General features: G+C 41.1%; 2 protein-coding genes across 4 annotated transcripts in view; one reads left to right on the forward strand and one right to left on the reverse strand.

Annotated features, from left to right (window-relative positions):
• Window positions 1-19,064: 19,064 nt before the first annotated feature.
• PGPEP1 (pyroglutamyl-peptidase I) lies at window positions 19,065-51,123 on the reverse strand. The gene is made up of 5 exons (XM_031948209.1): window positions 50,998-51,123; window positions 46,912-46,964; window positions 25,378-25,494; window positions 23,395-23,627; window positions 19,065-22,313 (listed from the first exon to the last, which is right to left on the reverse strand). Exons 1-5 carry the CDS (start codon window positions 51,029-51,031, stop codon window positions 22,121-22,123), a joined length of 630 nt encoding a protein of 209 aa, XP_031804069.1. The 5' UTR covers window positions 51,032-51,123; the 3' UTR covers window positions 19,065-22,120.
• Window positions 51,124-67,874: 16,751 nt separating this feature from the next.
• Window positions 67,875-72,089, forward strand: part of LSM4 (LSM4 homolog, U6 small nuclear RNA and mRNA degradation associated) — an 18,673-nt gene continuing 14,458 nt past the window's right edge. Inside the window, exons 1-2 of one of the 3 annotated variants that reach the window (XM_031948210.1) lie at window positions 67,875-68,032; window positions 70,304-70,345. In XM_031948210.1, coding sequence (XP_031804070.1) covers window positions 70,343-70,345 — 3 coding nt within the window. In that variant the 5' untranslated portion in view covers window positions 67,875-68,032; window positions 70,304-70,342. Of the gene's footprint in view, window positions 68,033-68,365; window positions 68,592-70,303; window positions 70,346-72,089 lie in introns of those variants that run through there. The other 2 variants (XM_012542158.3, XM_031948211.1) reach the window with 2 other exon arrangements.

Here is a 72,089-nt window from a genome sequence, read left to right on the forward strand (position 1 = left end):
AGGGGGATAACGTCCTCAGCTGCTGCACCTACCCAGCAGGCCGGAGTTTGAGGACCCCTGCTAGTGATAGCCGGGTCTATGACCAAAGATCCAGCTCAAATCCTGCTTCTGAAGCTTATTTTCTGTCACCTCAGACAAACTATTTAACTCTTTGCCCTTCGGGTTCAGGAGGTTCAAAAAGGCCAAGGTCTCCCACTGTGCCCAAGGCCATCCTCAGTCATCCTGATCTATATCTGGCCCCTGGAGGAGAGAGGGCAGTAGGTGACCTTGCACTGCATCCAACTCACTTGCATGTCATGGCATCATCTCCCTGATGTCATGTTTACCTTGGAGAACAAAAAACAAACTTCAACCTTAGGAGGTTAGGAGGTTTCTTCTGACCCTCTGCTTCTGAAGCCAGACATCCATGGTTCCATATGGCAGGCGTTCATCATTTGGGATCCAGGATCTTTTTTGGGGGTAGGGGCCAATCGGGGTTAAGTGACTTGCCTAGGATGACAGAACTAGTAAGTGTCTGAAACCAGGTTTGAACTCAGGTCCTCCTGAGCCAGTGCTCTCTCCAATACATTACCTAGCTGCCCCCAGACTTATATTCTTACCCCCCCCCCACACACACACACACTCCCTCCTTCCCGGATTCAGGTCCATACTCACACACATAAACACACAAGCACTTTTACACAATCTCCTCAGAGAAAGGCTCATACTGAGACTCGTGCTCTTACACACTCTTACTCTTATCTGCACACTCAGGCTCACACTCATATACTCCTATGCCTCTTTAGCTCCAGGTTTTGGAAGGAGAGACCCCTGACCAAAGAGACTGGGCCATGGTGACCTTGGAGGCAAGATTTTGTGCAGATGTGGCTGCTGGCCCAGCAGGGAAGCCCCGAGAAGCCAGGAGACCAAGGGCCAAAGCTCCTGGAGCTTTTGGACGTGGAACTTGGGGAGACTAATGTGTGTAGGAGCTGAGCTGGGGTGAGCCTGATAGTGCTCCCCTCCCCAGAGGTGTAGAGGGTGTGTGGTGGGGGGCTTAGCACTCAAGTGCTGGGGACAATGTGAATTTGTTCTTGCTGGGCCTTGAAGCAAATATTCCTTTGATTGATTTTAAGCAAATTTGACTTTTAGAAATGGCTAAAATTGTTGTTCAGTCACATCTTGATGACTCCATTTGGGGTTTTCTTGGCAGAGATACCGAAGTATCCCACTTCTTTCTCTAGCTCGTTTGACAGATGAGGAAACTGAGGCAAAGATAAAGCATAGCTAAAAAGTATATGAGGTCAGATTTGAATTCAAGAAGGTGAATCTATTCACTCTATTCACTATGCCACGTAGCTGCCCTAAATCAGGGGAATGTAATTAGGGGGCTTGAGACAGTGACAGAGACTAGACACATCCCTGATTCTCCTGAGGATCCTGGAGAATACTGGAGGAGGAATAAAATGCAACATATTTGGCCCTCAGATAGTAGGGGCCAGAGAATCGTTAATAGATGGACAATCTAATTTCTCAGATAGAAAAATGGTCACACAACAAGTCTGTGGCAAAATCTGGCAGAAGAGGAAACCAGTGTAGGCCCCACGACAATTGGAGACTACTTAAGATAAATGTTCCGTGTCTCCTGCTTTAAGAATGTATGCTAATTGGAGATCCTGGGTGTTCATTCACTCATTCATTCATTTCTTTGCTTTACTCATTTCCTCTTCAATTCATTCATTTATTTATTCCCACTTAATCATTCATTCATTTATTTATTAATTCACTCATTCATTAACTTATTTGTCATTCACTGTCATTTCTGTGCTAAATTATTGATTCATTCCCTCATTCATTTTTTGGGGGGAAACTTTGCTGTCAACAGTCAGGATACAGAGCAGACCCTCTGTGAGCTTTTGCCCTCTGGGGAATCCAGAAAAACTAACCCACCTGTTGTGGTCTCTGTGGGTAATGTGGCCTGCTAGGGGCCCTCCTCAAGAGCTGGAGAAGAGATTGTCAGGGGACTTCAAGTTCTGTATTCAATGACCAAATGCAGAGAGCTGCAGGAGGTGGTCTGTGGAGAAGCTCTGAGTCTGGAGAGCTGGTGAGTTCTGAGTCCCTGCCCAGGACACAACAATAACCAGAACCAAGTTGTGCTTCTACCATAGTGCAACCCTTTGTGATAATTATGTTATTACTATTCCCATTTTACAGATGGAAAAATTGACTTGTCTAAGGCCACATAACTAATAAGGAGCATATGAACCCCAATGTCCTGACTCCATGTTTCTACTATGCTCTATTTGAAGGAGAGAGAGAGAGAGAGACAGACAGACAGACAGAGACAAACAGACAGACAGAGGCAGACAGACAGACAGACAGAGACAGAGAGAGAGATAGAGAGACAGAGACAGAGATAGAGAGAGACAAAACCATAGAGAGACAGACAGACAGACACACACAGATAGAGAAAGACAGAGACAGAAGACAGGGAAACAGAGATATAGAGACACAGATAGATAAATGCACACACAGAGACAGAAAGACAAAGAGACAGAGAGAGAAGTCCTAGTCCTTTCAGCTGTGATCTTAAATAAGTCAGTTCTACTCCCTGGGCCTCAGTTTTTCTTACCTGCAAAAGGAGTTGAATCAGGTGAGCTTTGAAGTTCTAACATTCTAAATCCTTTGACAGAAGCTCTGGACTTGGATTCAGCAGAGCTGGGTTTTGTGGCAGGATTTAGAGATGGAAGACCACAAAGTATTTGTTAAGGACCTCCTCTGTGCCAGGCACTGTGCTTGTCACTGAGGATACAAAATAATAAGAAAGCAATCCCTTCTCTTAAGGAGCTGACGTTCCATCAGGAAAGATAACATGGCCCTCTGTACATGTAGAGACTCAGTGCAAGGTAGTGAAGGAGGGAAGATGGGCAGTGGGTGAGCATAAACAGCTTTTGGAAGAAGATGGAGCTTGAGTTAAATCTTAAAAGAAAATCAGGTATTCTGCAAGATGGAAGAGAAAAGGGAGTGTGTTCCAGGTATACAGCACAGCCAATGCAAAGGTATGGAGATGGGAAATGAAGTGCTGTGTATGAAGAATAGCAAGAAAAATAGTTTGATTGCATCAAAGACTTCAGGAAGGGAAGAAATTTCTAATGAACTTGAAAGGAGAGATTGAGCCAAGCAGTGAAAGACTTTATAAGTTAAATAGAGTTTATGGAATGAGAATAACATCATGAAAGCCCAGAGAAGAGAGTATGAAGGAGCAGGAGGTGGGGAGGAGATGAATAATATCAGACATTGCAGGGAGTTAAGAATGTTGAGGATTAAGAAAGAATATCAATTATTTTTTTTTAAAGATCCTTAGGCCTAACCCCAACTCTATCAATGAGAAAATCAATGCACTTCCTCCAAAAAGACCCACGTTCATGCAAAGTCAAAAAAAAAAAAAAAAAAAAAAAAAAAAAGAAGGGCTAGGATTTGAATCCAGGTACTCTGGCTCTAAGCTCAGTGCATTTCCCACTCTGCTTCCTCTGCTAGTACTAGTAGTCTATCTCTTTCCTTGGGTCTCAGTTTCCCCACCTCCAACAAGAATACATGACACCTTGCTACTTATCTCATAGGACTAGTAGGAGTATTTGGGCAACTGTAAAACTCTTACATAGAAATGGGAACTGTTTTATTTCTCTCCAGGAATGGGGAACCCCCCCATTCCCCTCCTCTTCATAGCCCCATGTGGATCCTAAGCATCCCATGCGAGGAGGGGATCTAGGAGTCACTGCTTGGCCCCAGAAAATATCACCTGACACATGCCCAGGTGTCTGATTCATGTTCCTTCCTTCCAGGCTGATGCTGGGTTGCTTCTCCCCTTTTCCTCCTCTGCCCTTCATGGTCTTCCATCTAAATCCTGCTATAAACCCCAGCCCTGCCGGCTCCAAAGCCAGGGATGCTGTTGTAGGATTTCCAGAGCAGGAGGCAGGGATGCTTGGAAGGACCCATTCTGCCCTGATTGCTTTTGTCCACTCAGGTGAAAATCCACATTAGTCTCCAACGAGAAATATTCTATAAATTTTATCTCCACTGAGGCAATATTGGTAAAGCACCTGGCAGAGTACAGATAGTGCTTAACATAGACCTGTTTCTTCTTTCTCCCCCTCCTTTCTGGTCCCATGCTGTGCCCCCCCCCCAAAAAAAACTTGACAGGGAAACAAACTAAGACAGAAAAAGAACTAGGCAAAGACTTCTCCTGGCAACCCAGAAAATGGAGGAGGGGATGGGCTGGGGCAGATTGCCTAATCTGAAGCCCCAAGTCCTTAGGACTCCTGGCTTCTCTCCAGTCACCCAGAGATCTGGCACAGGGCAGTCCTTGGGGGCTTGGTAAACTTGAATCATACCTGGCTCTGGATAAAGATTAACATCATCTATCCTGGAAGGTCCCAACCTGGGCTGCCGCCAGATTAGCCAGAAGGTGGTTAATGAATTGGGAACTGCTGCTATTTTTGGCTCCCATGTGTTTTACAGTTGAAAAGAGTTCTTCCAGTCAGGATCCCATGACAATCCTGTGAGACAGGAAGTAGAGGTCTTATCATCCTTCACTTTACTGATGGGGAAACTGAGGCCCAAGGTCAGATGGCTGGTCAGGAGCAGAGCCAGAAACTGGGCCTGGCTCAGAAGACTGCTGCCTCTTAAGTGGGAGGCAGAAGATTTGGCTGGAAATTACAAGGGGAACCCCCAGGGGATGGTACCACACACTCTGGCTGTCGGTCTATAGGGCTCTGGTGGGCTCTGTCATCTCAGTGCCTGAAAAATGCCTTTCTTCCTGGAGAAAGGAGGAGGCTGAGTGTGAGATCAGATTAGGGAAGGGGAAAAGCATTCATTAGGCACCTGAGCTTTACAAATATCTCATTTGATCCCACCACCACTTGGGAGGGAGGTGCTGTGATTACCTCCTTTTCACATAGGAGGAAACTGAGGCAGGCAGAGATTAAGTGACTTGGCCAGGGCCACATGGCTAGGAAGTGTCTGAGGCTGAATTTGAATTCAGATCTTCCTGATTCCAGGCCCAGAGCGGTGTCCACTTTGCCACCTAAGAGCCCAGTTAGGAAAATGATCTGGGTAAACCTGGTGAAGGGAAAGAGACTGAAACGGCTTCCTTTCTCCTTCCTCCCCTCCCCTTCTCTTCCCTTCCCTCCCATTTAATTGGCCAATAATATTTCCCAGGGCAAGCCCTACAGGGTCACGATTTGGGCCATAATTAGCTCAGAGTGAATATAAACAACAATTGTTTCTATTTTGGGCAGAAATCTTAAAGGTCTTCTCCTTCCGGATATACATATATATATAAATATATATATATATATATACATATACACACATATGTATATATAGACATATATACGTGTGTGTGTGTATAGTAAAAGAGACCATTCTCTGTCTATTTCTTACCTAGCTGTAACCACTGAATGGGCGGCTGCCTCAGTTAAACCAAGAAAGACCTTAGCTTAAAAAAACCAAGGTCTCCCACTACATCTCCAGTCCTCCTGATTTATATCTGGGTCTGGAGAAGAAAGTGGGGCAGGTGACCTTGCTCAGCTCTCTCTCACTTAAATTCAGCTACTTGCATGTCAGGGCATCTCCTCCCTGATAACATGGGCCTCTGAGAGCAAAGGACAAACAACAAGTGCCAAGTCAAGTCAACAAGCTTTTATGAAGCACCTGCCAGACAGTGGGCTAAGTGCTAGGAATACAGAGAATGAGAAAAAAGGCAGCATTCCTTTTAACACAGAACATGCGAAGTTTCCAGGGAAGATGTCAGGGCTCATGCTGAGATCATAGACAACACGATCACAGGATTAGTGCTAGAAGGACCTTAGAGATCTCATTCAATCCCCCCATTTTGCAGATGAGGAAATTGAAGCTCAGAAAGCACAAACCATGAGCTACAAGTGATCAAAGTTAGTGGAAGGAAATCTAAGGGACAGGGAACCTGATTATATTTGCAGTCTGTTTAAAATAAGTTTTTACATCTACTGGTCATCCTGCCATCTAGGGGAGGGGGTGGGGGGTAAGAGGTGAAAAATTGGAACAAGAGGTTTGGCAATTATTAACACTGTAAAGTTATCCATGCATATAACCTGTAAATAAAAGGCTATTAAATAAAAATAAATAAATAAAATAAGTTTTTATTTGGGGTCTTTTGTTTTTTTTCATCATTATTCTTTCTCCCCTAGTATTTCTTTCCCTTCTCCTCCCAATAAACCATCCCATAAAACAAATAATATTTCTACTCCAATTTGCTAAAAAGAAGATGAAATTTAACATGTATTAATCTACCTGCCAGCTAGGGGAGGGGATGGGAGGGAAGGAGGGGAAAATTTGGAACAAAAAGTTTTGGGTTTTGCAAGGGTCAGTGTTGAAAAATTACCCATGCATATGTTTTGTAAATAAAAAGCTATAATAAAAAGAAAATAAACACAGAAGAGAACTTTCAAATTAACAATTAAAAAAAGGAGATGTAGCAAGATGTAAGTTGTGTTAAAAAGATATAGCACAGAGAATCTTTGAGGCCTTCAAATTCAATGGGAGTCAATAAGGTGATATGGTGGTCAAATAAGCAGAGGCCATCATGGGCTGAAGTCTCGTTTACAGAAGGCCAGTGACCAGACCAAGGAAGGTGGTGCTCTCAGATCACACCCAGACAACTGTGTTCAGTTCCATGGAGCACATTCTGGAAGGGACCAGATAAAGAGGAGCATGTCTGGAGGGGGACTTTGGGGAGCAGACTCACAATCTGGACCATGAGGAAAGTGTGAAGGAAGTAGAAATGCTTAGCAGAAGAAGAGTGTTCAAGGGCCGTTGTGTGAAACAGGAAAGAGACTTATTTGTTCTATGCCATTTAAGAAACAGAACTAGGACTGGTGGGCAAATGTTACAAGAAGGAAGATCTATGCTTTGGGGAAAGGTTGGGTACAAAGTCTCTGAGATGTCTTAGAACTTAAACGGATGGAAAGTGCCATCTGGATCCAGAGAGAAAATTCTGGAGACTGACTACAGATCAAAACATGGTATTTTCACTTTTTTTGTTGTTTGTTTGCTTTTTTTTCTTTCTCATTTTTTCTCTTTTGATTTGATTTTTCTTGCGCGGCATGATGAATATAGAAATATGTTTAGAAGAATTCACACATTTAACCTATAATAGGATTGCTTGCTGTTTTGGGAAGGGAGAGTGAGGAGGGAGAGAGAAAAATCTGAAACACAAGGTTTCAAAAAAATGAATGTTGAAAGCCATCTTTGCATGTATTTGGAAAAATAAAATAGTACTTTAAAATGTGTATAAAAAGGAACTTAAGTGTTGGGAACAACTGAGAGATGGAGGGGTTCAGCTATGGATGTGTTCAGGAGAAAAGTTCTCCATGGGGCAGGAGAGAAAACTAGCCTTAAATCCATGAAATCATCAATTATTTATTATTAATAACTAATAAAGTATAATATTTAAATGGTATTTACATTATTTGTAAACATAATATGTACTATAATAATAAAATGAAAGCGGGATGCGTGAAAGGGAAGGCGGTCTGACCGGTGGAGAGAGCAGGGACACATGTCGGACAAAGGAGGGAGGACGGGGCTCAGAAGATGCTCTAGAGTCCCCTGGAGCATCCGTGTCTGGTTATCCCAGGAGCTTCCGCCCCTAACCTGGCCACCGATGGGGTGTGGCGGCGCGTCCGACGCTCTCGGCCAGCCCCTCACTCTCGGTAGTCACACTGACCCTCCCTCCCGCGGCTCTGCCCATTTTAGAGACTCAATGAATGGACCGTGGAAATAGGCTGGATCTCTCTCGGGTTTCCTGCGCCCTCTGGTGGCTCCACTGACAACTCCAAGGTCTCCGAGCTCCTTACAGAGAGAAGATAGGAATAAGATGGGAGGGAATCCTTTCCTGGGGGCGAACGGGACCAAGCTCAGGGTCCTACTGGGCGACTCAGGGGAGAGAGGGAGGGAACATTTATCTCGTGCCAGGCGCTGCTCTAAGAGCTTTACAAATATTATCTCATTAAATGTTCACCATAAGCCTGGGAAGTGGGTGCTATTATTAATCCCCATTTTACATTTAAGGAAACTGAGGCAAAAACAAGGTAAGTGACTTCTCCAAGCTCACATAGCTGGGAAGTGTAATAATAGCCAAGATTTACATAGCACTGTTTGTTGTTTGTTTTGCAGTCCACATATTTGGGTTTTAGAATTCCGAATCTTATGCTTTTTTATATTTTTAAATTTTAAAAAATATTTTTCTTTTAAAAAAATTCAATTTTATTTTCAGTTCCAAATTCTCTCGCTCCCTCCAGCCCCCTCCCCCTCCCTCCACCAGCTGTACAAATGTCACCTGAGTGATGTGACCGAGATGCTCCAGATACAATGTCACAAAGGTGTGGAATGGGACTGGGTCACTTGTCCAGGTGACTCGAGACTCTCCAGATCTGTGCTAGAATAATAGTTTCTGACACTGAACCCCTGAGAATGAGAACTTTGGTGATGGAAACTCTCTTTTCTGGGTCTTGGGTGGCTGTAGTGTGTCTCCATGGGGGCTGCTCCCTGGAGGCTGGTCTCCAAACCCTGGTCTTCCCAAGCTCCTGTCCCGGGCTGCCTCCGTCAGGGTCTCAGGAGAGATGGTGGCCACGGGGGTGGCCTAGGCTGCCTCCTGCCCCTCAGGGGACCTTGCTGCCTTTCCTGCCATCTTTGAGGCAGTTAATTGACAGTTGGAGAAGATGGCGGGCTCCTCCCCCAAGGGAGCTGCCTCCCCAGGCTGGACCAGAGCAGTGATCTGCACACAGTGAGCCCTCAATTAAGATCTCCATGTCAGAAATTTGGACACTTTTATTTAAAATATGAAAAAAAAAAAAAAAAGAATCATGAACTAACGGTCTAGTTCAGACATTTGGGGCTAGGAAAGAGAGTTGGGACGAATGAACTAATAATAGAAAGAGAAAGTAAGGGAGACACATTGGACTAGGTGGAAATAGAGGGACCCCCAAAGCCTGGCCACTTGGCGATTTGGGGGAACATTTTATTTTAATTCTCTTATTCTGCTTTTTGCAGACATCGTCCACACATTTAGGTTTTAGAATGCAGAACCTTATATTTTTAAATTTTAAAAACTATTTTTCTTTAAAACAAATTCAATTTTATTTTCTGTTCCAAATTCTCTCTCTCCCTCTACCCCTCCCCCATGTCCCACTGAGAAGACAAAAATACAAAATCTATTACAAGTATGAAGTCATGCAAAGCAAATTTCCTCATTAGTGATGTTCTGAGACAGAGGTGGAAGCAAATAAAAGCGAGAAAAAAGACAAAAATGCTTCAGTCAGCACTCTGAGTCTATCAATTCTCTAACTGGACATGGGCAGCATTTTTCAACATGAGTCCTTTGGAATTAGGGCAGCTAGGTGGGTCAGTGGCTAGAGTCCTGGGCCTCCAGATAGAAGGACCTGAGTCCAAGTCCAGCTTCAAACTAGCTGTGTGACCCTAGACGAATCATTCAATCCTGTTTGACTCAGTCTTTCCTCATCTGTAAAATGAGCTGGAAAATGAAATAGCAAAGAAAATTACTAAACCACCACCACCATCACCTTTTGTGATAGCCCAATGAATTAATCAGGGTTACTAAGTCTTTCTTCGATTATTCTATAATAATTGCCTTTACCTTGTAGCTTGTTCTGCTAGTTCTGCTCATTTCATTTTATATCCATTCATATTCTTCCCAGGTTTTTCTGAAACCATCATTTCATCATTTCTTACAGTACAACAATATTCACATACTGTGACTTGTTTAGGCATTTCTCACTTGATGGATATTCCCTCAGTTTCTAATTCTTTGCCACCACAGAGAGTTGAAAATATTAGTTTCTTTCTTTTTCCTTTGATTTCTTTGCAAGTATAGACCTAATAGCAGGTTTAAAAAGTATGTACAGTTTTATAATCCTTTGGACATAGTTCCAAATTATTGTCCATATGGTTGAATTATTTTATAACTCTACCAACAAGGTATCCCGGTTTTTTCACATATTTTCCAGCATTTGTCATTTTCCTTTTTTGTTATCTTAGTCAATCTGATGGGAGGGAGGCAATACCTCAGAGTTGTTTTAATTTGTATTTTGCTAACTATTAGTGATTTAGAGAATTTTTATATGACTATTGAGAGGATTGATTTCTTTTCTCTGAAAGCTGCCTCTTCATATTCTTTAACTGCCTATCAAGTGGGAAATGGTGTTTATTCTTTTTTACATACTTTCTTTTAATAATTTTTTTAACTTTTTAAATGGCATTTTATTTTTCCAAACACTTGCAAGAATAACTTTCAACATTAATGGTGCTTATTCTTATAAATTTGACTCAGTTCTCTATATATTTGAGAAATAGACCTTTATCAAAGAAACTCATTGAAGATTCCTCCCACTCTCATACCTGCTTTATTTTTACTTTTGTATTGTTTTGTTTGTGCAAAAACTGTTAAATTTTATGTAAACAAAATAACTCATTTTACCTGCTGTGAACCTCTCTGTCTCTTCTTTGGGAAAGAAATCCTTCTATGCATAAATCTGACAGATAATTTATTCCAAATACTACTAATTAGTCTATGATATCACCTTTTATGTCTGAATCATGCACCTATCTTGAGTTTATCTTAATAGACAATATAAAGTGTTGTTTATGCCTATTTTCTGCCAGGCTACTTTCCAGATTTCCCAATGGCTTTTGTCAAATATTGAGTTCTTCTTATCTCAATGTCTGGGATCTTTGGGTTTTTTAAAGTTACTTTGCTCATTTGCTTCTGTATATTGTATATTTAATATCTTCCACTGATCAACTCTCTTCTTACCAAATACCAAATTGTTCTGATAATTACTGCTTTGAAATATAGATCTCAAACTATACTGGTTTATTATATACTGGTTATATATGGTACTGCTAGCTCCCTTTTCTTCTTATTTTTTTCCATTTAATTTTTTTTTTTTTGCCTTTTCTTCCTCCAGATCAATTTTATTATTTTTTCTGGCTCTATAAAGTAATTCTTTGGTAGTTTGTTATGGCAGTGAATAAGTAAATTAATTTTGGAATTGTCATTTTTATTTTATTGACTCAGCCTACTTTATTTAGATGTTTTTATTTGTGTAAACAATGTAATTGTGTTCACATCCTCCCTGTATGTGTCTTAGCAGGTACATTACCAAGTATTTCATACTGTCATTAATTATTTTAAGTGGAATTTCTATCTTTTCCAGATGGGTTTTGTTAGTAATATACAAAAATGCTGATTATTTGTGTGGGAGTTATTTGTAGGAAAATTCTACCATGTTAAGAACTAAAGTAAGTCTGCAATTTCTTCTAACCCAAACTTTGTCATTTTATAGTAATATCTAGCTTTCATATCATGTTTTAAGGTTTGCAAAGTACTTCCCATGCTAATTCATCTGCTCCTCACCATCACCCTAGGAAGGAGGTGTTATTATAATTTTAATTATTATTACCCCCATTTTACAGATGAGGAAACAGTTGAAGCTCAAGTTGATACACTGAGGACCCAAGCACGTGAGGCTAAATAGTAATTGGACCATACTCTATTAATTATAATTAATATATTAGATATTAGATATTAATATATCTAATTAATATATATGCTTGGAGAAAGAATGGCCCCAGACCACTCTTTGTGCAAGTCCTGATGGGTTGTATAGGAAATGACAGTTTTGGTGGGTGGAGGCAGAGGGGTGGAGAGAGGAGCGAAAAGAGATGGCTGGCTGGCTTCTTGACTCAGCTGCACACGTTGCTATCGTGATCCCTCCTTCACCTCTGATCCCCCTTCACCTCTGATCCTTCTTCACCTCTACTGAGGATAAAGAGTGAAGATTTTCCCTTAACCTGAATTCCTGACTCCGGCTGATTTTAAAATACATGGTCATCACAGAAACTGAGGCTGAGAGACATTCAGTGGCTTGCTTACTACTAGTATTTGATACATGTTTTGAACTTAGCACTTCTTGACCAGTTTTATCTGGTAGGACTAAGACCTAGATAGGCAAATGGACTTAAATTACCATCATATAGCCCAATAGTGATAGAGCAAGAACTAGAATCTCAATTTCATGACTCTTGTTGAAGATTTTTATCAGTGAAGAGGAATCACTCCCTTCCACCCAAAAATGGAATTTCGGAAATGTGCCTTAGAGATCTATCTAGTCCAACTCCCACCCAACACAAGAATCTCCTCTACGGGAAGGCAGGAAATAAGCATTAATTAAGTGCTTATTGCATGCCAGGCACCATGTTCAGAAAGCACTGGGGACACAAATACAAGCAAAAAGGACCTCAAGGAGCTTACGTTCTAAAGAAGGCATCTGAGCATTTTTGAACCTCCAACTTTGGTTCTTGGGTAATGAAAACACTGTGGGCAAATGCTTTTGCTAAAAGGAACTTAAAAGTGTATGGAGAGGAATAAGGAAAGTGTCTGGAAATCAGGAACAGGGTGAGGAGAATGAAAGCAGCTTGACCTGAGTGCTTCCACAAAAGGAGGAAGTCACCAGTGGGAGAAGGGGGGTGGGGCCTTGCAGGGTGGTCCAGGTTGGGGTAGGCTGTTCTAGGACAAGAGGATAAGCCAGACATGATTGAATAACAAACAAACAAACAAACTCTAGAAAACAAACAAACAAACTCTAGTTTCAGAGTCTGAGGATTGCCACTTATGCCCTGTGTGACTTTGGATCATTTACTTTGCTTCTGGATCCCAGTCTTCTTTCAGTCTATAAAAATGATGACTAGCTTGATCCATTAGTTCCTTCTCTGCTGCTTTCAAACATTCTTAAAAAAATGTTCAGTAGGGATGTAGATCGAACCCTTTTGTTGTTGTTTCTTTTTTCTTGTCCCCTCCCCCCTTTTGATCTAATTTTTCTTGGAGATATGTTCAGAAGGATTGCACATGTTTAACCCATATCAAATTGTTTGTTGTCTTGGAGTAGAGGGAGGTAAAGGAGAGAGTAAAAAATTTGGAGCACAAGGTTTTATGAAAATGAATGTTGATATATACATATATTGTATTTAACTTATACTTTAACATATTTAACATGTATTGGTCAACCTGCTGTCTAGGTGAGGGGGTGGGGGGAAGAAGGGGAAAAGTTGGAACAAAAGGATTTGCAATTGTCAATGCTGAAAAATTAGCTATGCATATATCTTGTAAATAAAAAGCTATAATAATAATATAAAAAGAGTATAAAAAAAGCACCAAATAATATTTGTGAAAAAAAAAAAAAGAAAAAAGAAAATGAATGTCAAAAACTATCTTTACATGTATTGAAAAAAAAAAAGTTCAGTAGGAGCTATCACCCTCTCAAGGTACCATTCTTACTGTCTCGGCCAAACTCCTAGAAAAGGCTGTCTCCTTTGCCTCTCCTCTGCTTGGTATTGTGGCTTCCAACCTCATCTTCCCACAGAAACTGCTCTCTGGAAATTTACCAGTGTTCTGAAAGTCCAAATAAAAAGTTGTGGAGCCTCTGTCTTCATTTTTCTTGACTTATTTGCTGCATTTGACACATCCAAAAAAAAAAAAAAAAAGGAGGTCGATGACTTCCCCTTCTGGATATGTGAGGAGCACCAGTCAACAAGTCAATTAAGTGATTCCTGTGTACCTGGCTAAGTGCTAGAAAGATGGCAAATAAAGGTAAAAAATACAGTGCCTGCCCTCAACGAGTTTACATTTAATGTTCTCATTGTTATTTCAACTTTCTCTCTTCTCTTAGCTTCCATCTCACACTGCCAACCGTTGGACATTTCAAATAAGTGATTTCAGAGATAAATCAAACTAGATATGTCTGCAATAGAACTTATCTTCCCCTCCACCACCACTCACCAAACAACCAGGCTTCCAAATTTTCCTTTTTCCAACAAAGGAATCATCATTCTAGCTTCCCAGGTTCACAATCTCAGCTTCATGCTCAACTTCTTAACTACACTAGGACAAATTAGTTTCCAAATTTGGCCTTTCTGTTGAAAACCCACAGTCACCAGCTGAGTACTGGCTGTGATCACTTCTTACTTGAACTTTCTCAATCATCCCAATTGGTCTGTCTCAAATGTCTCTCCTTCAGATGCATTCTCTCCATAGCTAGGAGCAATTTCCTTAAGCCCAGGTCTGATAGTGTCACTTCCCTATTCAATAAACTTTATTCTCTCTAGATTCAAGTACAGTCTGGTCCCAAGCCTACCTTCCCAGCCTCATGATATATGATTCCCCCATTCAACAGTTTGATCCAGGCAAATTAGCCTTCTCCATGTTCTTCACACACAGTCTTCCACTTGTTTCTCTTAATCTTCTCACTGGATTCACTCTTACCTCTGCTTCATGGAATTTCTTTCTTCAAGACTTGGCTCAAATATTACCTTTTACCCCAAGACTTATTTGCTTTTATTTTCCCAATTCCTTAGGATGCCTATTTTGTATTTTTTTCTATATCTACTTATACATATTGGATGGATGTAAACTACTTAGATAGAAAATAACCTCCTTGAGAGTGGGGATTATTTCATTATCTGTAATTTTATCTCCAGATCATGGAATGTTTTTGATTGTGCTTAAAGGCTTTTGATTTCCATCACTGGAAAGATCATCACTAACGGACCTCCTTGCTTTGACCTGTTTAAGGAGTCCTTCCACATCTGGCTTTGCATTTCTTTCTAATAAAATTTTATTGATGTCTTGTTTTTTATTTTATATAGCCAAAATTCCCCCTAGTATCCTTTCTCCTTCCCCTCCCAGAAAGCTATCCCATATAACAAATATCTTTAAAGACAGAAAAAAAATTAGTAAAATCAATTAAGACATTGCAAAAATCTGAAAAATAATTGCAATGTATCATCCTAGTGGGCCTTCCAGTTTTGCATAAGAAAGTAGGAGAGTCTTCTTATATCTCCTCTTTGGGGGTCAGGCTTATTTTTTGTAATTTTGTCAACGTTCACTTTTGATTTTCTTTTTGGTAGTAGTTCTTCCATTTACATTGTAGTCATTGTCTATATTGTCTGTATTTTCTTGGCTCTGCTTCCTTTTGACTCTGTGTCAGTTCATGTACGTCTTTCCATGTTTCTCTATAATCATCATGTTCCTCATTTCTGACAGCACAGTAATACTCCATTACATTCATTTACCATAATTTGTTTCCCCATTCTCCAACCAATGGACAGCTACTTTGTTTCCAGTATTTTAGTATCACAAAAAGTGTTGCTACCAATAATTGGTATAGATGGGAACTTTCTTATCAATGATTTCCTTGGGCCTAGTAGTAGAATCTGAGCCTGTATGAATATGGATATTTATTTACATCATTCCAAACTGTTTTCCAAAATGGTTATATTGATTCACAGCTCCACTATCCACATGGTAGTGTGTCTATCTTCCCACAGCCCTCCAGGGTTGACTATTCCCTATCATTCATCTTAGCCAATTTAAAACCTCAAGGTTGTTCTGATATCCATTCCTCCTTTGCATAGGGATCTGAAACATTTATTCCACAAGGTTGTTAATAGCTTGCTGTTCTTTTGAGAACTCTTTGTTCAAATCTCTGAGTGACTTCTTGTCAGAGATATTTGATACAAAGATTTCTGTTCTTATCATAGGTACATTAATTTTGTCTGTACAGGAGCTTTTCATTTTTGTGTTCGTATTTTATCTTCTGTAATTAAACCAATCTCTTAGATTAAGAATATGTCTGTTAACCACAGCTCTGTAAGGTATATGACCTGTTCCAATTACAATTTTATAATATGATTTTTAATATTAAAGTAACATTCATTTAGAATATGTGGTGTAATAAAAGTGCTCTAAATCTAATTTTTCTGGCCTTGACTCCTTACAAGTTTGACAATCCATTTGTAGTTATTCATTTGGGGAAATTTGGGGCTCCTCAAAGAGAGCTGCTTCTGGGGCCCCACCTGTCCAATGTGCTGTTCAAGGTAACCTTACAGGAGGCCCAGGCCCCACACAGTGAAAGGCCAGCCCCTGGCCATGACAAGCAAGACCCTGGCAGCAGAACTGAGAACCAGGAAGGACTCTAAGAACAACACAAACACTGACAAAAGTTCACTCATTTTATTTGCTTTTCCAAGTGTGGTTGCAGGTCTTACAGAGACTAGTCAGGCAAAGTCTGAAAATCTGAGTCCCTGCTCTGAGTAACACAACATTGGTCTGGCAAGGCACAGCAGGGAAATCCATCCCGGAGCAGCTCCCACCAAAAAGGGACAATTCTAGCTGCCCAGTCAGCATCAGGGAGAGCGTGAGTATGAGTGTGAGTGTGAGTGTGTGCGCGCTTGCACACACAGGGGTCCTGAGAGTTCTGATCAACATGAGAAAGCCAAGCAAACCCTGAGAATCCTGGGAGGAGAGCCCCCCCTCACTCTTGGCTCCCACCCAGTACATAGCACTCAAGGCTTCACTGTAAAATAGCAGGTCTCCCACAGCCAGGCGAGGTCATCAGACCATTGGAGGGTGTCCCAGGGCTTTGGGGCCTGCACCTCCTTCCTTCCAGGGTCTTGGGACCCTTTGGGGAAAGTCTGGTGAAGAGCTTGGGGTAGTGCCCAGGGCCCCGTGATAAGGGGTTCTTAGTGGATGCAAAAGACACTTTCTTCTTTCTCCCCTCCCGGAGTAAAGGCTTATCTTACCCAAGGCTGAGACATTGTGTTCAACAAGGACTAGGCCTGTGTGCAGGGGAAGGCACTTCCTTGGGAAAGAAAAGCAAACATTTTTGCTGTCAAAAATCATGAGCTGATGTCTCCAATCGGCCCCCAGGGGCAGAAACCCAACCCTCAGGGGAGCCTGGGTGCAGATGGCCACCCCCAGCTCAGCCTTCAGGAGAGAAGTGTCTCCTGGTTGTCCCCGGGGGACACGGGGGTTACTTCAGAAAAGTTGTGGCGGGTGCTGAGGCAAAGAGCAGGGGCTCAGAGGAGGAAGGAAGAGGGGCCCAGATGGGGCGGGCTCTAGAGCCAGCTGGCGAGGCCCCAGATTGCTGCTCTCTAGAGAGACACCTGCAGCGACTCCCTTTGTGAGCAATTGTTTCAGAGCCAGGAGAAAGGGGACTTTCACATCTCACTTGACTTTAGGATCCAAATGCTCGTGAAGTCACTTCATATCCTCATCCAGGGCAGATGGACTTGGAGGCAAATTCCCCAACAGCAGAGGCATTTCTATTTCTCCCCTCCTCCACTTTTCAGCTTCCCCAGGTAATTTGGGCCCATCAAATAACTCCCCACCTCAAAAAAAAAAAAAAATCCCCATTCCATTCCAAAACACTGGAATCTGGCCTGAATGACAAGGTGTGATACAGGGGCTACAGATGATAGAAGCAGAGGCTCAGGGTCCTGAGGAGGCACCTCATGAATGATAACTGGCCAGTATTGGGAGCCATTGTGTTTCCTTTGGGTCTCCCCTAAAGGAACTCCTGAAGTTTGTGTATCTGCAGGGATAGGTGACAGGGAATCAACACTTATTGGCCAGAGAGAACCTGGACTCCTGAAGAATTCCCTAGAAGAGGCTGCCAGGCAGTGAGGGATCAGTCTCCTGGAGGGCTCCCACTCTGGTCCCTCCCCCTCAAGTTTATACTTGCCCCAACTATAGTTCACTCATTTCAGAGAATTACCGGGTGCTGGGAGGGAGGGGGTGACAATACAAAAGGAAGGCTTTGGGGAGACCAGCAGTTCTACACAGGTGATGTCAAAAGGAACAAAAAGTCATCTTTTCATTCAGTGTAAAAGGACCACACTCAGCAGGTTATGGTTTGGCCTTAAGGGGGGTAGAATTGTTTTTTTGCAAAATCTTCATATTTTGACTTTACCTCTAGGGATTCTCTCTGTATTCTGGGCCAGGAGCCAGAACTGTCTAGGACCTGCTCTGCAAATAACTCATTATGTGATCTTGGGCAAATGAATTCCTTGGGCCTCTGTTTCCTCAACTGTCAAAAATGTTGTGTTATAGGACCCCTGAGATCCCCTTCTAAATCTGACAGGGGAGGATTCTCCAAGCCTTCTGGCTCCTTTCCAATTTCAGCACTCTTCCTCCTTCCAACCCATCTGGATCTTGCCCTCTCCTCCCTCACCATCTCATACAGGACTGCTCCCTCCTGCCCTTCTATGGACCCTCCGAGGCTCTGAGTTAATGATTCCCAGGCTACACCTGCCAGACATCTCCCTGGAACTGCTAATGTTTCACAACCAGATTTATTTGTTTTGAAGAATGTGCCATATGGCATCTTTTGGAGAGGGGAGCAGGGAGGGAGGTGCAGAGATTGTATTCCGTAAAGGTCTGAGATGAAATCAAAGAAGCAGGTGTCAAACCTCCATAAAAGGTAGAAATTACAACATTGGAAGAGGAAGGCCAAAGGATGGAAGCTCAGGTTTCTTAAAGGGGACAGCTGTGCCGTGGGCTGGGAGAGCCAGAGCTGGACTTTGGGAGGTTCATCTTGCAGGTTGTTACTGAGGCCCAGAGCGGGGAAGGGGACTGCTGGTGGCAGAGTCAGGATTGGAATCCAGATGTCCCAGCAGTCTGGGGCTCTCTCACCATGTGCCTTTCACTGGGAAGACATTAAGGTCCCCATCAGCTCAGAAGTGCCATTTGAGGGCCAATCCATGGGATTCTAGGACCCACTGCCACAGAGATACTAAAAGAACTGTGATTTAGCTCTCGATGCCCAAAGTCTGGCAGCAAGACACACACACTCTTAATTGAAGCAAAAACTCAAGGATTCTCTTCCGAGGATCCAATTCTTCCTTCTTTGACCAGACCCCTGCTCTGTTTGAATCTGTCTTTCCATGCCAGGACACCTGTCTGCTCCATGGAAGTCCTCCAGCGAGCCTCTTGGAGACCTCCACAAATCCCACGGACTTCGGCTAACCCAAACCTCACTCCCCAGGTCAGCCCTGTCCAAAAGAGTCCAGAGGACTGGGAATCTGAAATCAAGGCAAGAGACAAAAGTGCCTTGCAAGGAATGCCGAGTTGTGGTTCCCAAAATAGAGATGAGGAGGTAGATGAATGGATTTAACCAAAGGAGAAAATGAAAAAGTTGGCAGTGATGAATGAAATGTTTAATTTAAATCAGATTAAATAAAATGAGCTGGATTCCACAATTACTGTGATCACTATACAAAATTCACTAAGGACAAGATGTGAGACCCTTCTCTACAGATGGGACTCAGCTACTTACTCATCTGCAAAATCAACAATTATAGAATAAGTTATATTTCTAGTAAATAAAATCACACAATGCTTTAAACATGGATTGGAAGTCAAAACCAAAAAGTAAAAACAAAAACAAACCCCCCAAATAAGTACGACCTTGGCGAGAGGGAAAAGCTTTCTACCCAGAGACAGGTGACTGACACAAATGTGTTTGGACCGAGTGCCCCACCCAAGGCTCCTGCTTCTAGTCCCAGCCTAACTCATCCTCCTCTCCAGTTGGTTTCTAAATTCATCTGCAGGAGATATTACAGAGTATTTATATTGGGAGGCTGACGAGCCATAAACTTCACAGACATACTGTTTTCAAAAAACTTAAATAAGAGGGTTTCCAATAGGAAATTGTCCATGTGTACACACACACACACACACACACACACACACACATGCACACACTCCTCCAAGAGTGGGGGAATATAGAATCATACCAAGTTTAACAGACTAAGAACTCAGACCTTGCTCAGAGAGGACTTAGGACTTCAGGAGAGTCAAGTGGGAAGGGGTTTGCTTCCTGCAGGAGTAATGTTGATGAATCAGCCGCAACAGATTCTGCAAGACAGCTGAATATTGCTGACTCATATGGAGATGCTGGGCAGTGCAAAGCCTGGGAACTTTAATCTGCGGGTCACTGAGGACCCTTTGCAAGACTTCTTACTCAGCTCATCCACAAACCTCCCATTCATTCCCTTTGCTGTTCCCTGGTCAGAGGAAGCCAAGGATTTTTGAAAGGAACTCAAAATGGATCCCCATCTTCGGTATATGCACGTTTTCCAAAGATTCAGTAGCTCTAGAAGTAATAACTAAACATTTCTATAAGAATGCTTTAAATTTTGCAAAGCACTTCACATACATGATCTCTTAGAAGCCTCACAACAGCCCTGTGAGGTAGGTACTATAGGTATTATCCCCATTTGATAGAGGAGACTGTGGCCCCTGGGTAGGATTTGAACCAGGCCTCCCTAAGTGCAAATCCAGCACTCGATATGCTGCCATATTGTCTCCAAAGGAAGAGAAAAGAGAAATTGCTCATGGTTTTAAAAGAAAACACCTTGCCATTTTCCTTCATTAGAAAAAGGATTTTCAAAAAAAAAAAAAAAAAAAAAGAAAAATGAATTTAATAAAAAAAGAATTAATGCTGAGAAATGCTGATACAATGGCTCTTACCAAGTCCTGTTCCAGCAGCTTTCATGTGTACAAGGTAAATTTGTATTTATTTTAAAAACAAAAAGGTTTACAAAAGAAATAGTGGGTTTCTTGAGCAGAGTTTGAGAAGATGCTTATACTACTTATTGGCAATTTAACTGTCTTCAGGACAGCTCAGCAATGCCTGGTCTCACTATTGCTCCAAGGGACGTTGCCCCCACTATTGCACAACACAATTTCTGGCCACTTTTTCTGGGCTGGGGGCTTGACTTGCTGCTAACTTTTTCAGCTTTGGCTGGAAGGTCCAATGCCTGGCTCCCTCCTGGTCCTTCCTGTCTGCCTCCCCGCACTGAGGCCCACAATGCTCTCATTGCCAAGTTCTGACACAAAGGACTGAAGACCAAAGTTGTCTTGGAGGGTCTTTCTCTTGTCTGATGGCACCCCCCTCCTCAAGCCCTACTCTTCTGGGTTAAATCTAAGAAAGGGGGAGAAGGCTGTACAGTTTTAGTACTGCCTGGAAATCCCCTTTGGAAATGATAATTTAATGAACTTATCACCAGTTCTTAAAATAAAGTCCATACGAGAAAGCTCTCCCTCCCTCACTACAGAGAAGGATAGTACAGAAAAGATAATACAAAATAATGAGCTACTCTCAACATTAGCTGGGATGAGTTTGTCTCTTACTACCAGGAGGGCAGACAAACAATCCCAATGGCAGACAGTGGCTGCTGCAATGTTTTTTCAGCTCAATTAAAATGTATTTTTTAAAAAAAAACCAAAAATACCCTCAAAGCAAAACATCCCACTCACACATACAAAAATCAAACAATCTTTTTCTCCCAGGCAACACAAAGCCTCTGCTCTGAGCATGGGTAGGAGAATTGGCAAGGAGGGTGTGCAGCTGGGAATGGGACACCTCCCTCCACACTCCAGACAGCAAGAGAAATGGATCTCAGCCGGGCTCCCTGAGATACCGGAACAATGGTGAATCTCCTAGATCCACATTTCTGGGCCGAACCTTTGGTGCTGAGGGAAAGAAACTGAAACTCAACTTGAAACAAAACAAACGAAAAAACTTTGCCATATCATGTTTGACTTTTAACAAAAAAAAAAAAAAAAGAAATATATATATATATATATATATATATATATATATATATATATATATATAAAAATAAACTTAATCTGTGTGTCCCAACTAGTCTTAAAATGGAAACTGTCCCACCGCAGCCCTTGCAGGTTTGTCTGGTTTTTGCTACTTCATACAAAGGCCTGGCAAAATCCCTTGCCCAGCCTTGTAGGCGAAGGACCAAGCAGGCACTGTGGGGAGGGGGAAGGTCATCATCCAGTTTCCCCCTAACCAAACATTCCGGTTCCAGATGTCAGGCCTGAACATCTGGACCCCAGCATGTAGTTGACGCTGTTGATATCACTTGACTAATGGATAGACTCTGAAGAAAGTTTGGCCACTTCAGGAAACAAAGTAAATGGTTGCAGCTGGTTTTCAAAAAAGAGAATGAAAGGAAAGAAGGTGGAGAAAGAAACCTTGACTCCTTTCCTTGAATCAACATCCCTGGCGCAAGGGAAGTAGGGGGATGCATCAGAGAAATGGAGCAAAGCCAAGTTTGTGTGCTTGCATCTTTAGTTCCCTGCTAGGCAGCGGGGCTGGATGGTGTACCTAGAGTCCAGAGCAGGAGGGGCCCGTTCCCATGTGACTGTGATAATCTGTCAATGTCCTGCTCAGGGCTGGGGGCCATAGTCAATCTGGTCTTCAGACTGCTCCAGCATGTCCAGCATCTCTTCGATAATGGCTTGCAGGGCTCGGCCCAACTGGTCTGCGTTATAAGGTTTTCCTAGTGGAGGGACGTGCACAAACGCAGATCGGCCATGGCTCTGGTACAAGGAAGTGTAGTAAGTAAAGTCGCAGAGGTACCTAAGGTTTGGGGGAGAGGGGAGGAGAAACACGCCGGGGGGCATTCAGTGACCAGAAGTTAGTTACAGTGACCTGCGTCAAGCTTGAGTCTTCAGGATGGAGGAGCCATCATGGCCGGTCTCAATGGGCGAGAGGGAGGATTTCCTCACCGGGCTGGGATCAAGGTGGTGCCAGGAGACTAGTCATGAGACATTTTAACACGTCTGTGGACACCATTGACTGTCGGCCCCAGGATTACACTCAGGCCTCAGATGGAGCTGACTTACCCTGGTCTACATACCTGTAGACTCGAGTCTTGGTTTGCTGTTTGAGAAAGCCTGAAGAAGAGAAGCCTTTGAAATGAGCTCTATTTCCAGGCTTTTAGATAGGAGGGGAAAGGAAGTGCCCACCCTGTGCCAGGTCCTGTGCTAAGCGCTCTATAAATATGATCTCATTTGATCCGTATGACAAAACCGGGAGGTAGGGGCTCTCATCCCCGTCTCACAGATGAGACGACTAGCCTCACAGAGGCTTGCCCCACGTCACAGAGCTAAGAAGTGTCTGAGGGTGGATTTGAATTCAGATCTTCCTGACTCCAGGCTCAGTGCTCTGTGCACTGTGCCACTGGTTACAGTGGGGGAAAAAGAGAAACAAGACTTATTCTAGTTGGCCCCAAAAAGCCAGTGTGGAAATAATGAGTCACAGGGAAATGAGTTTTGGTTCCACATCCAGAAGTTCCCAAACAATCATAGCTGTCTTACAGTGAAATGGGCTTCTTCAATAGGTAACAAATTCCCTGTGACTAGAGATCTTGACCACTTTATTAGGAATGTGGATAAGAGGTAGGGCCGGCTGAATAGTTCTTGGGGCCTTTCTAAATCTAAGAGTCTGTGATTCTACCAAAAATGGCTGCTCTAGAGGAGAAATTCAGTCCCAGACCACGGGATGACCCCCAAATGCCCAGAATAAAAAATCATAAAATCGGAGGACTGAAAATTCAAAGTCGCCTAGTCATCCCTTCATCCTACAGAAGAGGAAAGTGAGAGGAAAACCCAGGAAGCACATCCCATGAGTTCTGAGCCTTGCAGGGGACCTGTCCTACCTGCCAGCATCCTGGGAGATGGTCACTGTGACATCCAGACCCAGGGTGGTCACTCGCTTGCAGACGGCATCCATGTCAATGATGGAGTCAATGCATTCTGGCCCATTTTCTACGCAGCAGTGAGAGCCAGGACAGAAAAGGCAGTTGTCCAGCCCTTTGTATCCGTTGTTGTGGCCACATTTTTCCAAGGTCACTGTTGTTGCCATGCCAGACACCCCTACGTGGACTACCAGCTGCAGAGGAATGATGCGCTTAACAGTGGTGGGAACTAAATATCATTAGAGGTATTTACTATTCTCTGTTTCAGTCTAAACTTGAGGAAATGATGTCAGTAGCAGAGCTGGGGCAACTGTGAAATATTTGTGAGACCCAGCACACAGCTGACTGGCCTTGCCTTGCTAAGTGGAAGACACCATAAGATGCATCATGGGTTTTTTGGAAGGCCAGGCAGTGTCTTTCACGTAGGATAATATGGCAATATTATAATATTATTATAAATTATTATATTATATATTTCATATATAATGACCTAGCTGAGAGATTCATGGAAAAGAGGACAGTTAGTGCAAAAAGTCAAACTTTACCAGCTTCTAGGATTTGAGCTGAGAGAGCTTAAGATTTCAGGACTCCATAACATAGCTCTATCTTTTCTAAATTGTCTGTTAAATACTAACTAAAATTCTAGTCTTTGCCTATAGTACTGGTAGAGTCACAAATGGACACCATCTTTTTGGAGAATAATTTGGCAATATGTAAGAGTTATAAAAATACCCATATTCTTTGGTCTATTATTGAGACTAAACTATAAGAACAATATCCAAAACAAAAAGCACCAACTGTTCAACAATACACATTATTGATGGTTGAGAATGCACCAGAAACAAATTTAATGTCCAACTGAGCAAGTGATTAACAAAAAACCTATGATATATTAAAGTAACACACTGTATCATGAGACAATGAAGAATAAAAGACATGAAGAAAATAAAGAAATATGAGAAGACCTAAAATAGCAGATGAAGGAAGCAGAACCAGTGACACGTGGGCTACAGCTGTGTGTGAAGAAGCAGACAAGAATAGAGTGAGCAGCCTAAAGGATGGAGTTCTGCCCAAGAGACACCTGATTCTGACAGAGCTCAGCTGTTAGGCAGAGTTGGGGAGGCCCTCCTTGAGTCTGACCTCCTGCTGACAGCCCACCTGTTGGGGCCGATTACGGATTCACATTCAGAATGCTCAATAGTAACTGGAAGCGCTGGAAGGAGACATCATTTGTGGTTCCAGTATAAATCTCAGCAGACATATTTTACCACTACTCGTGGAAGTAATGGTCTAGCCTGATACAGTTTACAACAACACTTCAGAGATTCATCACTTCCTCAATGTGGGAACCTTCATCATCAATGTCAGACAGCAAGGGTGAATGGTCTGTGGGAGTGGCCATGACCGAAAAAATCCACCACCTACCTTACCCAGATAAACCTTCCCCAGTTTAGGTTCTTGAATGGCGGACGGACATGCACTACTGCTCTACATGCAAAGCTCCAGCTTGGTGGGATCTGCTAAAGCTTATGCTCCCTTGGCATATAGCCTTGGAAAACTCTTAAATGGAGGAACCCGTGCCAGGTGCCAGGATTATTAAATCTGGATATCTCAGGCCTTGCTTGGGAGGGATAAGTATCTTTTGGGACATATTCCTGCACTCCCCAAGTCCCACCACACAAACAATTCCATCTGTCTTAAGCCCAAGATAGGAACACTCTGGTAAAGCACTTGGTTGTGAGTGCAAGAGAAGGCTCGGTGTGGCGCGGAGATATGGATGTGCCCAATGGCACGGAGAACACTTTCCCAGCAGTGACAGTGCAAAATCTGGCTTCTGGGGAGGGGCTGTCGTGTGCACAGGGCTGAGTTACAATTTGGGGAAGCCTCTGTCTATCATGGGGGGAAGGATGGATGTGGGGAGAAGGGACTGGCTTCCTCACTCACTTGAGGACTGTGCTTTTCCCACAGGGCAGGTATGAGCCTCTGGACTGTTTGGTATTCCACAGGAATTTCATACACGTGAAGGTCCACACTGTCTCCCAGTCCCAGCTTCTCCAGCTCCTGAAAAAGAATGGAGACAGTTAAAAGCTAGGCTCATCATTTCCATAAAGAAGAAGGCTTTGAACATGGGAGGGAAAAGATACTTATCAGTGATGTTCCAGAGGCTACAGGAATGGTTCCTATTCTCAAAGCTTTCAGAAAGGCACTGGCAACATTGGGCAAAAAGAACCAACACTGGCCTTGGGTTGGTCTAGACTGCTGCTGATCCCTTCCCTGAATGCTGGGATTTGCCAGGGCTAAGCAATCTTCTTGGGCAACAGTGAAGCCCTACTAAGGGAGGTGAACCCTGAAACTGTGTCTCCTTTAATCTGTAGAAGAAGGGTGACTGGGGTCTCAGGCTATCCCCTGGGAAAAGCAGACCTCTCCCAGACAACACCCCATTATCTGGCCAGAGACGTGTTCACAGCATCTATTGAGTTGAAGATTAGTCTGGGACCACTCCCAGTAGCTCCAGCTCCAAGATAAGTCATCTCTTTTCCACTGGAAATCTAGGCCCCAGGCACTGATTGAAGCCTGAGCCTCGAACTGCTAATAAAAGACAACTCTGAACCTGAATCTCTGCAGAAGTCCAAAGTAGGATTATGCTCTGCCAAGGAAGCTCTCTGCTTGGCAAGGCTGCCTGCCAGGACTCCTGCCCACTGAGAAGACATTCTCTTCTCAGTGTTAACATTTGTTATTTCCCGACAGGACCTTACTCACCAAGGGGCCCGTCTTCCTAGCAAAGCTGGCTTCTCAGGGTCAATAGATTCCCTCCTGCCTCAGATTTTCGGGTTTGTTTCTCACTGGACCTGTCTCCGACCAGAGGGGATTCCTTAGTTCTCGCACCTCTTCACTGCCACTCGCCTCATCAGGGAGGCAGAGGTAAGAAGGGTTTGTCTCAGGGAAAACATGCCCCCAGTTCTGGGTCCTGTGGGCCGGTCAGAAAGGAGAGGGTGGTTCTGCTCAGCCCAGAAGAGTGGAACGAGGTTCAGCACGTGAGCAAGTCTTTCCTTCTAATTTCCCCAATCTGTTCCAGACACCGCTGCTCTTTGTGTAACCGGCTTTCCTGGCCTACCTATTTCTGACCCCTCATTCTCCATACCTCTTCCATCCATCTCCATCTTTCTTTCGGGCTCTTTTCCTACTTCTCCATTCTACCCAAAGCTACCAGACTGATATTCCTAAGCCTCTAATGGGGGCATGCTATAATCCTCCTCAAGCAGCCCCAGCAGTTTCCTATGGCCTCTAAGACAGAATACAAATCCAAGAGCACCTAAAGCCTTTAGCAATTTGGCTCTTGCCTCCCATTCCAGGCTTATTTCCACACACCTCAGCTTCCTTCCATGTTCAGCTCAAACTTCATTTCAGGAATGAGATTGCTCATCTTTCACGTTTACTTCCCTCTCCAGGACGTACTTTGTGTATATTTATCTTTATTTGTCTGTGAGCTTGTTGTTTCCCTTCAGGTAGGATAGAAGCTTCTGTTTCTTCTTTTTTTTTTTTTTTTTTTTCTTATCTTCAATACTGGTACAGAACATGGAGCACCCACAGTTGGTGTTTCATAGGTGCTCACACATGGGTTTGCTCTGGTTAAACTTGTCGTCTTAGCATCTGCCATCCCATCCTTCAGCTCTGGGCCTTTTTCCCGTGCCAGGAATTCTCTCTTTTCATCTCTGGCTCCTTGGAATCCCTAGATTCCTTCAGAGTTCAGCTCAGGATCCATCTCTGACATGAAGCCTTCTTCCCTCCCTCCCTCTTTCTTTCCTTCTTTTCTTTCAAAAAAAAAAAAAGATCAAGCACGTGCTAAAATTCTGCCTGAAGTGCCAGAGTACAAACAGAAAATCTTAATGGTCTCTGCTCTCAAGAAACTCACGTTCTAACGGGGATCACAACACAGAGAGGAGTTTGTAGTTGCAGTTTGGTTATAGATGTCCCATCGTCCTTAGGTACAGCAGCAAAGCAGATGTTAATATTGCCTCTCCTTTAATGTCATCTGAGAAGTCTTTCTTGAACTCCCCTGGTGGTTGTTAGCACTCTTCCCACATCTCCCAAAGGAAAGCATCTTTCCTCGTCTATGTACATGGTTCCCTGGTAGAATATAAACTCCTTGAGGGTAGCAACCATTTCTTTCTTTTCTTTTCCTTTCTTTTTTGGACTTTTAAAAATCTCCATTATGTCGTGCTAATTAAGGTTTTGTTTTGGGGTTTTTTTTGGGCTAATAACATTTTAAAAATAATTTAAAATACATATAAATATATTTATATTGTATATTCTTATATTGCTGAAAATTTTCTCTGTATCTTTTTATTCCCTCCTCCCAGAAAGCTTTCTATTATAAGAAATATATTTTTTTTTCCAAAAGAGGAAAACCCCCCAGTAAAACCAATCAGGAGGCCAGGAGATCATTATATACTTCAACAACAATACTATAGGATGACCAATTCTGATGGACCTGGCCATCCTCAGCAATGAGATGAACCAAATTAGTTCCAATGGAGCAGTAATGAACTGAACCAGCTACACCCAGCAAAAGAACTCTGGGAGATGATTAAGAACCATTACATTGAATTCCCAATCCCTGTATTTTTGCCCACTTGCATTTTTTATTTCCTTCACAGGCTAATTGTACAATATTTCAGAGTCTGCGTCTTTTTGTACAGCAAAATAACAGTTTGGTCATATATACTTATTGTGTATCTAATTTATATTTTAATATATTTAACATCTACTGGTCATCCTGCCATCTGGGGAAGGGAAAAGGAGGGGAAAAATTGGAACAAGAGGTTTGGCAATTGTCAATGCTGTAAAGTTACCCATACATATAACCTGTAAATAAAAGGCTATTAAAATAAAAAAAAAAAGAGAGAGAGAATTAAAAATATAACAATCAGGAGAAGGAAGGAAAGAATGTACTTTCCTCAGTGATGTTCCACATTTTCAGACCCTCACCTCTACAGAATAGCATTAAGAAGTGTCTTCTGGTTTTTGAAGCCAACCTTGCTCTTTGCAGTTTTACAACATTGAATTTTGATTGTTTTGTGGTTGTTCTTTCTTTTTTTGTTTTTACAGCTGTTTTGCATATATTGTTTTTGCAGCTCTGTTCACTTCGCTATATCGGTTCATTTAAGTTTGGAATTCTTGTTCATCACGTTTGTAATTTTTTATGGCACAGTAAGAATTCATCATATTCTTATATCATAAGTTGTTTTGTCATTCCCCCAGTCAATGGCATTTACTTTGTTTTCAGTTCTTTGCTGCTACAAAAATATCTAAATTTCTTGGTGTAGAGATGGGGGCTTTCTTTTTTGTCAGTGAACCCTTTCTTGATATACTGAGCAGAGAATGATTACTGAATTAATCTAAATCAGACCTGTGCAATCCCTTAAGACCTTTCCCAATGTGGTTCCAGCTTACTTCCCCATCAATACTAGGTGATTGGGCCAAACTGGGCTAATCTTTCTCTTGCATTTGGCCTACCAACTGAGCAGAACCCTGAAAAATATCTACGATTACAAGAGGTCAGAGGTAAAAAGAGAGACTTCCTGGCATAGGAAAAAGGCCTACAGCTGAAAGATGGCCTAGTGGATACTGAGTTTTTGTCTGCTTTTGCTGACGTTGTAACCTCCCATATTTGAAAGAGATTGCTCACCCTGTCCCCAAGAGCCCAAATCTCTGTAGAAGTTCCTTTCTTCCAACCCCAACTTAGATGTCACCTCTTCAGGGAAGCCTTCTCTAAATCATCCAGGTGAAAGAAATATCTTCCTTCCCACCCTCTTCAAATTTCTCACAGCATTTGGCCTATATCTCTCCTCTGTACAATCTCACACTTTTTTTTTTAAAAAATGAAAATGACATAAAAAGAAAATCTTAAGAACTCATGGAGTCTGAATGCAGATCAAAGTATACTATTTTTTAATTTATTATTTTTGTCTATATTTTCTTTTATTATACAAATAATATATAAATATTTTGCATGACTGCACATGTCATCTTATATCGAATTGCTTGCTGTCAGAAGGAGGGAAAAGAGAAGAGAGAAAGAGAATATGAAACTCAAAATTTTAAAAATTAATTTCAAAAATTGTTTTTTATATATAATTGGAAAAAAACAAAATATTGGAAAAATCCCATCTTACTCTCTTGTATTGTAGTTATTTGTCCACATTTCCTTTCCTCATTAGATAATAGGTTCCATGAAAGAAGCGACTGCATAAGAGAAGGGACTACATTATATTAATTTCTATACTCTTATGGGATAACACAATTGTTTGCATATAGTAGGTAATTAACATGTTCACTGGACTGAACCAACAAAAGAGTGAGCTGTCTAGAGAGAGTTAATTTTTCTTTAATGCCTTTCTGTAATCACTTGGCAGAGATATTTTGTTGGGATTTCTGTTCCAGCATGGTTGGTTGGACTTCATGGTCTTTAAGGTACTTTCCAATTCTAAAAAGCTCTGGTTTTTAAGTAATAAGATTAAGGCTTTTTGATATTTTAAAAATATGCTACTATTTTCTATCAAGAAGAAAAGTGAACTCCCAAGAGCATTTACCTTCCTGTAGTATAAAACTTCATTCACTGAAAATCATATGTGGATCGGACTTATTTCATTAGAATCAGAGAGAATCAAAGCGTGAATGGGTTTTCCATATGTGAATGTTCTTTGAGAAGTCAGTTAGAACTGGGAGTGAGAGCTCTATGCCAGCCGTGAGAGGGAGAGGCAGAAGGGGTGGGGGGTAGGGGGGGGAAGGCAAGAGAATTGTAAATAACCTCTAAATTTTTTCAAGATACATTTTGGGTTCAAAAAGCATGAGTTGAATACTTCAAAGTATTCCAGACAAAGAAGCCAGGGGGTGCCTTAACTAAAGCTAGGGGTGAGCAGCCAGGAAAGAGCCCACTTTGGGAAAAGTCAGAGAGCAGAAGCCCATGCTTCTCAGTTTTGCATTTAGGGTCTTCCATAATCTGGTCATAAATCAATTTTCCAGCCTTATATTCCATTAACTCAGAAACCCAATTTAAACTCTGTGTTCTTTAGAGGCTTCTCCTAATTTACCCCAGCCAGAAAAAAAAAAACAAAAGATCTCTTCTATCCCTCTCTGAATGGGCCATCACGTTTCTTGTGCCTTCGGAGGTCCTCATCACATTTATAATTATGGGTGCATATGCTATCCTCCTCGAAGGTTGGGGTTTTATATTAGCTATTTTCATCTCTCCCCAGAGCTTAGCAGCATATCTTGGACGTGGCAGATGGTCAATAAATATTTGTCGAATGAATGAATGAATGGACAGAGTCCAAGAGAATGACTGAATGGCTTCTGAGACCAAGGTATGTGGCTATCCGCTTGACAGAAAGGGTAACCAAGGGAATGAAAGAAAGAGAAACCGGCTTCAGATGGAGACATGAGAAAGTGCTGAGGAGGGCAACAGAATTGAGAGGAAAGAATATCAGAGCAGGAGTCAGGTCAGGCTGCAGGCCTGATGTGGTTGGGCTGTGTAACTTTGCAAGGGGACCTCAGTTTCCTTATCTGAAAAATAAGTTACAGAATTTTAAGATTCTGTGTTCTTATACCTTTGATCTTCTGAAATTCAATGTCCTCAGGCCCATTCTAGCTGTTATTCTTTGATGAGAAGCTACGCAGTGGGCAGAATGCTAGACTTGGTACTTGGGTCTGATTCTCCTCTGACACAGAATAGCTACTGGATCCAATTTTAATCAATATAAATCTCAAATTTTTAACTAGTAAAATAAGAACTATTACTACCACTTGGGGGGGTGGGTTATTGGGTAGCTCAAATGTGAAAATAAATATATAATGGTTTTGTGAAGAAATCAAATAATAAACAAATGATTTATTAATTAAAAAAAAAAAAAAGAAAACCATTTTACCAGCATCAAAAATGAAAGGGTGAATTCATCATCAATGAAGAGAAAATACAAGCAATTAGGAGCTACATACAATAATTTTTTTAAAAAATACACATACATATAATAGGAAGTATTTTATTAAGTAGTCCTTTTCAGCTCTTAGATTCTGTTTTAAGATCCCTCCCACTCTGACAGTTGATGATGCTGAACAACTGCAAAAGCAGGATGAACCTGCCCCAAGTTCAACAGAATAATATGAAACTATATTCCTGTAACTCCCCTAATGTGTTTCCTGTAGTACCCATCTACAATGGAAAAATAGTCTGTGCATGTTTAACAGCTGAGTTCTGGGTTACAGAGCTAGAGGAGTGGTGAAGAAATAAAGTAAAAAGAAAAAAATATATAATTTCAGAGGAATAGTTTTGATGAGAGAAACTCTGATTCTCTGGGTGCTAGGAATAGAGTCACCCAAGAAAGAGCAGGAACATCCAGGGGATTTTCTATTTGAGAACTCAAATTTCATCTTAAGAAATACTATAGCAGGGATTCTTTTTAACATATATTAAATCGATGTTTCTAGAAGTAGGTTTCAGAGCCATCACTCTGGATACATGGCGGAACAGTGCTGATAGCACCAATTTATGCTTACGGAGCACAGCTACTGCTTTTCACTGATTCTCACACCACCTGAGCGGAGTGGGAGGTACAAGTGCCTTATAGATATAGAAATGGGAGCCAAGAGGACAAGAGACAATAAAAAATCCAATTTTAGTCCAAAGAAACTTCAGAGTTGGTGTGGTCCAATCCCTCTCCCACCTCTCTAGATGGGGAAACGGAGGCCAGCAGAGATGGAAGGAATGGCCTAAGATCACAGAGCTGGCTAAGCGCCATCACTGGAACTCGGGCTACAAAGCATGCCCCAGCCAAATCCAATAACTCTTTTCATGACCCTATCCTCTTGTCTGAGAGAGTTCACATCAACATGTGGGGTTCCATGGCCAGAGAAGGGAGGAAGGTAACGTTCTGAGACCACGTGGCTGCTGCATGCTCTGTGTGACACCCTTACATCGCAGGCCACAGGAGGATAGGAGATAATGAGGGCCAACAATGCGGTTCTGTTAGGCTCTAATCACTGCAGAACAGAAACTGACTGCCATTTCTGTCTTTCACATGGTAGTTTAGCAGCAAAACTTAGAAAAATCTTAGCATTCCATCTAAGTCATCTCAATTCTCTGGCCAAAGTCTTCTTATCAGAAAACGAGGCAGGCAAATAAATAATTTCTAAGGACCGTTACAACTCTGGGTGTAAGAAAGGTCTTGCCTCTGCACAAGAATCCAACTTGATCTTATAGACTTAAACTAGCCTCTCCTGGACGCAGTTCCCCCATCTGTAAAAAGGAGTTGTTCTAGGTGGCCTCCAAGCTCCTTTTCAGCTCCATGTAGTTTTACCAAGCATAATGCAGCTTGCTCAAGCTGTGAGCCTTGGGTCTTGGCCCGGGCTTGCCAGAAACACTCCCTTTTCTCATCTCTGGATCTCTAATCCCTACCTCCCCCTTCCAGACTCCTCAGGCCCAGCCACCATCTGCTCTACAAAGTTTCTGCTGCCGCCCCCACCTTCCCCAGCTGTGCCAGCTTTCCACAGCCCCACAGAAAGTACTTTGTGAGTACTTTGTATTCTTTCATCTGTGTGTACATGTTATACTCTCAAGGGGAGCACCATCAGCTCCTTCAGGAAATGTGTCTTGTCCTCTTAGCCCCAGTCTGGAGTGTGATACCTTGTTCATCTAGAAGGGACCTAAAAGCTGGTTGGATTGAGTATCTCCAAAGAAATATAGGAAATCCACTGTTTAGCAAAAAATAATAACTAGAAAAAAATGGGGAAATAATGGATCTAATGCAGGCTAAATTCAGTGATCAAAAAAGTCAGAAATAGAAGGAACCAGAGACTGACTACATAATACTGGAGATGAGAGGGTCCTTAAACTCTTTACTAGCTTATAAACTTCTCAAAGGCCAGAGCTATGCCTAATCATGATCCTGTAGTTGCCCAGGTCACAGTGTTCATCCTATCAGAAATATTAAAAATAAAGGCTATACCCTTTGATCTAGCAGGGTCTCTACAGGGCCTGTATCCCAAAGAGATCATAAAAAAGGAAAAGGACTCACATGTGGAAAAACATTTGTGGCAGCCCTTTTTGTAGTGGCCAGAAACTTGAAACTAAGTGGATGGCCATCAATTGGGGAATAGCTGAATAAGTTATGGTATATGAATGTTATGGAATATTATTGTTCTGTAAGAAACGACCAGCAGGATGAATACAGAAAGGCCTGGAGAAACTTACATGAACTGATGCTAAAGTGAAGCAAGAAGAATCAAGAGAACATTGTACAAGGCAACAACAAGATTATGTAATCAGCTGTGATGGATGTAGCCCTTTTCAACAATGAGGTGACTCAGGCTAATTACAATAGATTTGGGATGGAGAGAACCATCTGCATCTAGACAGAAAATATGGGGACTGAATATGGAGCACAACATAGTATGTTCGTTTTTTATTGTTGTTTGCTTGATTTTTTTCTTCTTTCTCAGTTTTTCCCTTTTTGATCTGCTTTTTTCAATTTTGTACAGCATGATAAATGTGGAAATACATATAGAAGAGCTGCACATGTTTAACCTATATTGGATTACTAGCTGTCTAGGGGAGGAAGGTGGGGGGAAGGGAGGGAGAAAAATTTAAAACACAATGTTTTGCAAGGGTGAGTGCTGAAAACTATCTTTGCATGTATTTTGAAAATTAAAAGCTATTATTAAAAATAAAAAATGCTAATTTGATAGAACAGAACTGGAATAGAACTTAGAACACAGAATGTCAGCACTAAAAGAAATCTTAGACATCATGTAATCCAACTTTCTGATATTACAGATATAAAGACTAAGGCCAAAAGGCAGATAACTCTAAACTTTGAAATTAAAGTTCCTAAAACTTTGTTAAGTGATACAGAAATTAGTTTTATCAGTTAAGAAAACTCTTAGCTTGGCCAAAAGAATGTTAGAAAAAAAGACAAGAAGAAATCCTCTAGCAGCTGGCTAAAAAATACCCAGAGGGAGTTCTGTTTTAGACTACACAAGCCAACAGCCTTTTAAAAAAAACCTTAAGATGTTGAAGGGGAAAAAAAAGGGCTAATTTCCCTAAATTCTAAATTGGTTTGTTAAAAACTATGCCTTTATTTAAAAGGCTCTTTAAGGCTTGTTCAGAGAATCTCTCTAGTGGATCTAAGAGGAACTATACTTTCCTAAATTCATATCATCGTAAGAGCCTGTGGGCAATTAGTTTTGTAGCAGAAGATTTGAGGGGGGAGTTAGGTAAGGAAGGGGACTGTAGTAAGCCAAATCCTCCCAGTTTACTTGATGAAATTACTTTGCCATGGGACTTTGTCAGAAAGAAGGTCTCGTCCATGGAGCTCAGGCTCCTAACTGAGGAATCTGAAGCATCTTAGGATGGCAAGGCAGCTCCTGATGGGTCCCCTCAACAAATGTGGAAGTGAATGATGATTAGCTCCTGCCCATCAAGGAGGACAGATTCTTATTGGGGATCCTTCCTGCTATAAATGACTCTCTTTGAGCTTGTTCTCTTTCTAGGACTCCCAGAGTTTTAACTTCAGGCAGAGAGCTCTAGGGAAGATTTTTCTCCTCTCTCCCTACCATCTGCTAACAGATGCTACACAAACAAATGATAGCATGATTGCCTGAGGAAGTTTGGTGTTGGCCACTTTTGTTGGCTGCAGTCTTTCCCATCAAGTTGGTGGGACCAATCAGTTTTGAAGCAAATGTGAAGTTTCTGTCTAGTCATCCCACAATTTTTTTTTTAATGTTGTGGGAGAATATGAGTATAATGGAATTGTGTGTGTGTGAGTGTGTGTGTATAAAATGGGATCTTTAACAAGTTTTATATACTTGGCCCACTGTACTTATTATTTTTTTTTTAATAACAGCTTTTTATTTTCAAAATGTTTGCAAAAATAGTTTTCAACATTGACCCTTGCAAAACTTTGTGTTCCCAATTTTTTTCCCTTTCTCCCTTGCTTACTAGATAGTAAGTAATCCAATATATGTTAAATATGTGCAGTTCTTCTATACATCTTTCCACATTTATCATGCTGCACAAGAAAAATCAGATCCAAAAGGAAAAAAATGAGAAAGAAAAAAAATCAAGCAAACAACAATAAAAAAGATGAAAATACTATGTTGTGATCCACATTCAGTCTCCATAGTCTTCTCTCTTGATGCAGATGCCTCTCTTCATCCCAAATCTATTGGAATTGGCCTGAATCACTTCATTGCTGTAAAAAGCCAAGTCCATCCCAATTGATCATCACATAATCTTGTTATTGCTATGTACAATGTTCTCTTAGTTCTACTTCACTGTAAGTCTCGCCAGACCTCTCTGAAATCATCCTGCTGGTCGTTTCTTACAGAACAATAATATTCTATAACATTCATATACCACAACTTACTCAGCTATTCTCTACCTGATGAGCATCCACCCATTTTCCAATTTCTAGCCACTACAAAGTGACCGGCCACCTGTATTCGCGCACATACAGGTCCCTTTCCCTTCTTTAAGATCTCTTTGAGATCAACCTCAGTAGAGACACTGCCGATCAAAGGGTATGCAGTTTGATAGCTAAGCAGGCAGACTTCCAAATTGCTCTCCAGAATGGCTGGATCTGTTCTCTGTACTTACTATTAGTCTTTGAGTCTTAAGCATTTTCTGGAGTGAAAGAAAGACATCTTATAGTCCTGTTGTGTACCAAGCACCTTTGAGAAGGGTCAGCCACATTTTGAGAAGATTCTAGATACATGACACATCTAAGCCTTGTTTTAGAGAATTCCCCGGAGGCAGAAACATACTTTCTCACAGTTATTTCAGACAAGATGGGATCTTGTAAAACAGACTGACATTTTAAATCTGATTTAAAAGAGGAGAGGATCAAATTATTGTCTGTACATACATTGGAAGGTGTGTCAGGTGAAAGTCTGAGCAGACTTTGCCATTCTTCATGGCTTTGTTCCAGGGCAGATCTCTATTGAATAAAGAACTCTCTAATAAGCAGAAGTAATAGTGGAATAAGTCACCTTCAGGTAGGGAGGAAATTCCTCAAAGTCTCTCAAAGGGTCAGATGAACATTTGTCAGAAAAGTTGTAAGGAGGCCCCATTTTAGGAAGAATGTAACCAGATAGAAAAGCACTAAGGTCTTTCCCAGTCTAAGGAAGATTCTCCAATTCCAGAGATACCCCAACCACGTTAAAGATCAAGATAAAACACCTAAAAGTCATTTTATCATGAAGAGTGCCTCATGATGATCCAAGTTTTGGGGGTCTCTCCCCAGGGCTGGGACAGGATAAAAGTTCAGCTTAAGGTCCTAGAGGACAGTGGAAACCATCTCAGTCAAATGGGGCCAGATGCTGGAGCAGCTAAAACATAAGGAACTAGAATGGATTCTTCCTTTAGGACTAGTAAACAGGAGCATAGCCTGTGATTGGATCTGGACAGTAGTTAAAGCTCCACCTGGAGGGAGTGGAGTCTGGAGTTGTTGACACAGCTGCTGGGGGTAGGCAAAGTCCACCACAGGAAAGGCAAAAAAATCAACATGGAATGACAGTGTTCAGTTTACAAAAGTCATGGGGGCCGTGAGCAGGAAGGAGGCTCCTAGGAGAGACTTAGGATATCTTATGGGGAAAATCTTTTAAGAATCTGCGAGAGAAGGCGGAAAAGAGTGAAGTCCTTGAAAAACACAGGCAGAGGGCCCAAATGAGAATTCAATTTGGCAAGCATTAAGTACTTTCCTCACAAGTCTGATGAGAGACATCTGTTTTTTTGTTTGGGTTTTTGTTTTTGTTTGTTTGCTTGCTTTTTTAACCATACCCATTCTGCAGATGAGAAAAAAGGCTCATTTAAAATGCCTAGGATCCAAATCTAAGACCACTAACTCCATGGTCTAGACCTGGAAGGGGCTTGAGAACTCAACTGTCTATAACCTTTTCCTTTTACAGATTGAGAAAATGAAGTCCAAAGAAAATTAATGATTTATGATTAATAAATATGCCCCATATCACGTTCAAGTTAGTGGTAAAGCCAAGTCCTTCAGGACTCCGAATTCTAATCATGTATTCTTTCCACTAAATGAGTCTGGCTCTGGAAAAAAAATGTAAGGAGACAAGAAAAATCATAGTCATTTAGAAGTTCTGGTTAATTGAAGTTTTATAGTTGTTAGACTTTAACTCCTCTTATTGTCCTGCTGCCAAGAAAAACAGTTTCAGAATTGAGGAATGTGAGTCTAAAGAATTGTCCTTTTAAGGTACTGGGAGATGGTAGAGATTGGGTCAGAAAACTACTCTAAACATCTGTGCCAATTTTTTTTTTGAGGGGGAAAAGTTATTGAGGAAATGGGTTGATAAGCAAGAAGAGGGAGATTACACACTTATAAGTTAGTTGGTGAGAGGGAGAACTGTTAGTGAGAAAAACACCTCTACTGCTACAAATCTGTATTTATAATCTTAGAAGTTGTCCAAGAATCCTGAGAAGTTGTGACTTGTCCAAAACACAGATAGTATGTGTCGGAGGCCAGATGTGAACCCTGCCCTCTGTCTACTATGCCAGGCTGCCTCTCACCCAATACCACTTTCATTCTAGAAAGAAAAATAGCTAGGACCATAGCTCAATTCAAATCAGAAATTGCAATTTGCAAAACCTGCCTTCCAGGCAATCTTTTCCCCATCCTCTTGTTTTTATTAGACTGGAATCTTAGAGACAACTTACATTAGCTCCTCCCTAAAACAAACAACTATCCCTTTACAATATATTTGAAAATGTTCTTCTTCCCTTCTCCAATGTGGCTTATTCCATTCAGGACAGCATTGCTTGTAAGTTTTTCCTAATGCTTCCACTCATCAATCCTGGTTCTGTTCTTGAGAGTCAAAATCAGTTTCATCTGTCAGTCTCAGAATTCTTTCCTTCCCTCCCTCTCTCTTCCTTCCTTCTTTCCTTTTTCTCTTTTTTCCTTCCTTCCTTCTTCCTTCCTCCCTCCTGCTCTTCCTCCCTTCCTTTCTTCCTACTTGTTGCAAGGTAATTGGGTATGAGTGACTTGCCCAGGGGCACACAGCTAGAAAGTGTTAAGAGTCTGAAGCTGAATTTGAACTCAGGTCTTCTTGATGCAGGGCTGGTGCCGTCTAGTCGTCGCCGCCACCACCCCCCCCCCCCCCCCCCCCCCCCCCCCCCCCCATCTCAGAATTCTGAACTTGGATATCAGAAGTGAAAAGGTCATTGGACCTTTTGTCAAAATTCTGGCTGTTAACCAATGATTCTGGTAAAGTCATTTTTACCAATCTGGGTCTCAAATTTCCTTACTTTCTAGAGGCTTGAACTAGATGCTCTCTAAGGTCATTTCTAGCTCAACTTCTGTGTTCCAGCTCCACACACTTCACATCACAGAGCTACTTGTAGACCTGAATGATTTAACCTATCAGAAAGCCCAAAAGGCAGGAGGAAGACAAGAGTATGGGGTTTTGAAGAGAAAAACAAAGTTGCCAAAGCTCAAAGATGAACAGCCCTTTATGGAAATTGGTGAAAATTCATGAAATCAAACTCATGGTGAATGACACTTAAAAATTTGAAATCCCCACTGGATAGAGCTCCAGACACTTAACACATAATCCTGGACAAGTCCATTAACCCCAAGTGCCATACAAAAAAACAGAAACAAATGGACAAAAAAAAAAAAAAAAAAAAAAAAAAAAAAAGATTTTAAGGTCTATTTCCTCACTTGGGGAATGGGAGGAAGATGGACCAGATCTCTATTTCCATTCTCCAGCCTCTCACTTTATGCTCCAGTCTGTCTCCTCTTCAAGAACGAGACCATCCCCCTTAGTCTCCCAGGCTTTGAGTGACTTGCCCAGGGGCTGTAGGCAGTTAGTGTTAAGTCTACCTTCAATTCCTTCCTCACCTCTCAAAGCCAACCAGTTGTCAACTTCTACCTTCCTGGTTCTCTTTAATGATAAAGCCCTTTTTTTCTCTTTAATGCTATTAACATCAACTACTACTGTACCCTGTTTACTGCACTGTCCATCCTCCACGCAAATGTCAAGGTGATTTCTAAAACAGGTTTGACCATACTGTTTGATTAATTCCAGTGGCTCCTGATCAAGAGCAATGTGAAGTCCTTGCTTTGGCTTGCTTCAATCAGCCTCTGCCCCAAAGAGCACAGTGCAACAGGAACAAAACATTCGATCCTGTGTGAAGCATTTGCAACCTAGCAGTCATACATATCTGAATTATCTTGTGGTCACAGGCTGCCTTGCAATTAGGTAAAGACTTTTCAAAAATAATCTTCCAATCTTAAACTCAGCATCTGATTTATTTCACAGCTAAAAACACAATTCTCATTAATGTTGAAGACCTGCATATGAATATCAGAAGACAAAAATGACAATCATTGAAAAGCTCTTTCCTGGCTTCCTACCTACTAAACAATATAAATACTGTTCACCAGACCTAATACCTGTAGCTCTTTGTCTATGCTTTTGGACTTTCCAGGGCATAGATGTAAGACTGGTTCATCATAACCACAATAGCATTTGATCACTAAGTACAGGTCAAGTAAAGAATTCCTCCTAAACAATTAGCACTACTAAAAATTGAATGGGTTGTTCTCCCAGGGAGTAGGCTTCTTGTTACTAACAATCAATCAATCAATAAACAATTATTATCTAGTTACTGTGTCAGACACTGAACACTAAAGATATTAAAGTAGAAGCGAGGTGACCACTTGTACAAGATATCTAATGGAAGATGCATTCAATGGGGAAGGAGATGGACTAACCGTGGTTCTCAAAAGTGTGGTCCAGAGAATCTTGAGGATCTCTGAAACTCTTGCAGAGGTTCTACAAATTCAAAATTAGTTTTTATTTCTAATATGACAGACATTTATAAATATAACCTGCATAAACAAAATTTTGGACACATCCTCAATAATTTTTAATGGCATAAAGATACTAAGAGCAAAAGTGAGAAGTACTGAATTAAATGTCTACTAATGTCCCTTCCAACTTTTAAGAGTTTCTGTTTTTCTAATTTTCTTGATTCCAATTTTAAATGCTTCTGATAAATATTTACAATTGCTTCTCTCTCTAATCCATTTTTTAGTCTCAATTGATGAGAAAAAAATCATTCCTTTCTAGTTTCTCTTAAACTCTGTACTAACATGGTTAATAGGGACATACGTTTTGCATGATTTCACATGTATAATTGATATATGGCTTGCCTTGTCAATGGGTAGAGGAAAGAAGGAGAGAATTTAAAACTCAATTTTTTTTTTAAAACATCAAAAACAAAAAAAAATGTTTTTAAAAATTCTGTGCTACTTGGTATTTCCACAACACTATGTCCAAGTTCATTTGTGTACAAAAATAAGTAATTATCAATAATTATAATTAATAATATTGTGTATAAGATATCACACAATAAATATATTTAATATATTGTTAATGATATTAATTATTAACATTAATAATTAATAAACATTTACAGAAGTCATAGTAGGAATTCCTCTGAAATTAACATTCTTTTTATTTTTTTAAAAAGTAAGTCATTCATTTCATCCTTTTTCTTACAAAAAAGCTAGGATAAATGAAAGGAACTGGGAGTGTTTATTCAGTGGTACAACTAGACACATTCACCACAAATTAGAGACTTTCAAAGAGTCACTTGCCCAGGGCCAATAAGTGCTGACAAAGGATATCAGGTCAGAGTAAGGAATATTAACACAGATGTACTGGAATTTACACGATAGATGTGTTCCAACAGAGTTCTGTGTAAATGAAATCATATTTTCCAACTGACTTGCATCAGAATTTCAGATCTTCTTTCTCTTATCTTATAAATAATCTACCATAAAAGGAGTTCCTTATCACTATAGCATTTTGGGTTTTGAAAGCAATTTTTAATTCAATAGAACTTCCTAATTACTGAGTTGCCTAAAAATGAAATGAACTTCCTCTTGAACTAGAGTTCCCTCTTACTGTAAATAGTCAGCTAGAGTCTTGTGATTGCCTCTCTTTGAGAGACCAGTGTGAAGACCTCCTGTAAGGTTCCAGAACTTGTGCTAAAAGACTCCTGAAGCTTTTGTTGTTGGACTCTATGGATCTAAGTTTCTTGTTCCCTAGTGGAAATTACATATAGGCCACCGTAAGCATGGAGAGGTGTAAGGAGGAGGGAGAAAGGAGTAGAGCTCACCACTGAAAAGAAATCCTTTTGTAAAATTCAGAACTCCATTGGGTCAGACTACATTTGGAGTAGCATGATCAGTTTTCAGTATAGAATTGTAGCAGGTACCTTCATAAACTAGGACTACGCAGAGAAGAGAAAGGATGGCAATGAGGGTCTCTAGGACACCATATGAGCATCAGTTAAAGGGACTGGGAATGTTTAGTCTGGAGAATATGGAGGGGAGGTGGAAGAATCCCAAAATAGCTAGCTTCAAGTATTTCCAACTCTGGGTTGTGGAGGAGGGGTCAGAATCAGATTAATTCTGCTTTGCTTTAGAAGGCAGAACCCAGAGCAATAAGCAGAAATTGTAGAAGTAGATTTTGTTTGCAAGGAAAAGCTCTTTCTATCAGGGAGCACTGGATGATTCTGGGAAACAAAGCTCTCTTCCCTGAGATTTCTGAGTAGAGTCCAGAAGGTCTATAAGGTCCGGTAAGATTCTGAGAGTCTGTGCTTCTGTAATGGGAGCAATCCCACTTTAATAAAACTTTCAAATATTGGATTTTCTTTAATTGGGTGCCGACAAACCTGTAAGTCTTACCTCCTGACAAGCCTGAGCAGACAATACAATTATGCCTTCAGTTATATAATTTATGGTAGACTTGGGTCATCAGACAGAAGCAGTATACCCATTTGCTAGGGAGATTACAGGGGGAATTTATGCACTGGGGAGAAGGAGAAACTAAATTGATCTTGGAGGTCCCTTCATCTCTATGATTCTTTGATTCTATACATGCATGTTTGCAAAGGTTACAATGATAAGATGAATATGAAAACAAGATACACACTGACTCCAACTATGTAAATAAATTAAATGGCATTAAATGTATATAAACCTTAAGCATTAAATGACAATAGACCTCAGGTAAAATACTATCTGGTTTATATCCTCAAAACTGAGGGCATAATAAGACTTTAATACATAGGCAAAGTTGATACTTTCTAGTTAGAGTTAAAGCACACAATTTTTAACAAAAACACCCTTTAGTCCAAGTTTTTCTTGAGGGGAATATACTTTCCTTTGGTATGTATGTTTATGTTAGTCTTTTCTTGTTAAAACAAAATTTGGTAAAGCAAAACGATTAGTAATTGACTAAAACATCTTATATAGGACTGGAGTACTGACCAACAGCCATGATTAATGACTAGCTGGTGCTTTGGGACTGGATTCTCTAATAGTAAAGGCTTGCTCTATTGATTAGTATTTGTAATATATCAAGATCTACCATTAGAAATGGACTCTTAAGTGGCAGTGTAGCTTATCTCCTCAATGTGGATCTAGGTTCCCCCCCCCCCCATGTTTTTCTACCTTAAAGGGGAGATTTAAAATTTGATACATTACTAGACCATTTTATAAAGAGAATCTGAATGTTCAAAAGAAGCTGATGTAGTCAGAAAACCATAGATAGCTTTTAAGAATATTCACTATTTTCCTCAGATAGGAGAGAAAGATTACACTTGGAGTTAAACCAAACTTGAATAAATCCCAAGTCTCAGCTCTGCTCCTAAACCACTGTGTGACCTTGGGCAAAACAGTTCCCCCATCTGCAGAATGAGGGAATTGGACTAATGTATTCTAAGGTCGTTTTTTTTTAGCTCTCACATATTACGATTTTAAAATTCCCCTTTTAAAAGCCCTGAGTAGGCAGTGATGTCCTTTGCTTTTATACTTCCACTGAGCTCTAATTAAGAATGAATCTTGCCATTCTCTCAGCTTATTCTATAAAGTGCAATTTTACTAATTCAAAATCAAAATAACATTTTACCAAACAGAGTGCACACGCACTGCTATTCAGGAGTGAAAAGGAGTCCTCTGGCCCCCAGACATCGTATTGTCTCTTGCCTTGTATACCTGACAAATATAGAAAAACGAACATGTTTGACCGATTCCCTGACCCCTCGACAATGGGCCTCTTTGTCAGCCTTTAATATCCTTATCAGGTCTGTCTAGACACCCTGACAGCAATTGTCCCTGGGAATGTCAAAATGCCCTCTGACCTTATCTCCTCATCATCCGACTCAAGCAGAAACACATCAAGAGGTTGGCCACATGATACAATTAGCTTCACAGTCCACAGGACACACCTGAGTCTACGATGAATTATACATCTTAAGGCAGCATCCACATGCCCACCCCCCCATGCTAGAGAACTATCAGACCTGGTGCAAACAGGAAACCGCCTGCATGAATAATGCAGAAGAGAGGGCCGTCACCCTGAAAACAAGAGGGTCACCCCTCAGTGCCCCAAATACCCAACAGCCAAATGGGGCCCATGGGAATGAGGGGGGTTTTGCACCACGGCACAAGCTCACTCCACACATGGAGTCGAGTGTTAGTTGAGCCCTCAGAAAAAAAACAAACACACATTTGTGACAGAAAGGGATTTCACCATCACAGAACAGCCTGTGCCTCCTTGGAAGAACTGCTTGAGGCAGACAAGTAGAAATCTTAATATTAAAGGTTAAGCTTGGAACCAGATCAGAGCTCCAGCTCCGTTATAACTAGTCACATTAGTGCGGGCACGTTACTTATTTTCTGAGAGTCTGATCTGACAGGGATTTTATTTACCACATTGATCTCATAAGAGCCACTAAGATTAAATGAAAAAAATAGATGTAAAAATGCTTTACAAATGGTAAAAAGGTGTTCAACTGGTGTTCAGAAAGAGCAAAGGAAGGACCAGAAGTTAGTGGTGGTGGGTTTGAGTTCTCTGTGTGACGGTGGCTACCTCACAGAGTATTTAGGGACCTCAGTCCCCTCCACTGTAAAATGGGGATGATCCTACTATGGCCTGCCTCACAGGATTCTCATAAAGAAAGCGCTTTGTAAACATTTAAACCCTCTCTAAATGAGGACTTCTGTCATATAAACATAGGGGTCACTGCCATTATGGTTGACAACATGAGCCATATTCCTCAAAGCAGGTGTAGATGATGTCTGTGGCTGCTTATCAAAATAGCTCATGTTTTCTTTTTGTTTGTGCAAAGTTATCAGTTACAAAATGTTTTCTTGGGGAACGTATTTATTAGAAATAAACATTTGGCTAATGTGTATTGTGTAAACTTAAACACGGAGTTGAAAACTTAGAAAGGGGAGGGCTAAAGAGATGGGGGTGGGGAGAAGAATTTTATCCTCTGGTTGCTGGATAATAAAAGATGCAATAAACCAGAACTAGCTTAGCCCCAAAGCTAGCAAGGGTTTACAAAGATTGTTTAATTGATTTTTCTTCTATTAAGATGCAGATCACACCGTCTGGGATTCAGAAACTCAGACACATGTCTTTGTGTCCGTACAGCTCCGCAAGTCCCCTGTCTGAGGCTCGCACAATGCCAGGCGTGCACGGGCTCAGAGACATGCTGTTCCTTTTTGTCTAGGGCTCTTGGGACGGGAACCTAGCTAGGAAAGGCAAATCTCCAACACGCTGTTCGAACCTTTTAGATTTCGGAGTTCGAGACACTCCTTACCTGGGCGCCCAGCTAACGCTGGAGGAAAGAGGGCCATCACTCAATCGAGACAGGGTGACAAAAACCAATGTTTAGATTGGGCAACTTTGATTTTTAATCAGTTACAGATTTGGGATCTCTCCACAGTCAAGGTCCTTACATGGGACCTGGAAGAATGGAAACCCTGACGAAGTTAGGAGCAATATGTTTTTTTGCACCAAACTCCATGAACATGGTTTAGTTAACAAGCAGGAAGACGTTTACTATCTCCTTCTCTCTTCTCTCTCACTCAAACTTAGAATTGTCTCTCTGGTGCCATCCCACTTAACATTTCTTACCCCAAAATGGGCGTTGGCAGCGTAGGCTGACCTTGGGCTAAGGACAGCTGGACTAAACCCACTGGGCAGGAGCTAGTCTGCATTTGTTCTGATCCAACTAAGCTGGGGTGTACCCTTCCATATTTCAAAGATTCTTCTTCTCCCCAAGCTAGGCTAAGCTTGGGAATTTAAAAGGGAGCTTAAGCCCCCTAAAAGTCCAGGATCAGAGGTGCAAAGCGTCCCAGAGAACAGCCAGAGCTTGACTGTGAAACAGGTAGGTCAGGCATCTTGGGCCTGGTCTTCACCATATTTCAACTAAACAAAGTTAGGATACATCCGCATGAAGAGCTCTGGTATGAGACAGGAAAGAAAGGCCAAATTCCTTTGTGAAGAACAGAAAATTCTCCTTTAAGATTTTATTTGTGAAGATAAACATAGAACTTTATATTTATCTAGGATAGCATGGGCTGATAGAGGAAGGGAGGACGAGCCATAGATAAACTCTCTTAATTAGTACTCCATGTTCTAGAGATAATGGCTGGGAAAGAGCTTTAATCAAAGTAGTTTTATCCAAAGTCATGATTAATAGGAAGCTGGCTAGTGACCAGATCTGTGCTTTATAATACGGAATTCTCAGATGGGGAAATCCCTCTCCCAATGCAGCTCACCCTCTTCTCTGCACCTTCAAGTCAAGTCTTAAAGGGTTGCCCGCGGGGTCAAATAGAAATGAGGTCACCAAGGGCCACTAAATGTTGATTTAGAAAACCACATATTAGCATTATCTGTGTTTTACTGTATTTTTATGTAATCTGTTAGATACTTCCTAATTATATTTTAGGCACCAATTGGACATCCTCTGGTGAGAATGCTGAGAGATTAAATAACATCCTAGGGACATAAGGCACACTGTGTGTCAGAGATGGGACTTGAAACCAGATTTCCAACCTCTGAGGCCGAGTCCTCTATCTACTATCCCCCACTGCCTCCATTATTTATCATTAATATTGTTATTATTAAGTCCACCTTTCAGACAAGTTGGTTAATGGTTTGGGGAACCATCCTTGTAGAACACTGATACCTCAAAGCCTCCCACAGAGGTGCTGAAACACTGTGTGTGGCTGCCCATTCCAAGGAATGAACTCTGCTCATTTCTGGATGCGAATGTGGCAGGTCGAGAATGTTAGCTTCCTGAAGCTACTGCTTCCTGCCCCTGGCAGCACAGCTTCCTACATGCAGAACATAGGCCAACTTCCAAGCGACAAAACCTGTAGTAAATGCCCCTAGATGTCGCATAAGACTTAATAAGGAAAATCACAAACTGCCTGGATAGGATTACAACCCATTCCCGGCTCTCCAAGGAAATTCTTCACTATTTCATGGCAGATCCTCTTAGTGAGGGACGTTTTTCTTTCCTTACTACATAATATTTTTTCAGGATAAAGGGCACATATTTGCATAGGTACACAGTATGAGAAAGTTTACTATTACCTGAACAGCAATCCAGCTGGCATTAACTGTATGTTCTCCAAACGGGCCAAATCCTGCAAACAAAGGAGAGGATCATGAGGATGCAATCATTTTCACCCCAAGCAACAGGATACAGGGCACTGTATCTTTGTCTGCCTTAAAGAACCATGGAACACCTTAGCAGGTCAATGACTCTTTCCCAAGAACAGGATCAATGTGTGTCTACGCAAAAAGATGGCAGGAAATAACAGAACAACAGAAGAGGATTTTGAAGAACTGAATCATAATCAGAATAAAATATTAAGGCAGAGGTAATGGGAGGAGCTGAAGACTCAGATCAGCAACCTGGATCCAAATCTTACCTACTCATCTCACTGGCTGGGAGACCACAGGCAAATCATTTAATCTGATTCCTTAACAGGCAAATAGTAATAACACTTACTCAAGGGCTTGTTGTGGGGAGAGCGAATTGTAAACCCTGAGTGCTAAAGAAATGTGAGCTATCAGTTTTGGCTCTCTAATTAATGAACTTTGTCTTTCCTCTTTCTGAGCCTTAATTTCCAATCTGTAAAATGAAGGGGGATCATACTTGATGACTGCCAAGATCTTGCCCCACCCTAATTATGGCTCTATTTTAATAGAGCTCCCTCAAATGATCAAATTCATCCAAGTCAAAAGCACATGAAATGAGGTTTTCTAAATAGACATTCTCAGAATCATGAAATAGGATTTGAACTATCTTCCACCATTACTGGTAGCAGAGAAGTCATAAAAACAAGCATTTTTTTCCCTTAGGAGTCCTGCTTCCTGCCTCATCAGTTTGACAGGTCTGTGTCACCACAAGAAACCCACAAAATAACAATATTTAATCAGGAGTATCACTTTATGATGTACACAAATTCTTTCCTTCTAACCAATAACAGCCCTTCTAAGGAATGTAATGCAAGGGTTAATATCCTGAATCTTGGAGAAGGATATCACCTGCTCAAAGTCACCTGGCTAGTAAGAAGCAGAGTCAAAACTTCTGAGCTTCTTTCTGGGGCTCTTAGTTCAGTACTCTTTCCACAGCACCATACTTCAAAGAAATCAAGAAAGGCAGTATGGAGGGTTCATAGGAGGGGCAAGGAAATAGCAGCTGAGTCCCTTACAAACAAACTTGAAAATATGAGAAAAAAAATCGACAGCATACTGCTGATGGCTCTCCCAGAAGCTAGACCCATTTGGCAAAAACCAGAGCCCACGTTATGTTCTTTCATTTTTACGAATAACCAAAAGACAAGTCGCTTTCCAATATAACTATCCTTCTTTTTGATGTCAACATGAATTAAGTTACTTGGATATATTCAAAATTCAGCATCCAGAAGTGCCTAGTGAGCACAAAATAACTATGCAGACATCCAAAAATATTCTAAAATATTTTAAAGAAAAAGTATCCATTTTATAGAAATAGATAGAGGTCTACTGTTATAAGAACGTGATGAATTGAGAGGACTTAATTGATTATGAAATTATTTTTAAAATAATTTATAATTAGTATAATCATATATATAAGTGCATATAATTAATAATAAATTTTTTAAAAATTATTTTTGAAACTCTCCCAGTACCACCTGCCCTTGTCATAGCTAGAACCTTCTCTTATAACAAAGAAACACATCTAAATAAAACAAATTGGCCTCTGGCATCATGTCTGACATTCTGTAACTGTAGTTCATCTGCCCTCACCCCCACACCCCATGCCTCCTCATCAGATCACCACAGTCAAGACCAGGCAGTGCACTCAAGGTGCAGAATTTAGAATGAGGTAAAAAGCCAAATCTAAAGATAATCTACTCCAGACCCCTCATTACACAGATATAGAAGCTGAAACCAAACTGCTCAAGTGCCTTTCGTAAGGTCATATAGAGAATCAGCTGCGATTCAAACCCCGCTCCCCTGACTCCAAATTGGCTGGCCACCTGGCTACTCTAATTTTCTAACTATACAGAGAGACTTTAAATAAAGTTCAGAGAACTTGTGATTTCCCTGGCTTACACACAGTCAGATTATGAGCTCAGCATTTAATTACCCTGATATTACTACAGGAAAAAGTAAATATGCATATACCTGGAGAGGATCCTTATTTTCATACTGGGGAACATTCATAATTTGGTCTGTTTGTGTGATTTTATCAGTATGTGTATATATGGGAGGAGTGTGCTACAGGTATGGAAATACCTAATGATTAAACTTTGTAAACTTTCTCTTTGTAATTTAGGCTTGGAAAAAAAAACCCAAACAAATAATAATTAAAAAAAAACAACAACAAAAAAAAAAAACAGAACTGCCTGGTGTATTGAATGGTTAAATGACTAATTCACTACCACACCAACTCCCTATTAAATACCAGAAGTTTTAATCTCAAGTTTTATTGCTTAAATCCTGACTTATTCCCAATAGAGGCTGGTCCTCTAGTCACTATCTCTGTAAGTAACTGCCTTTTGAAGGGACAAGATAGACACCTGTTACCTAAGCACTCCCTTAAGAATAGAAACTACTCCAATTTCATTTATTTTAGGTAAACCAATTCTTCCTTCAATTTTTAACTTTGGCACACAAAATACTGTACGAAAACAAACAAACAAAAAAAAAGGTTTTAACAGTCACAAGAAAAATGATCTTGGGCCATGCTTACCAAAAAAAAAAAAAAAAAAAAAAAAAAAAAGACATAAAATCCTTCCATCGAAATAAACTTTTAATTATAGGAAAGACAGAAACGCAGTTATTCCCTTGCTGCTGAATTGGCATTTTTTTCATTGATGGAATAGTGACATTCCCCACAAGAAAGCAATGTGGAAAGGGGGACAAGTAAGTGAAATTTTAAAAATCAGAAGATCTGTGTTTATTTCCTGCTTTTGACTTCCTATCTCTGAGTCTGTGTACTCATTTATAAATAAGTTATACTACTTATCTCAAAGTGTGGTTGAGAAGAAAGTATTTGCTGCAGAAATGAAGGATTAGTATTGCAGATTTAATGTGCAAGCTTCCCAAACAGCACTAAAAAAAAGCCTCAGCCCGCTTCCTGAGTGGAACTTTTGAAAACCCTCACCCTTTGAGCCTGTACCTTGGTCAATGATATCAGATAAACAGTCCAGAATACCCAGAGAACACCCTGCCATCATCTCATGGGGGGACAAGGTTGTGTCATAAAAAATATTAGCTGTCTGCTAGCTGCAACCACAATAAACTGTAAAGGCACGACCCTCTCCCCTTTCTTTCTTCCATCCTCCAAACCCCAAAGAGACCAAACTCACACATCTTCCTAAGCAGGAGAAAAAAGTCCCACACCCAAGCCCACTGCTTGTATTCTGGCTGAAATAGTAAGCTAGAATCAAAACTAAAAACCGGGCAGGGGCAAATAGGTCAACGAGACTTGCAAACCTCCTTTCCTGCCCAGCGAGAGGCGGAAAAGTTGCGGGAGAAGCCCCGGGGCAGGCGCTTGCTCCCCTCGGTCCCAGGCCGGACCTCGGGCACGGGCGCCCCCCGTAAGGGACAATTCAGGTACGCGCAGGAGTTCCCAGCGCCTCCCACTTTTCTGCCCCGAGTCACTCATCTTAAACCTACAGCAACACGTCCTTTCCCTCCCCATCATCCCCCGTGTCTCAAACACAAATCTAACTCGGGCAGCGGTGGAGGGAACCCCGCACAATTCTCCAGAGAGTTCATTTGTCACCGAGACGCCTTCTTCCCCACAAATCAAGCTCTCCTTTTGTACTCCGGGGGACGTGGGGGTGGGGAAAGCGACTTTCTGACAAGTCCGAGCCGGTCCCTCCTTCCCGAGGCTGGCCGTCCCCTCCCCCCGTCCGCTCCCTTCTGTCACTCAGGGGCTGCCCCCTCCCCCGGGGTGAGGTCGCCGCTGACCTTTGCCCACAGTCGGTGGTAGGGGGCGATGGGGACGGAGGGCGAAGGGCGCGATGGTCCTCCTCACAAGTGCTGAGAAACAGCCGGCGAGGGCTGGCAAGGAAGGGCACGGAAGGAAGGGACCTAACTTCAAGCCCAAGGGACAGCGCTCGGGGGACCGGTCAGGTGTCCGCGGGGCTGCCCCTTCCCCGGCGGGAACCCCCTTACCCGTCACCACCACCGCCTTCTTCGGCTGCTCCATCGCGGACTCGGGCTACCCAACTCCGCCGCCGCCGCCTTCGACACCGACCCCGCCGCTGCCGCTGCTGCCCGAGCTCCGCGGCGGTCTGCCCTTAAGCCACCCGCCCCGCCCCCGCCCCCGCCCCCGCCCCCGGGGTCCCGCCCCCGCCCCCGCCCCCGGGGTCCCGCCCCCTCTACTCTCCCCTCCCCAACCCGGAACAGACGCAGGCGTGCGCGCCCCCGGACAGAGAACTAGGCGTGCGCGTTCTCAGCCCTTCCCTGACTCCCTCCTTCTTCCCCCCTTCTCTCGCCTTTCTTGCGGAGCTGTGGGTTCTTTCCTTTTTTCTCTGCCCCCACCCTACCCACCGAGGCCGGGCGGGCACCTCTCGGGCCGCGCCCTTACTCTATCATTTTACAGATGGGGAAACTGAGTCCTGGAGGCCTTCCCCCAGGCTGCGCGGATAGCGGTTAAGTGGCGCCTCGACTCTCACTTTGCCTCCAAACTATTCCTTCCATTCCAGAGCAGGAGATAAGAGGCCGAGGGTTAGTCCCAAAGCATGCGACACTTGATGCACGATTCGGTTCCCTTCAGTTCCGTAGATTAGATCATGAATCCTCCTTAGTCTTACATGCCGGGATCTGGGCACAAATCTGACCCACCGAAGGGTCGGCCCTTAAGCATCAGGTTCAGAGCTGGAGGGGCTGCTGTTGATCAAATAGCCATTTCCCCCCATTTTATAGAAATGGGCATTGGGTCATAGAAGAAAACTTGAATTTGGGTCTGACTTCAAATCCAGGGCATCCTTTCACTCCCAGACAGTCCAGTTGGAGAGATTGGACATCACAGACAATTAAAACATGGCTAGTGCTTTGCAAAGGTGCTACAAAGTGCCAGGTGAGATTCTGAGAGAGAGGTTACTTTACAGAACATTGCTGGTTGTTAATTGGAAGCATTCCCCATTTGGGTGTGCTGCTCAGTTCAAAACATCTTTTAACATTTTCAGTTTAAATATGCTTCCACAGTATTATTTTTCTTTAACCAGGAAAAGCTGTTCTTTAATCTGGGCAGTTAAGCAGGATTGAAGGGGGATGGAGGTCGAAGGTTCATTTAAGATATGGAGACTGAGACTAGTTTTGTTTGGTAAGAGAGCAAACTTTTTTTGAAGGGGAATATTGGGAGATAGGGATGGAAAGGTAGGAAGGAATCAGATTTGGAAAATCTGAATGCCAGACTAAAGTCTGGACTTCATTGGCAATGTAAAACCAGGTCAGGCTTTCAGTCCAGCCTCACTTACCTGTGTGACCCTAGACAAGTCAAATTAACCTTGTTTGTCTCAAGTTTCTTCATCTGTAAGATGATCTGGAGAAGGAAATGACAAACAGGATCTTGGCCAAGAAAACCCCCCAAAAAGGGACACAAAGAATTGGACAAGACAAATGACTAAACAACAACAATGTAAAACCAGGGAAGGCATTGTTAGCAGTATTGTTAAGAGATCAGAGGCATCTAGACATTGCCTCTTAATCAGTTTTGTCAGGCTTTTAGTCCAGAGGTGATCTCTGGACTAAAGGAGTTTAGCCACTTTTCAATGACAACACAAGGTTCCTTCTCAGGTAGAGAAGGGCCTGCTTCCAGGCTGCTGAGCTAAGGCCTCTAGGACTGAGTCCAGCTCCAGCAAGTCAGTCTCCTTTACTTTTGAATTTCCTGAGGAATGAAAGGAACTTTTTCCTTTCTTCTCCTCCAAAAGCAAGGTTTCACTGCGGGTCCATCTCCATGGGCCCTTCTCTACCATGCCACAGAATCCTCATTACCTAGAAAACTCACTCCATACCTGGACTACTCACATTGGAAGTATTCTCCTGCTACTTTGGTCTCTCCCTCTGATTGATCTTTGCCTAGGTAAACTATATCTTCATTCCTCTCCAGGTTGCAGTCAACCTATCCCACCAGGATTTTTCTCTACTATGATGCCCTCTTGCCAGATACCTTCCCCTTAATCTCCATCCTTCAGTTGCCTTTTATGTGTTGTCTTCCCCAACTGCAACATCAACTCCTTGAAGGCTGAGGACTGTCCTTCTTTCTACTTATATATGTATTCTTAGAGCTTAGCACAGTGCCTGGCATATTGTAAGCACTTAAAAAATGCTAGCTGACTTGAAAGTAATGAAAAAGAAAGACCCCTTCAAGAAATATTTATGATAATCAAAGGATATGAACAGACAATTTGCAGATGAAGAAATTGGAGTTGTGAACTGATCCAGCCTTTCTGGGGAGCAGTTTGGAACCAAGCTCAAAAAGTTATCAAATTGTGCATACCCTTTGATCCAGCAGTGTTTCCACTGGACTTATATCACAAAGAGATCTTAAAGGAAGGAAAAGGACCCACATGTGCAAAAATGTCTGTGGCAGCCCTTTTTGTAATGGCAAGAAACTGGAAACTGAGTGGATGCTCATCAGTTGAATAAAGTATGGTATATGAATGTTATGGAATATTATTGTTCTATAAGAAACAATCATCAGGATGATTTAGAATGGCCTGGAAAGACTTACATGAAATGATGCTGAGTAAAATGAGCAGAACCAGGAGATAATTATACACGGCAACAAGAAGATTATACAATGATCAATTCTGACGGACATGGCTCTCTTCAACAATGAGATGATTGAGGCTAGTTCTAATGATCTTGTGATGAAGAAAGCTATATACAATCAGAGAGAGGACTGTGGGAATTGAGTGTAGATCACAACATAATATTCTCACTTTTTGTTGTTGTTCGCTTGCATTTTGTTTTCTTATTCATTTTCTTTCCTTTTTGATCTGATTTTTCTTGTGCAGCAAGATAATTGTATAAATGTTTACATATATTAGATTTAACATATATTTTAACATGTATAACACATATTGGGATTACTTGCTATCTAGGGAAGGAGGTGAGGGGAAGGGAAAATTTGAAACACAAGTTTATGCAAGGATCAATGTTGAAAAATTATCTGTGCATATGTTTTGAAAATAAAAAGCTTTAATAAAAAGAAATATTTATGATAGATTTCCACCTGTTCTCCCTTTTTCTCATTTTTTTGAGTTTTATATTGTACCATTCTATCCACAAAGCTCAGAAGAGTCAACACCAACACTTTAAAAGATCTTTATAGTTTTCAAAGAGTTTTCATAGACATCTCTTTAAACAGTCATATCATTGTGAAGGAAAGCCAACAGTAGCTACCATTTCCATTTTACAGATGAAGAAACTGCAGCTTAGAATGGAAAAATGATTTACTGGAGTCATATGGGATCATTAAACATCCTTGAGTTTAATAAGTGCTTCTTGGCTGAATGACTTGACATTTCATCTTCCTTCCCCTGTCCTCCCAAATTTTCATTTGGCACTTTATGCATAATTTTTATTTACTGATTTTTTTAAACTATTTTACTATTAACTGATCAGTATACATAATGTTTCATCCCAATAAATAATCAAATGAGATAATCTCTCTAAAGTGCCTGACCCATAGTAGACACTTAATGAATACTTGTCTTCTTCTCCAATAATGGAAATTCCTTGAGGGCAGGGACAAATTTCATTTTTATCTTAATATTTCCTTCATCTAAAATGCAATCAAGAGAAGCTAGAGTCAAGTCTAGTCTCTGCCCCATGCTAGCTATGCAAGTATGGTTAAACAACTCAACTTCTCAATATTCTAAATAAACTAACTCTGAAATTATAAAGCAACAAGCTAGGAGCATCAATTAAGTGCCTAATATGTACCACACTGTGGGAGGTTTTAGGAATTAAAAGACAAGATAATGCAATACTTTAGTCCCCAATGGGGAGGCCTCCCTTGTAAGTCAGGGCTAGGTTAGAGGGAGATATAGCAGGGATCATAGGCTAATCTTGGATGATAGTTGGGTTTTTTTTTGTTTCTGCTACACTTTATCAACCTAGAAGAAATCCTAGGGCCAAAGTATATTAGAGCTAGAAGAGCTTTAGATCATAGAGCATGGAATGTCAGTGAAGGGAATGACCTTAGAACATGGACAAGAAGAAATAATTTAATCCAACTTTATTTTTACAGATGAGGCAGCTGAAATCCATTAGAGAGAAGGAATTCCCTTAAAGTCATATAGTTATGTAGAAGAGGCAAAGGAGAATGCTGGTATCCTATTTCTGGTCCAGTGTTCTATCTTTTATACCAAGTGGCCTTTTTTTTATTCTCTGAAATTTGTTGGTTGGTTGTTATCCTTCATTTTCAAAGAGAACCAAAATGATATTATGTTGGAGACCAACAGTGACTGATCAGACCACTGTGATCTCAGAAAGCTTTACTACAGGTTGGGCACAAATAATCCACATGAACATTTGGAGTGCATCTAAAGTGATCATAATTCTGCTTTGCTGATACAACACGGCCTTCTTTGATGCAGGCATGCCATACTGGGGGGGCCCTTTGCTAATGTGCTTCATGTGATGCATTCAATTCCAAAATTCCTCAGAGACACCTCAAAAGTATCCTGTTATCACTTCATCTGACCTCCATGTGAGTGCTTGCCTTGTGTGAGTGCTCCATAATGTTCTAGCATATGTATGCATGACACTGGAACAATTGGACAGCCCCATAAGAGTTGTACTTTCTGCAGCAGAGTTTGATGCTTAGTATTTTAGCTGGAGAAAAGACCTCAATGTCTGGTTTATCCTGCCAGGTGATCCTCCAAATCTTTCTAAGACAATTCAAATGGAGGCAGTTTAGTTTCTTGACATGTCCAGGTTTCACAGGCATTTAGGACTCTGCAGACTCTCAGTTTGGCAGTCATTTTAATGCCTCTTCTCTCCCAAACTTTTCTTTGGAGCCTCCCTTGTAGCTCTACCAATGCATGCAATCTCATCAACTACATGGAAAGCCATACAAAATATGCTAAGCAAATTTATCCACAGCATTCAGAATTTCTCTGTTTGTTGTAATCAATGATTCCACCTATGGTATAGTGCTGGCTGGTGGAGAACCTGTGTTTCCTTGGGGTTGTTAGGGCAAAATTAGCACAAACAGCAGAGAATTGATCCAAACTTTGTTGCATCTCAGCATCAGAGGCCTCATTGAGTGCACAATCATGTTTCTTGAAATTTTTTCTTGAAAGAATGAAATGGAGAACAAAAGCTTTTAAAAAGAAACGTTCGTTTCTGTGTTCAAAGCTGCACATTTCTGGAGGCTCTGCTTTTACCTAAATACAAATGAACAAAGAACCACAAAAAAAGAAAGCTGTTATCTTCTGCCTCAACTCTAGCCCCCAGTGGAAAGATCAGTGTGGCCTTCTGCCTTGGTTCTGAAAAGGTCATCCTAGTGATTTATTGCTTTGATAAGACTTTGGCTCAGACTCCCAACTTTTCTGGGCTAACTGCCTATCCTGCCTCTAAGGACTTTGCTTTTGCCCTGAGAAGGGACCTAAGGTAAACACAGGGTTTGTCTCTTTATATTGCATGCTGTCCAAAGCGGGTAGTGATAGGGGGCTAAAGATTCAGAAAGGAGCCTAAATTCCTTCTTACTCCTTCGGAGGAAGTCCAAACCTCAGAACTTATATGATATAATTTTGAGCTAAGTTGGATTGTCATTTCTAGTTTGTTAGCTAATTATTGGCCCATCTTACTAATAATCAGGAATATGGATTAGATCATTTTTATTCCACTGAATAGTCTATTTGCTTATACTTGATGGAGCAGAACTCTTGAGTCTGGCTTGTGAAAATTTAGAAATAGGTGGGTTTTGATCTATCTTGCCTCTCTACATATAAGTTAGGAAATATGAAAGCAGGCCTAGGGGTTGGCCTTGGGAGTAAAAGCACAAAATGAACCAAAAGAATAACTTGTTCTCTGGAAAATGCCCTCCTGCCCATAGGTCTAACAGCCCATCGTGTGCCGGTTAAAGGAGATAGGAGGGGATGGGAAATATCTGTATATCTGAATATTCTCAGAATTGAAACAGAATAACTACTCTGCTTCTCATTCTGAGAAATAAAAATAGACTAAGGGTCAAATCCTGCTGTTTTAAACACCCAACAGAAATAGAAGTATTTGGCCATAGCATCCACTTCCCAGCAAAAGGCTGAGATGTATCCAATTTGTATTTCAGATGTTGCTGATGACCCTTTTCTGTGGGTGCAAACTTGTTTTTTCATCCATGTAGATTATTACAGCAGAAATTATAATTCCCATTTCTATAGCACTTAAGAGTTGGCAAATATTTTCCTTACAACATTATGTAATAGGAAATACAAGGATTTTATCCTTATTTTATAGAGGGGAAATGAGGGCTCTAGAAATCGCATGACTGCCAAGGTCATGCAGCTGGTTGACAAGAGAACTAGAATCAAGGTCTTCCAACTTTACATGTTGGTGTCCTTTCCACTGAACCTCTTGGTTTGGCTTGTAGTTTATCTAAAGAAGTTTGGGGCGGGGATACTAAAAAAGCCAAATCTTCTGAAGTTTGTTCTCATCTGAATACTGCTGAAATTTTATACTAAAGTGCCTAGCCAAGGAGGTGGAATTTCTGACTGTTAAGGAGGAAGTGGGGAAGATAGATGTGTGCTCTAAGGCAGGTTTAGAAACCACTAATTTTACATAGTAAAATCGTGTCTCCAACAAGTTCTTATCATGAGAAATCAAAACATGGAAAGTAAAAACAGCCCACATTTGTAGTAAAAATGTTTAATCAAATAGGAATGAAATTTTCTCTAAGATTATCATCTTTTTATTAATTTTATGGGATTTTTACTGATAGATGATCTTGGAATAAAAATGCCTATGATATTGTACATCATGCTAAAGTTTATAGAACCATAGAATGTAGAACTGGAAGGAATCTTTAAAATTATCTAGTCCAACCTCCTTATTTTACAGATGAAAAAACTGGTACATGGGAAAGTGAAATGACTAGATTAGTTTTACAGATAAATGTCCAAGCTAGGATTCAGAGATGGGACTCCCAGTCCTGAATCCATGGCTTTTATCATGACACCATATCCTACCTCATTTTCATTGAGTACTGGTGGTTTTTTTTTTTTTTTTCTGTGCCTCTTTTTTCTCTGAACCTTTATTTTTTCTCAATTACGTGTAAAAACAATTTTGATTCTTTTTTTCAAATTTTAAGTTTAAAATTTCTCTATTCTTTGCCACACTCCCATTATGAAGTAATTTGACATTGGTTGTGTAGTCATATGTATGCATGTATAATTAAGTGAAACACATTTCCATGTAAGTCATACTGTGAAAAAAAAAAAAAAAACTCCCAAGAATAAGAAAGCAAAGAAAAGGTATCTTTGATATGCATTCAAGCTTTACCCATTCTTTGTCTGGAAATGGACAGCACCTTTCATGGTAAGTCCTTCAGAATTGTCTTTGATCATTGTATTGCTGACAATAGCTAAGATATTCTCTATAGATCATCATACCATATTTTTGTTACTGTGCACAATGTTTTCCTGGTTTTGTTTATTTCACTTTGCATCAGTTCATCTAAGTCTTTCCAGGTTTAATTAAGAAATTAATTTAATAGCACAATAATATTCCATTAATCTTGTGAATGTTAATCAGCCACTCTCTAATTGGACATCCCCTCAGTTTCCAATTCTTTGCTATCACTAAAAGAACGGCCATGAATATTTTTGTACAAAGAAGATCTTTTCCTTTTTAAAAAAATCTTCTTGGGATACAGACTTAATAGTGGTTTTGCCAGGTCAAAGGGTATGCATGGTTTTATAACCTTTGGACACAGTTCAAATTGCTCTCCATAATGGTTGAATCATCATATAACCTCACCAACAGTGCATTAGTGTTTTAATTCCCATATTCCCTACAACATTTGTCATTTTTCTTTTCTGTCATATAGCCAACCTGGTAGGTATGAGATAGTATCTGTTGTTTTTAAATGTGATCAATAGGGATCAATAATTTAGAGCTTTTTTTCATTGATTATAGCTTTTATTACTTAGTATGAAAACTGCCCATTCATATCCTTTGACCATTTATCATTTGAGTAATGGCAATTATTCCTATAAATTTGTTTTCTATATATTTGAGAAATGAGGTCTTTTATCAGAGACTTGCTATAATTTTTTTCAGTAAAATTTTTCACAGTACAATTATATAGATTTCTCTTCATTCTCATTTTCCTTATCTTGCTGTCTTTCTCAAAAATGTCTTGCTTCTGGTTCTTCACAGATCTGCCCTCCCTTCTGTCTGCATTCCCCCCCCCCATACTCTTTACTTTTCTGTAAGCTTCCTACATCTGAGTGTGTATGTTATTCCCTCTTTAAGCCAATTCTGATGACAGTAAAATTCATTCTCATTTTCCTTATCTTGCTGTCTTTCTCAAAAATGTCTTGCTTCTGGTTCTTCACAGATCTGCCCTCCCTTCTGTCTGCATTGCCCCCCACCCCATATTCTTTACTTTTCTGTAAGCTTCCTACATCTGAGTGTGTATGTTATTCCCTCTTTAAGCCAATTCTGATGACAGTAAAATTCACTAATTTTTCTCCAACCTCACCCCTCCATGGTAAAATCTCTTTTGAGCCACTTTTATGTCAGATAATATATCTCTTCTATCTCTTCCTTTTCCCTTCTCCCAGTGTATCCTTCTTATCCCTTTTCAATTTTTAACCATTCCATCATATTCAGGTCACACCTCTGCTTTCTACATATATTCCTTCTGTCCTAATGAGAAAGTTTTCAGGAGTTACAAGTATTTTCTCATGTAGGAATGTAAACAGTTTAACCTTATTGAATCACTTACGATTTCTCTTTTCTGTTTACTTTTTTATGCTTCTCTTGAGTCTTATTTAAAAGTCAAACTTTCTATTCAACTCTGGTCTTTTCATCAAGAATGCTTAAAAGTCTGTTTCACTGAATGTCCATTTCTCCTGCTAAGGATAATACTCAGTTTTGTTGGGTGGATTATTCTTGATTGTAATCTTAGCCATTGTGCCCTCTGGAATATCATATCCCAAGCCCTCTGATCCTTTAATGTAGAAATGGCTAAATCCTGTGTTACCATAACTGTGACTCCACAATATTTGAATTATTTCTTTTTAGGTGCTTGCAATATTTTTTCCTTAACCTGGGAGCTCTAGAATCTGGCTATAACATTCCTAGGGATTTTCATTTTGGGATTTCTTTCAGGTGGTGATCTTGGAATCTATTTTACCTTCTGGTTCTAGAATATTAAGGCAGTTTTCCTTGACAATTTCTTGAAAAATGTCTAGCCTCTTTTAATCATAACTTTTAGGCACTCCAGTAATTCTCAAATTATCTTTTCTGAATCTATTTTCCAGGTCTATTTTCTGAATCTATTTTCCAATGAGATACTTCACATTTTTTTTATATTCTTTTGATATTGTTTCTTGATGTCTCATAAAGTCATTAGCTTTCACTTGCCTAATTCTAATTTTAAGGAATTTAGTGAACTTTTATATTTCTTTTCCCATTTGGCCAATTCTACTTTGTAAGGAGTTCTCATCTGTGAATTTGTATGTAAATTTAACCCTATGCTAAAATGGGGCTCTGCTTCTCTAGTAGAGGAGACACTGATCCAAGCTTCAGATTTTCCATGCTATTTTAATTCTGGGGACCTCTAAGTTTTTGGTTATTTCAGGGTGGCATGATCTAGAGAGGTGTGTTTACTACTTGCCTTTTTTCCACTCTGGAACTGACCACAGTCCTCATTCTGTTGTGGCTAGCAAATTCTAGTGTGCTAGTGCTGCTCCTTGTGCTGGGACTAAGACCCAAGACTGTGACCCAGATCCAAGTACAGACAATGCAATAGAGTCCTGCCCCTGTACCAGGAAAGGGACCCCATAATCTCTTTCTAGCCATTTGTCCAATCCCCTTCCCATCTCCTGGCCAAGAAGTCCAGATATATCAGTGCTGTCACTGATTCAGTTGTCCCCAGGCCTGCTGTTGGTTTGCACTGCCAGCGCTAGACTGTGCTACCTTCTTACCCTGGTACCTCCTTAACCTTATCTTGATGACTTTTTAAGTTGTCTTGGACTAAAAAATTATTTCATCCTGTGCTTGAGTTGGTTCTACCACTCTGGAATTTGTTTTGAAGCAGTGTGGGGAGGCCTCTGTTGAACTGACTGTTCTTTGCCATCTTGGCTCAGTAGTGGCATTTTAATGCAGGAAGTGCTTGACTGAGAACAAGAGTGAGTGAGTTCTGGTGCTGCTACTCACAGCTAGTGGTGGGTAGTCACTTTGTCCAATCTTAGTTTTTTCACCTATAAGATGGATTTAGTAACCCATACATGCCTGCCTATGATAAGGAAAGTAGTTTATAAATTATTTTCCTTTTTCCTGATCTTTTATACTATGAATTTCATTTATTGGAATTTCTGCTTTCACTTTGTGTTAGTAGTTGTCTTTTGTATAAAGGGCTTTGTCAAAGCCATGCTCTATGTGCTGAGCAAACAACACACATCAGAGGGGATGTTTGCTCGTACTTCTTTTGGCAGTCAGTGTGCTAAGGCACATATCCCATGAGCTTCTCTAGCTGGATTACCCAGAAGGTACACTGAAGGAGGGGTAGAGGATCTCAACCAGAGATCCCCACAATATTTCTTTGAGAACATCATCTCCAACAATAATGCTGTCCTATATGTCTTCAAGGAACCAACAATAATGCTGTCCTATATGTCTTCAAGGAAAAGACAGAGTCCCAGCAGTCATCTTCCACCCTTTGGGACCTTTTTCCTTCTATCTGTGTCACATAGAAACCTTTGCCTCACCCATCAATCTTATCCCCATTTACCACATAGTATCTTATAGCATTTGGACACTGGACAAAGCATTAAGCATTGGAAAATAAATTAGTCACACTTGTGTATTTTCACAGGTAAAATGAGATACACAAAAACTCTAAGTGACTTGCCCCACAGCTATTAGGGAGCACAACTGGGATTCAAACTCAAGTTATGATTCAGTCTGATTGTTCATGACCTCATTTAGGGTTTTCTTGTCAAAGATCCCTGGAGTGGTTTGCCACTTCTTGCTCCAGTTCATTTTACAGATGAGGAATCTAAGGCAGAGTTAAGTGACTTGTGCAGTCACAGAAGTATCTGAGGCCAGATCAGAACTCAGGAAGGTGAGTTTTACTGATTCCAGCATTCTATCCACATTTGCCACTTCAAACTTGCATACAGATTCTAAATCTAGTGCTCTTTTACCTTCAAAACATTTGTTTTAGAGCTAGGGACTGTCTTAATTACCAGCAAATCACTTTCCTCATTTAAAAAGGGATCTATAAAATCCCTTTCAACTTCTAAAACAAGTCTCTCCTCCGGGACCCAATACAATACTTTACATAGGAAAAGGTAATTAAAATAAAGATTTCTTCTCTGACCAATAAAAACTGACAATGACTAGTGTTTTAAGGTTTGTGAAGCACTTCACACAATCCTCTGATTTGAATCTCAAACAGACTCTCAGAACTGGAAAGATGCTCAGAGAACATCCATCTATCCATCCATTCATCCATCCACCAATCCATCCTTCCACCCATCTATCCATCTATCTATCCATCTATCCATCTATCTATCTACCTACTTACCTATCTAGTTCCCCCTTATCTAAAGTAGTAATGCTCTCTCCAGCGTTATTTGCATGAAGTCTTCCAGTGATATGCATCTCCCTCACTTTCCAGGTTGTAAGGATTACTATTATTGAGTCCCAATCAGAATTTCTGTATCCCCTTTCTGCTTCTAGTTCCATCCCTGAGGGACAAGCTGAACAAGTCTAATTCACTTGACAACTCTTGATATGCTGATAGATAACTGTGCCCTTAGCCCTTCCCAATCTTTTCTCCAGACTAAAGCATCTCCAACTCTTCCAGCTTATCCTGTAATCTTCAGTGCTCTCACCATCCTGGGCATCCTCCAGTTTGTCTATGTCCTTCCTAGAATATGCCTACCCCAACTAAAGTAAAACCCCAACTCAGTCCTCCAGGTATGCCCTGACCAGGGCAAAAAGCAGCAGGATCATCATCTGTCTCTGCAGATGTTTGGGCTAGAGTTTGGGGCTCTTTGGAACCTGCAGATCTCATTTCTATAGTGCCTCTATGACTCTTCTCAAGCACTTCCCCTACAAAAACCTTGATGGTAGGGAAATTTATGGATTACATTCTACAGATGAGGAAACTGATGTCCAGAGAGGGTTAGTTAGTGACTTGAGTGTGGAGAGTCAAGGCTGGAAACCAGGTCCTCAAACCCAGAGCTCTTCTCTCAGCTGCCTCTATGAGAGAGGATAATCAGATCAGAGGGTAGGCTGAGCTGCTCCCTCATTAGAGGTGGGATGGAGGGTCTGTTTTCTCTCAGACTCTAGAGTTCTGAAGCTTATATTGGTGACTGGATGAATCGAGATAACAGGATAGATAGATACAAGAGATGTTGTGGAAGTAGCAGCAGCAAAACTTGGCAACTGATTAGCAATTGAGAAGAGAGAAAAAAGTCAATAAGTTATGAATTGAAGTAATTGTAAGGATGGTGGTACTCTTGATCCAAATTGTAAAGCCTGAAAGTGAGGCAAATTTATAGTAGATGACAATTACATGCTTAATTTGAGATGCTAAAATAACATCCAAATTATGATGTCCAAAAGGCAATTGGTGATGTGGGACCAGAATTGAGGAGGCAAGATTTAGGTTGTATATGCAGATCCAGGAGTCATCTGCATAGAGATTACAAAATCCAAATAAGTTAATGGGAATAATATATTCTTATCAAGATAAAGAATATGAAGAGAAAGAATTCAGGACAGAGACATGTGGGACCACACGCATAGAGATGGGTGGCAGACGATGATCCAGTAAATATTAAGCAATAGTCTGATAATTTAAGACCAAGAAAGGACAGTATCAGGGAAGCAAAAAGAGGAAAGACTATATACAGAAAAAAATAGTGGAAAGGCCAAAGAGGAAGAGAACTGGGGAAAGTATAAAAGATCAAATGAATGTAAAAAAATAATATATATATGTATATATATGCTATGTAAATGTAAGATATCATTATTGGATTACTCCAGAGAGCTTTCTTCCTCCTATGAACTCCTTTAACACTATTTTTTGCAACAATCAACAATCATCTATTTTAAGTCCTTGGTATGTGCTAGATATGGCACAGATAAAAGTGAAATCATTCCAGCCCTCAAAAAATTTACACTGATAAGGCAGCTACATGTATATAAAGTATACACAAAATATATACAAGATGGTTTGGGAGGAGTGTTCTAGCAGTTGTGAGGACCTGGAAAAGTTTCATATAGAAAAGAGTTCTTGAAAGCTCTATCTTTGAAGAAAATCAGCTGATTGGCAGATTGACACTATTTTGTATTTTGTTAGTTCTATCTTTAAGTATATAAATGGTATCTTCTCAAGTAGACTGCAAACTCCCTGAATACAGAGACTGGATCTTGTTCATCTTTAAAAACAGCTTAGCTTTGCACATAATCATTTATTCAATGAATCAGACATTCTCTCCAGTGAGACAATCTATCCCTCCAAACAATGAAGGGATAGAATTTTTGCATGTATATGAAAAGGCTTCCATTTCAACAAACATAAAGCACCTACTAATAACACATGCTGCTCATGATGTTCATAATCTAGTCCAACATAAGTGTAAAGAACTAAGACATAACCTCATGCATAAGGTATGTAAGAAGTACATCAAATATGCCATATCTAAAGGGGACAATCTAAGCAAGGATCTTAAGAAGATGAAGGGAGGTGGCATCTGGGCTGGACCTTAAAGGATATAGGATTTAAACAGGATTGGCTGGTTGTTGTCCTTTGTTCTTGAAGAGGACCAAAGTAACGCTATGTTAGAATCAAGTTATGGTGTGTCCAACTGTGGCTGATAAAATCAATGTGAGCCTGGAAGGCTCTGCCATGGGTTGGATATAGATAATCCCTATGAACATTTGAGGTGGACTCTCTAGCTTTGTGCATCTCACATTACTTCTGAGCTAATTCTTTGCTCAGAGCACAGCACCTTCTCTGATGAGGGCACAGCATGCTGGGCAGCCCTGTGCCAGTATCTCCCATTTTATACAATAAATTCTGGAGGATTTTAACAGATGGAGATAGAGGGAGACATATTTTAGGCAAAGAGAACAAAATTAAGAGATGGGTTTTCCTTTGGAAAAAATACAATTGGTTTTTCCTTGTGAGAATATGAGATGAAAATAAAATTGAAGAATCTCAAAGTACTTTGTTTACTCTGTTCCTTGAACTTCTTGGAGGAAAAGTGTACCCACATTATTTATCAAATCATTTGGTAAGGAAATTCAAGCTTTTAAAAAAACTGGACACTAGAGGGCATATGTTGCTCGTTTATGAACAGTGTACAAGTTCTCTGTAGGGTAGTTTCTGAAATCGTTAACTGTAAAGTATCTTTTGGGGGAAACATTTTTATTCCTGATATAGAGAAAAGGTAAGACAACCTTGGCATCTGAAGTCCCCATGAACAGAAGAAAATGGGGTCTGAGAAAAGTAGGGGAAGGAAAGGGAGATGCTGGGACTAGGTAGAGAAAGTACAGTAAGGGAGATGGCACACAGTCACTAGGAATTTCTATTTCAGTATGACGTGTGTTAAAATCTAATCTTTAGAACATCTTGTTTTCTTTGGTTGTTTTACACTGTTTTATCTTGTTTTACTTGCCTGAACGTCTAAATTTAAAAAAAAAAAAAAAGGTTTCAATCCAATCATCCTTTCCCCAATATCGGGTTAATCTTCCACATACCTATGATCATCCCACTTAGCAGATACTAACTTTTCCCCCCTTTCTTTCTAATACTTGAATGACACACAATCACTTGCTAGTGTTGCTAACTGATGGACCTGGATGGAAGATGAGTTGGGAGAGCAGCAATAACCTCTGAGGAAAAAGACATCAGCAGTTTTTGTTATTTTTGTATATGGAAGATGGCACTGAAAGGCTACAGAACTAGATTGTTCTCACCCTGCCTGAAAAAATTCTTATACAGGACCTCTTTGCAGTTCTCTTCTCAACCATTAAAAGATTAGATGAATATAACTTAGAGTGAGCTCTGGGTCACAGTGGTTATATAAATAAATGATTCTGGAGATTTCATATACATTATGGATCTTAATGGTTGTTCACTTAAGGTATATTATTATCTTATTAAATAATTTTTCTAATTTGGTAAATAATTTGCGAATTGTATGTATGTGAGTAAATAGTTTCTCAGAATACTAGTTCTAGTAATATTGTCCCAGGTTTTCTTGATGGGGACTATCTGCGAGTATACTCAGGGGACCATCTTGTCCTAATTTTATGATATAGTTGAAGTTCAAATTGTTTTGAGGCCCTTCACAATTTGGTGGCATCCTGCCTTTTTTTTTTTTTTTTTGTCAAAGATCCCTGGAGTGGTTTGCCATTTCTAGCTCCAATTCATTTTACAGATGAGAAATCTAAGGCAGAGTTAAGTGCAGACACTTATGCAGACACACAGCTAGTATCTGAGGCTAGATCTGAACTCTGGAAGATGAATCTCACCGACTCCAGCATTCCATCCACATTTGCCCCCTTCAAACTTGCATACTGATTCTAAATACAGCGCTCTTTTACCTTCAGAACATTTGTGTTAGACCCAAGGATTGTCTTAATTACCAGCAAATCAGTTAACCTTTCTGGGTCTGTTTTCTCATCTAAAAAGAGACCTATACATGTATACTTATTGTGTGTCTAATTTATATTTTAATATATTTAACATCTACTGGTCATCCTGCCATCTAGGGGAGGGGGTGGGGGGGGTAAGAGGTGAAAAATTGGAACAAGAGGTTTGGCAATTGTTAATGCTGTAAAGTTACCCATGTATATATCCTGTAAATAAAAGGCTATTAAATAAAAAAAAAATAAAATAAAAAATAAAAAGAGACCTATACATGTATACTTATTGTGTATCTAATTTATATTTTAATATATTTAACATCTACTGGTCATCCTGCCATCTGGGGGAGGGGGTGGGGGAGTAAGAGGTGAAAAATTGGAACAAGAGGTTTGGCAATTGTTAACGCTGTAAAGTTACCCATGCATATATCCTGTAAATAAAAGGCTATTAAATAAAAAAAATAATAATAAAAAATAAAAAGAGACCTATAAGCTCCCTTCCAACTTCAAAAATAAGCTTCTCCCCCAGGACCCAACACAGTATTTTATGCAGAAAAAGATCATGAGAATAAAGGTTTCTTCTCTGGGATACCAGTCCAATAAAAACTGATGATGACTAGTGTTTTAAGGTTTGCCAAGCACTTCCCCAAATCCTCTGGTTGGAGCCTCATTCAAAAACAGGTTTTTAAAATAATTCCAGAAATTCTAGATTCTCAGATCTGAAAAAATGCTGCTCAGGGAACACCTACCCCTACTCATCTATCTAATCCAGCCCCTGTGTGAAGCTACCTAACGCCACCCCCGTGTCTAAGTTGGCTCAATCCCTCTCTCTGATCCAATGTCTGTCTCCCGTCCTGACTCTGAGGTAGGAGCGCCTCTCTGTACAAAGAACTTCCGGGCGCTCTTCGTTCTAGGGAGCTCCTTCCTGCGGAGCCCCCATCGCACCTCGGCGTCTTCCCCCTACTGCTTCTAGTCCTGTGCCCAAGGGTCAAGCGGAACCAACCTAATTCTGACATTTCTAGAGAGGCTGGAAGACGAGTGTCCCTCCCCTCAGCCCGGCCCTCTTCCAGCTCATCCCGGGCTCTCCGGCGCGCCCGTCACCCGCGGCCCCCTCCAGCTTTTCCTCCCACTCAGCGGTCCTCCGGGCCATTAGGGGGCGGCATCGCCGGCCCAGCTCGGCGCACATCCACTTCCCTGCGCTCAGCCCGGGGTTCGGGGCTCCCTGGGAAGCTGCAGCTCGCATGTCTTTAGTGCCTCCGAGGCTCTTCCCGAGCACTTCCTTCACAAAAACTCTAGGGGTAGGGGAAGAACCTTATGCATCCCGTTCTACAGATGGGGAAACTGAGGTCCAGAGAGGGTAAGTCAGACCGCTGACTCTCTTCCAGGGGTCTCTGCGAAGGGGGTGTGGCGTTGAGGTCAGAGGTCAGACAGGGCAGCCGCCTTTCTCAGCTCTTGACTGCTTTAAGGCCGCCCTAAACCCTCAGTGCGGCCAAGCCCACTAATATTACTCGGCCCATTTCTCAAAACGGACCAAAGCAGAGCACCGGATAAACCAGCCACGCCTCTTGGCTTCCTGAAGGGAAACTGCAGCGCGCATCGCCACAGCCCGTTACCCACAATGCCACGAGCCGCGCGCGCCCGACAGAGACGTGCTTTACGGCAGCGGCGCGCTCGGAGCGCGAGGTCACTCGCCACCTCTCAGCGCCCTCGGCCTTTTTCCCCGCCCCCTCCTCCTCCCGCGATTGGCCAAGGTGTCGTGGGATCGGGTAGTAATTGGTTCCCGTAGACATCAGCCCGCCTTGTTCCGTGCGGCGCGGCCTGGAGGGAATTCCGAGTCCCTGGAGCTGCGGCAGCGGCGGCGGAAGTGACCGGAGCAGTCCCGCTTCTGTCCCCGCCCCGGCGCGGCCGGCACCATGGTGAGGGGATACCGAGGGAGGCGGCACGGGGGTGGTAGGGGCCACTCAGACCCCGTTCCCGGCGCTGGCCCTGGGCGGGACAGGGAGGGGGCTGGTCCCCTGGGAACCTTGGGACAAGGGGGGGAGGGGGGGAGATCTCACGTGGGAGTGCAGGACTCCTTCCAGCTGCGCATCCCTCCGTCCCTTCCCTCACCCCCACCCTCCAGCTTCTTCATCCTTTTTCTCACCTCATTCTCTCCACCCCCCTCTCCTCGGCGTCCCCCCTCCCCCATTCTCGTGCTCACCTCTTCATCATTCTCCTTCCCCTCTCGACTCCTCATCTCCTCCACTCCTTGTACTTTTTCCTTTTCTAAGTCTTTCTCCTCATATATCCTGCCCCATTTTCCTTATCCTTTCTTCATGAACTACTTAGCTAACAGGACGTGTGAAATGATGGGTGAGGTTAAATTGCCTGACGTCCCTTAGATCCTGTAATCTTCCTTTTTCTTCCCAGTCCTCCTTTTCCCCTTGTCCTCTTATTCCTCACTCTCATCCCTTCGTTTTCTCTTCTTCATCTCCCTTCCTCTTTCCTCTCCCTTCTCACTAGTACTTCACAGCTTTCTTAATCACCACCGCTTTTATCACTTCTCTTTCCCTGTCTTTTCTCTTCCTCTTTCCTCTCTCACCTACCCCAGTCTCTTTTCTCCTTCTAGCTTGGATTGGGGGAAGAAGATAGGGTTCAGGGACTTGCGTAATAAAGCTATTCTTTAATTTAAAAAAACAAGATGGTAGTGCTTCTTTACCTCCTCCTGTTTGGGCTTCTCTGAGCTCCATCTCTTCTTTCTCTTCTTTTCTTGTTCTTCCTGTGCTGGACTTGCCTTGAGTTGCGTAGTCGTAAGCACACATGTGGTCATCGCAGAACTCCTACAGGAAACCAACTGGGGAGGTGGACTTTGGCCCATTTTCCTGGGAGCAGTGGCCCACGCTCCCCAATGGGTGATCTATTTCCCAAGCATCTTCCCTTTCTTTAGAAAACCATCAGCTGTTGGTTCTTGTAACAAACTAACATTATAAAGTCCATAGGCTTCCTACTCAGATATCCCCAACAATGGCCTTGGACCAGAGAGCTGAAAAGGCTCTTTTGAGTTCATCTTCTCTAGCTTTATAGTATTAATAGAGGAAGAAACTCAAACTGCCTAGAGCTGCACAAGCTTCAAGGCCAAGACTGATGGCTTCCATTCCAGGGCTCTTGACACTAGTCAGTAGCATCTGTGAAAAATAAAATCCAATCTTGAATGTAGGAACATTCCCTTGATGGTAAAGGCCATGAAGGGATTGGCTGCTTTGGACAAGCATCTTGGGACTTTTATAAAAAGGTTCTAAGTTTCATGGTGTCTGAAGGGGAAGAAAATGCATTTAAACTCAATCTCCTGAACTAAGGAAGAGGCAATAAGAGGGTATTATTAGTATTGGCTTCTATGTCAAATACAAATGTAGCATTGTGAAAGTGGGCAAATTAGTGTCCAGATAAGCCTCATTGTTTAAATCAAGAATTGTCACTATATCGCCATTATTTAATTTAAAAACCTTGTGTCACCTAGAAAATGAGGGGGAGGGACTTGGTGACTTCTGAGGGTCCAAGGCACTAACCTTGAAGAGACTGTGACATATAGGAAGAAAGACTTATACTATAGCTGATGGAATTCTCAATTGTCTTTTGTTTGCTTTCTTAGCTGCCCTTATCCTTATTGAAGACAGCCCAGAATCACCCCATGGTGAGTAGGCAATGTGGCGGCCACTTGATAACCTTGAGTCTCAGACACCACGAGGAGGACATGAAGAGTAAGAGGGATCTTAAACCCTACATGTGGGAAGTCTTTCTGATTTTGTTTTTAATCTCTAGTTGGCTAGGAAAATATCCATGTTTTCTTTTTCTAAAAATGTTTATCTTCAGATCTTGTTTTGACATCACATTTGTATCCAGTTCTATTCTTTTCCTTCTCCTAGCCCATACATAGGAGAATAATAAATGTGTGTAGAATTGATTTGGCCCAGGTCACACAAGTGGTAAGATATGAAGCCAGGATTTGAACCTAGTTCTTCCCAGTATACTATACTGGATCCAGGCTTCTCTACTGGATACAAGTGAACCTCCCTACTTCCAGTGTCTCCTCCAATCTCTCTGCACACCAATGTCGGAATAATCTGACTGCATCCCGAAATCTTTAGTGCTTCCTTTTCTCCTGCAAGATCAAAACAAATCTGCCTGGCTTCTAAGGCCCCTCAAAAAGGAGCTTCGTGCATACCTTCTGACTTTATTTGACTATTCACCACGTCATACCTTTTATACAGTTAAATCTCTTCACTGTCTTAGAAGTTAGATATGTTCATTTCCATCCCTGTGCCTCATTAATATTGATTGCCCTTATATGAGCTGTTCTTTGCCCCATTCCCTCATGCTAAAATCTAGCCTTTTGCTTTTAAAAAATTTTTATTCTGAATTTAAGAAATAAAACAGCATTATCAGTAACAAAATAGAAAAGGAAAAAAAAAAAGAGGCTCACACATGAAACTGCTAATCTGAAGTTATTGAGTAACTTTCTCCTCCTACTTCTCCACCCTAGAAATAGCTACCATTAGACACAAATATGTCTAAATCCATACTATACATATTTCTATTAATCATTTCCTCCCCTTCCCCCGGATGCAAATAGCTTCTTCATAGATCCTTTGTAGTTTGAATATTTATAATAGTCAAAATGACTTGATGCTTATTCCTTTTTCATTATTTCATGCAAGTTTTTCCATGTTTTTAAAAATCTTATTTGGTATTTTATTTTTCTCAGATACATGTAAAAACATTCTTTTTCCTCCAAATTTTGAGTTCCAAATTTTCTCTCTCTACCCTCCTCCATTAAGAAGGCAAGCATTTGATATAGGTTATACATGTGTGGTCATGCAAATTATATTTCCATATCTGTGAAAGAAAACACTGACCAACCTTCCTTACCCCTCCCCCCCAAAAAGAAGAAAACAAAGAGAAAATATCTTGGATATGCATTTAGACTCTACCCATTCTTTCTCTGGACATGGACAGCACCTTTCATCATAAATCCTACAGAATTTTCTTGAATCATTGTTTTGCTGATAATAAAGTTACTCATAGTACATCATCATAAAATATTGCTATTATTATATATACTTTGCATCAGTTCATCTAAGTCTTTCTGTGTTTTTCTAGACCATCCTTATCATTTCTTATATTGCAGTAATATTCCATTACAATAATATATAATAACTTGTTCAGCCATTCCCCAAGTGATGGGCATCCCTTTATTTTCCAATTCTCTGTCACCACTAAAAGAGTTGCTATAAATAGTTTTCCTTTTCCTTTTTGTTTTTTACCTCTTGGGGTACAGACCTAGTAGTGTGATTGCTTGGTCAAAGAGTATGCATAGTTTTATAATTTGGGGGGCATAGTTCCAAAATGCCCTCCAGAATGTAACAGTCATTATGTAA

Source organism: Sarcophilus harrisii, chromosome 1 (assembly GCF_902635505.1).
Source record: "Sarcophilus harrisii chromosome 1, mSarHar1.11, whole genome shotgun sequence".
Classification (NCBI taxonomy): domain Eukaryota; kingdom Metazoa; phylum Chordata; class Mammalia; order Dasyuromorphia; family Dasyuridae; genus Sarcophilus; species Sarcophilus harrisii.

Excerpts from the sequence above, each read along its gene's own strand:
- PGPEP1 (XM_031948209.1), bottom strand. The coding sequence starts at position 51,031 with ATGGAGCAGCCGAAGAAGGCGGTGGTGGTGACGG. Across the intron at positions 46,965-50,997 it reads GAAGGCGGTGGTGGTGACGG|GATTTGGCCCGTTTGGAGAA; the intron begins GTAAGGGGGTTC and ends CTTTGTTTGCAG. Across the intron at positions 25,495-46,911 it reads CCAGCTGGATTGCTGTTCAG|GAGCTGGAGAAGCTGGGACT; the intron begins GTAATAGTAAAC and ends ATTCTTTTTCAG.